The 72,089-nt window shown below is 36.2% G+C and overlaps 3 protein-coding genes and 1 pseudogene across 3 annotated transcripts; 1 reads left to right on the top strand and 3 right to left on the bottom strand.

Moving 5' to 3' along the window:
• Positions 1-1,403: 1,403 nt before the first annotated feature.
• On the top strand, positions 1,404-2,301 carry LOC124845270 (Late embryogenesis abundant (LEA) hydroxyproline-rich glycoprotein family). Its single transcript, XM_047322337.2, has one exon. The coding sequence runs from the start codon at positions 1,450-1,452 to the stop codon at positions 2,080-2,082; it is 633 nt and encodes a 210-aa protein (XP_047178293.2). The 5' UTR covers positions 1,404-1,449; the 3' UTR covers positions 2,083-2,301.
• Positions 2,302-6,333: 4,032 nt separating this feature from the next.
• Positions 6,334-7,569, bottom strand: LOC124845276 (RING-H2 zinc finger protein). The gene has a single exon (XM_047322345.2). The coding sequence runs from the start codon at positions 7,414-7,416 to the stop codon at positions 6,553-6,555; it is 864 nt and encodes a 287-aa protein (XP_047178301.2). The 5' UTR covers positions 7,417-7,569; the 3' UTR covers positions 6,334-6,552.
• A 4,019-nt stretch (positions 7,570-11,588) lies between these two features.
• Positions 11,589-13,099, bottom strand: TTG1 (Transducin/WD40 repeat-like superfamily protein). Its single transcript, XM_047322341.2, has one exon. The coding sequence runs from the start codon at positions 12,869-12,871 to the stop codon at positions 11,861-11,863; it is 1,011 nt and encodes a 336-aa protein (XP_047178297.1). The 5' UTR covers positions 12,872-13,099; the 3' UTR covers positions 11,589-11,860.
• A 10,293-nt stretch (positions 13,100-23,392) lies between these two features.
• Positions 23,393-46,117, bottom strand: LOC148203890 (secreted RxLR effector protein 161 pseudogene; annotated as a pseudogene).
• Between the last annotated feature and the right edge of the window lie 25,972 nt (positions 46,118-72,089).

Genomic DNA, 72,089 nt, shown 5'->3' with positions numbered 1-72,089 from the left:
TCTCTTTACATTGTTATTGTTGCTTGTTATTAATTCTTCGAGCTACATACATAACTTTTCAATGTCTAAGAAATGAAGCAGTATACAAAGAACACATTAAAGATACTTCCTTTACTTGGAAGTTTTGATTGGTAATTTTTTCCAGAGAAGTAGAACCCTTTTAATTTGGTGCTAATTCAAGTAAAACATTTTTATTGAATGTTTGAGAGAATCAAATATCAAAGTCGATACGAATTAAAGGAGGTTGGATGTTCAATTCAGGTTGCACTTTTATTTTTTGGTGTTGCTTGAATTGCTCAAACAAAGTTTTGTCTGAATTAAGATCTTTTGGAAAAGTAAGGTAGTGCAGACCCAATTGCGCCAAAAAGAACAGGTTGGATAGGGGACAGTTATTGGCACATATTTGGTTCTTAGCGTTGTGTGGCAGTCTCAATCATCTCATTACAGAAAACGGTGACAACGACCATAGCGGTTTGCGGCAAAAAGAAAAGTAGTGAGTACCGTCGAAACAACGTAAATACCTATTACATTAACACAGCTCGTTACATTCTAGGATTTCTACACTCTATCTCTGTGAACTTTAGTGCTCTAAACATTTTAACTATGAACTTGCAAATTTTGTTTTCAAGGGAAAAGGCTAAAGCTTCCCCTGTACCACTGAAACTTCGCTAATATTTCTTTGCAAAAGATTTTGGAAAAATTAAATAGTTTGGTAAGAAAAAGTGATGCACCAAACTACAGGTTCAAAGTAGTTCATTCTGTGTGTCCCAAAGTGCATACACAATCAAGAAGCGGTTTCCTCATCTTTCACGGGTTACCAAAGTCTCAAATATTTTAGTTTTAAACGTGAAAGGATGATGACTTTAAAACAACAGACAAATTTATTGTTTTTAATTGTTTAAATTGCTCAAGAATCTTGTGAATAGGGTTGAAGAAGAAAGTATATACATACTTCTTTAGTTGTAATTATATTGGAAAACGCAAAGTGAAAAAGAATGTTAGAATATGCGTTTCTTACTTTTTTTTTCTAGTTTTACTTCCAAAGTAAATAGTAATATGTTATCTGAATTGATGTCCGTACTTAAATAACACTGTCATTCTTTTGAAAAAGGGTATGATTCAGAAACATAAAAAAGTTTATGTAAATTTTCAGCAAAGTTAACAGCTGAATTTACCCATGCTAGTTAGACGCGTATGCATCTGAGCCATTACCAGAATTTCCTTACAATGTTTCAAGAAGTTTTCTGCTTTAACATCTTATAATAATAATTATTAAACACTAATCAGCACAATGAGAAGGCGAGTGCTACCAGTCAAAAGCATGCTAGCAGACATAATAATTGTGACTTTCTGCTCTCTTTATAAACAACCCCACCCCCTCTTCCTTAACGTTGTAAGCATCCCTTCTTCTTTCCACTTTCTCTCTCTCTCTCTCTCTCTCTCTCACAAATGTCTAAAATCACAATAACCTCTCCAAAACACTGTGCTGCAAAAGAAGGATTGAAGATTAAGAGCAACTACAAGAAGCTCTACTTCACTTTGTCAGCATTTTTTACCTCAATTCTACTGCTAATACTTCTTATTTGGCTCATCCTCCACCCTGCCAAGCCTCAATTCTCCCTCAAAGAAGTTGACATCTACCAGCTGAGTCTCTCAGGCCCCAATCTCAACTCCTCCATCCAACTCACCCTCTTCTCCAAGAACCCTAACCAGAAAGTTGGCATTTACTACGACGAGATTCAAGTCTATGCAGCCTACAAGGGGCAGCAAATTACCGGTGACACGCCTGTGCCACCCTTCTACCAGGGCCAAGAGGAGAGTAATCTCATAACAGCCTCTTTGGTGGGAAACATTTTACCTGTGGCTCCCTCTCTTGGCTTTGAACTGGGTCGTGATCAAACTGTTGGAAGACTGGTTTTGAATCTCAAAGCCAATGGAAAGCTTCGTTGGAAGGTGGGAACTTGGGTTTCTGGGCGTTACAGGTTCAATGTTAATTGTGTCGCTATCAATGCCTTTGGACCCTCTGTTCCTGCAGCTCCTCTCACTTCCAATCGAGGAGCGCAGTGCTCTACCACACTCTAAAATCAGCATCATCTTGCTAACTTCAACGTATAAATGGTAATGGTATAATCCAGTACTACTCATATCAAGAAGCTTTCTTGTTTTGCAGATTTTTGTTGGCTTTGTATTGAAACGTGTTTTTGCAGCCGCTAAGTGATTTGTAAATAAAATATATGTTAATGGTAGGACATAAAAAAGTTACACTTTGTGAGTGAAAATGAAAAGAGAATGCTTATTATCGATGCTCGTCTTATCTCTTTAATTTGCCTTTTAGTTTCATCTCTTTCTCTTTCTTTTCTCTCTTTTTCCTCGCACTATCTATTGAAATTTGTTTTGCTTGAGCGGCGATGGTAGAAATAGATGTGAAAAGGAGTTTAGTGTTGGATTTCATGGGGTCTCACTGGTGGCTTTTGGAAGTGGATGCATGAGTAGATGTTGGGTCACCTTTGTTTCTTTGGTTTGTTTTTTGGATGCGAAGGAAAAAACACTTTGATTGAAGAATCTGTAGATGTGATTCGGAGAAGAGAGAAAGAAAGAAAACTGGTAGCTTTCTTTGAAGAATCTGCAGATTTTACATGTCAATTCCTTGCCTTTAAGAATCGTGTGTGGTTTACTTTAATCAAACTTTTGGTAACTATGAATCAGCTTACATTTTTCTGTCTTTTTTTTAACAAAGAAGAGATGATACTGGCCATGCATGTCTCAAACGAATATACCAGGGATTCATAGTTAAAAACTTGATTACTTCTTTATTTACTGCATTTTTGTCTCACGCATTCATTGTCAAGAGCTACTCCTTCATCAATGCAACCATAACCATGGCAGCAATATTTTCGGAATTCTTAATTACATGCATATCCCGAAGCTCCCAGTTGAAAAACTTTTACTTATATTTATTTAACCAAGTCAAAAGGTCTGACTGGAGTATTTTAAAAAATTTACATGAAGATTCCAGGTTTGATTAAATTAGTCCTTCTGAAAATAAAAACCAACTTAATTTTATATTTCTGCTGATTTTGTGTTCATCTTATAAAGGCTGAAGTATTTTGAGATATTCTTACAGTCTAAAAAAATTAGTATTATGAACTATGAAGGAGAGAATTCTTTGAACGACACGTGTTGCTATTGAAAGCGAATGGCTCACGAAACAGATGCGTAAAACGTAAACCTACAAAAGTTAAAGCAGCAAGTTTGGTAATTAGTTTTAAGCTGAGATGAGATTATGATATTATAATATAAAATTATAGTGGCTCAAATACTGTAAATTCAGATAACTTTTTGAGGATTATAAAAGCCAAAAATCTCTACCTACCGGTCCCTACAAATTGGAACTGATATTAACGTGAAAAAGGGCAAGGAAAAACAAATGAACTTGACAATAGCAAACACTTCCATTAAAAAATTCCAGATCCCAAACGATGTATGCAGATAAAGTAATTTCAATTGGTGGAATAGTTGGGTTATTGGGCTCCCTCCCTACGTGGAGAATAGGCTCAAAGAATGTGGATCTTTAGGTCTCACTAGGTCAAATTGAGACGGGTCAGATTAGTAGAACACAGGGTCATTTGAAGAGAGACAAAAGCAAAATAAGAGAAAAAGAAAGAGAGAAAATCATTCCTGTATAACCCTAAACCTGCACTGGTGTTTTATTCGCTGTGAACTCGTTTGGATCGAGCTGATTTTTGGACAGTAGGTTCCAGACATATGGTTCTTCATTCTGACCGTTTGGATCGTCAATCAGAGGACTAGATTGGGAGAAATCGGTCCGGCACCAGCAGCCCTCTTTTGTGGAATTTTCATCTTCTTGGTTCTCATTTGTAAGCATTTGTGCTTATTTAAATTGACTTATTGAACACATCATTTGGTGTTATTATTGGAGACTCTTTTGTACCCTATTATTGATCATAATGAATTTTTCTTTGGTCTGGACGACTCATGGTTTTTACCCTTGTATTGAGGGGTTTTTCACGCTAAAAATTGTTGGTGGCTCTTTGTGCTTTGGATTCTATTTTTGTTCTATTTGTTTGGTGCTCTTCACAGATTCTCGCAAAAAGGGGGATTGAATTTCCGCTGCGTTATTACTGTTTGATAAGTTGTTATATCTTTTGGCCATTTCCCCATCACTAACAAGGATGTTGTACAAAATACAAATGCAAGTCTTCAAAACGAGAATCCTCTTCCACATTGAGTAGAATTGTAGAAACTAAGTATTATGGCAAATACTTGTCGCACTTAGAATTTTGATAAACAAAGTCAGCCAACAAGGAAACCTACCTCAACAGAAATTCTTCACAAAAAGTAACTTTAAACTCGTCTACTTTGAGAAATTACAATGTCTCTTCAAGGAACATTGTTCAGATCATGAATATTACGCAAGTTATTGCTATGTTATTTCTTTGAGTGGAAAAATAAAGAAAATATAAAATCATTCACACTTTTGTCTTTTTTTTTCATCTAAATTACAAATGAGACTTAAGTACTATAAGACTTGACCTAAAGAAAGTGTACATTGACGTTGAGGCAAAAGGTGACCCAAAAATTGGATGTTGATTTCTTCGATGAGAAACAGCAATTTGGAGTTTGAAAAAATTGATGTGCAGTGGCTTTAATGGACATGAAAGTCGCTTCCAAATGTTAGGCAACGTGTTGGTTAGTGAGAACCCCGAAAATTCAACTTGGTTTGCTTGAACAACGTGTAACTTTTTGAAGGTATCTAACAAATTTGTCAAAAAGTTTAGTTGAGTACATATTATTTGTTTGCTACATACGTATAGCTTGCTTCTACCATCTCCAACTCCAAACCCCTACTCATCCATTATTAGTATATACTCAAAATGAGTACGTTACTCATCTATCATAGACTAGGAAGTAAACCTTTTTTTTTATCTGTGAATTTCTGAAGCAGACTTAGTGCTTAAGGGAACCACCTCTCTTAAAAATAACTGTTAAATCTGAAAATGGTGCTGGTTTTAATCTGTGATGCGATTTCACTAAAAAAGTTAGAAACTGGGACCACGTCATGAAGAAGGACTTTTGAACAGTGAAAATTAATGTACGGTAATTTGTTTCATGTGATGAAACAATTTTGTTAAAAAATATACAGAAAGTATTGCACGTTTGATGTTTAAAAATTATTTTGGCTCGGACCAATCTAGGTTGAGACAAGTGAACTTAATCATAATAAGGCAAAACTCCTCACATTTTTTCTTCATTTAGAAGACTTGGAACGCCTTGTTTAATTTCAAGGAAAACAAATTCCTTAAACTTGGACCATTATGCGTTATTAACTGAGTTTTTTTGTTTCCTTTCTATAAACTTCTACGCCTGCGGTATCAAATATTTGTCTTTATTAATCATTTACGTATTCCCAACCGCAGGCCCTTTATTTTGGTTGCAGAAGACTCTCAACTTAATTTTTCCCAAACGTGTAGGCTAGTATTCCAAAACCACAATGCAAATTTGGATAGAAAAAATGGTTGGCCCAAGCCAGTCTTAGGCTTGGCTTAGAGGCTGGTCTTGATTCTCATGAAATTAGTAAACACTATTGCACTAGTCACAGGTGGAAATTATATTTATATCTAGTTTGCATATGGAGTTACCATGACTAGTTTGGAGCCAAGATATTAGATATTAGTGTGCTTGATTCCTGTTTACGTTATGAGTAAATAGGAGGTTCTGAAATGCTTGCAGTTTAGTTAGATGTAGATGTAGACGGAGAGGCTTCTACTTTCTAACAATTAGAGTGCAATAGCCGCCTTTAGACTGATACAGCAACTGTCATGAAAAATAGGGGATGGGTCATCCTCACCAAATTCTTAGAAATTTCTAACCTTGCTTGACTCACAAATAATACAAGATTCATAGTCATCTTTTCATGATAATGGGAGTAAGGAGGGTGAATGAATGACGTGCATTATCCTCTGCATCCTCCCTTGGAATAATTTCATTCACCATATCATCTCATTCTTTACTTAGATATGATTTTTCAATCAAGGATAAAACGCATTGAAGTCCTCCATGGAGAAAACGAAGATGGAGAGAGACATCACAAATACAAACACAAGCTGTGCATTAGCAACAACTTAACAGCAACTCATTCAACCCATTATCTTATTACCACTCCTGTTTCTGAATTCATTTGAACAAAATGAAGTAGTTGGCATTCAAGAAGGAAACAGCAACACACCCAACTCAGAAATTTGGCAATTCACATGTAATGAAAACTAAGAGTGGAGGTGATTGAAGTCAGAAAGAGAATAAAGAAACGCACAGTTACAGCAAATTCTATACCCGTGCTTTATTGACATGATACAAGTAGCAGCTTTACTCTCATAATCTGCCCCCAGCTTATTATCTCAAATACTATATTACAAGTAAAACAAAAAACCGATGCTATCAATATTTCATATGATATCCATAAAAACTTCCAACATAAAGAAAAAAATTGTCAGCTTAAACTCAACTATGAAAATACAAAAAGGTATGTATGAATCAAGTCTGGATGGAATCAGCACTGACCCAAGTCCAATAATGTTTCTTCACAGAGACAGCCCTGTCCGCAAGATTCTTCTCCTCAACAACCCCCTCGTACTCATCAACCTCGCACGTGCAAAAATCACCTTCGGGTAAACCCTCAACCGTAGCGCTTAGCGTGTGCAAAACGTAGCAACCGGGCAAACCCGGGTACGAACCCGAATCGCGCTCCTCGACCCGCATCTCGTACGAATTGGGATCGATGGTGACAATGTCAGCGATTTCGGGATTGGGTCCGGCACCAACAATCGCAGAGCCAAGCTCTTCGAAAATGCCCCTGACGGCGGCGGACTCGGGGTCCTCGTTGGGCTTCATCTTCTCCGACAAGGGCCTGCCGCGCTTCCGGACGTTGCCATCGGACAACTCCTGGTGCGACTCGACGAGGACCTTGCCGTGTTTGGCGGTGACACGGACGAGAACGACGTGGACAGTCCGAACCGGAGGAGTGGAATCGGCGAGGGAGGTTTCTCCCTGGGAGAGTTCGAGCCAGAGGTTGTGCACGTTTTTGGTACCGGGCTTGACGCCCCACGAGGCGAAGGACTCGGAGGGGAGGCGGGGTCTTAGCCAGTCGGAGAGGGATTGCGGAGACGCGAAGTTGTGGCGGCGCGGGGGTAGGGTGTTGAGGGCAGTGGCGGTACTTTTGGAAGGTGTTGCGGTGAGGGACATGGCGGGGAATTTGAGGAAGCGGCGCGGGAAGGGGCAGCGGGTGGAAGCGACGTTGGGCTTGGAGGAGGAGACGAGGAAGCAGACGGATAGAGCCGTGAGGAGGAGATCCGGCAGGGAGGGGAGGGTGGTGAGTGGCTGAGGAGGCGGTGGGAACATCTCAAGCGCGGCGGGGGGTTGGGGGGCGTTGCGCCGTGTGAGGGGTGAGGTCCATTGTGGGTGAATGGGGTTGGGTTGGTGTTGGTCAATTTGATTTATTAAGTTGTTTTGTGGAAAGAAAAATAAAATAAAATAAGAGGTGGGGATGGGATTAGAGATATTCATTCCTCTTCTTATTATTCTCTTTTATATTTTGATTTGTTTTTGTTTTTAGTTCCTCTGCTTCCCTATGTGGTTTGGGGCCTTTGGGCTTTCTTCTCATCACGTGGCTTCCCTCTTCTTCATTCACTCTCCACTCTCTCTATGGTTCTCATTTCTTATGGTCCCACTTTCTTTCTCTACTTGGACTCCACTGCTACTACTCCCTGCATCTTCACAGGCCCAACCATTTTCTTCTTCTATTTCTTTTTATTATTACTTCCCACTTCACCATTGCCTCAAATATTTCTCAATTAACATTTCAATTCTCAGTTAAATAATGAAAAATATTTTTTTAACAATTTCTTTTGACAACTTTTTTATAACAGCTTATATGGTAGCTCATCATTGGTCTGTTTCAAATATACAAATCAATAAAATAATTAAAACCTTAGCCTTTTGAAAGTCAATAAAATCTTAACTAGTTTTTAAAAGTTGATTAAGTAAATTTTTTAATGGGCTTTAAAAAGTTGGGTAAGATTTTTTTTCTAATTTTTCTTAATTTATTTTTTATTTAATAATAATAATAATAATAAAACATATTACAAAATTATAAAATAAAATTTAATATTTTAAATTGAAAAAAAAAATTAAAAAAAATTAAATTAAATTTTTTTTTAAATTTAACAATAAAATAAATTTGTTTATTTAATAAATGTTTAATTAATTTAATATATATTAACATTTTAATTTAAAAAATATTATTTATTAAACAAAAATAAATAAAACATATTAAAAAATTAAAAAGAAAAAAATTTAAAAAAATATATTAACCTTTGATACATTAATATTTAAATCGAATATGTTAACCAAATTTCTAAATATAATTAGTATAGTTTTCTTAAATTTTTTATTTTTAGTTTTTTATTATTAAATTAAAATAAATAACTTTTTTAATTTATTTTTTAATAAAATATTAAATTTTGTTTTTAATTTTTTTAATATATTTTATTATTATTTTTATCAAATAAAAACAAAAAGTAAACTAAAAAAATTTTAAGAAAAATCTTAACCGATTTTCAAAAACCAAAAATTGATTAAAAATTTTACTTAACTAACTTTTGAAAGTTAGTTAAAACTTTATCGATTTTCAAAAGTTGGTTAAAACTTAAACAATTTTCAAAAGTTGGTTAAAATTTTATCAACTTTTGAAAATCGATTAAATAAATTTCTTAAACTACTTTCAAACTGGTTGTTATTAATTAAATTTGGAGTTGCAGAGAATGAAAAGTAAGCGAATACATTAACCCTTTTACATGATTTGGATGAAGAAAGCAAAGAGAATTCAACAAAAACAAGTATGCTGCTGCTACTCTGTATCGTTCCTTTGATGGAAGAATATACTTTTGTTTACTTGGAACGTGTTTTGTCGCTTTCTCTTCAAGCTTTTACGGTATCAGAGTTCTCTTTCTCTCCCATTCCTTGAATTGGAATCAACGACATTGTTAGAATACATGTGGAGCATCCATGACTGTGAATCTAAACACAACACTAAATCCCACCAGTTTCTATTATGCGCATTGAACCAAAATCCTACCACCATTCAGTGGAGAAACCATTAATACTTTGACAAGATTGTTTGATTTCAAAGAATAAATATGGGTCCATCCATGACATGATTCGAGTATCATACGTAATTATAAAGCATGGGAGAAACGCAAGCAACAATGTCTCGTTCAATCCTAAATCCGACATTCGTTGTCACCTTCGATCAATCAAAGTATAATTCATATAATGCATGCTGCTATTGATGTGTAGAATGATTTGAAAGAGATATTCTCTCGAGGAGATCTCATTTGAATTGCTGAGTTAAGAGACATAATAAGTAGTTCGGAGCAGTTTTCTGAGATGAGGAGCATCCGTTATCTATAGGACTTTTTAATGAAGTAGTTTCTAATTCGTAAACATTTGTTAATGCATTCAAGACCAAGAAACCGACAGGTAGAGACAGAGGTGGAGGATACCTGCTCGAAAAGGTATGCGGTTATCCAACAAGTGATAACCAAAGCTCACGTGTCAACAATTCCTATTTGAAAGAGGTGAAATGCCGGCAGATATCGAAAGATTTACGCTTTGTTCACTTAAATGGATTTGGATGAGAGTGATTAAGTGAATTTGAGAGGATTTGAAGATAAATTTTTTTGTTATTTATTTGAGTGAATTTGGAGGTAAGTGAGATTGAATTTGGAAGCAACGTTTTGTAAAAATTACTACAGGATTTGATTGATGTGACAAATTAAAAAAATTTACTTCCAAATCCACTCTCACCTATCTCCAAATCCACTCAAATAAACAACAACAAAAATTATTTTCAAATCCTCTCAAATTCATTCAATTACTCTTCCAAATTCATTCAATTACTCTTCCAAATCCATTCAAGTGAACAAGGTCTAAGGATAATAATAACTCAGAATGTACCATGTTTTACTAAAGGACAACATCAGGCACTGTTGGCTAATGTAACAAGTACCGTTTCATGCAATTTTTAGAGCCTTATGGGAAAGAAATTGGTCATAGATCTAAAAAAAGCTACTCTCATTTGTGTTAAAGTAAACTACTACTCATCTTAATTGGTACGACATGTAGGGAATTTTCTCCAACAGACAAGGCGCCTAGAGGAATGAAGTTATGAGTACAAGAAACTTTAAACCAAAGGGCCTGTCTTCCATAGAAAAAGGACTATAAAAAACGTCAAGTCATGGGCCACGGAAAAACCACAGAGACATGTGGGTCAACACTTGATTCTTTTGAAAATGTATTCATCTCCCCAGCACTTTAACCTCAGAAAAATTTGCGGTCAAAACATAAACACCTCAAACAAATTTAATATTGTCCCCAACTCCGAGAAACTGGATTACAACTAGAAAAATATGAAGGCAACGAAGTTACTTGGCCCTGTACCAGAATTCAATAGCAGTAATCAAATATTCCAAAATTTTACCAACCAGTAATTCAGTTTATTTTACCATTGCCGTGGGGGAAAACCAAAATCAGCCTCACTTCTTAGTAATGCAAAGCGTTTAAAAACATCCTAACAAAAGTACTAGGACATGCAGAGAAGGCGTTCACGAATGTTTATAAGTTTGCTTCTGAACGAAAAGATAAGCATTGCATATATGAGTACAAATCACACACATCCAACTTCAAATTAATTATGAGCTCCACTGATAAGCGATCCCATCATTTACAAGTAGCAGAATCATCAGCCAACAGGACTCGACATGTATTAGAAATGATACACAGTAAATTCATTTACTTCAAAATGCCACAGGTAACATCAGAACAGTTATAGGAACAGGAAAAAAGAGCATGGCATTGGATTATGTTATTATTATCGGCGTTATCAACTAAGTCAAAATAGCTTGACATCAAATAAACTCCCACACACACCTTTTACATTAATAATTGCAACCCAATTTGAAAGGGGGTGATAGACTGCAGGTATAAAGCTAGTTAAGCTCCAAGAATTGACTTTAAAACCTTGGTGATGGGAAGCTTAAGATCATGTGACTAACTCAAGCAAACCACACGATTTGAAGGGACGATCAAAACATAAATGTAGAAGACCACTAGTGCTCAATAAAGCAACAGGTTCAAGTGGGTCATAATTAAAAAAAAAAAAACAGGAATTTGTCATTGAAATTGCTCCAGACAAATGCCTGAATTTAACACCAAACCCCCAGCAATACCAGACGGACCTCACTAAGAATGATATCCTTAATGAGCAACGACTTTTAGGCTGGGCCACAAATGAATTGCCAAAACCAATAATTGAGTTGCAGTTAGTTCAAAAAACTGATAATCTTATTGTGGTCTACGAACATCATAATATTCAGAGGTCTAAGAAATGAGATTATTACAGTTAGACGAATAAATGTTTATCAAGGACACTCTAAGTGATAACAAACAACAGCATCAGCAAAGCAAAGTGATGGAGGCGTGAAAGCAGATGCTCAAAATCACAGATCCATTCGTAGCAGGAGCAAGGTGCTTGAATTTAGTAACGATCAAATGGGAATACATACAACATTTTACAACTATAACAAGTGAAACATCGATTTTTCCCCCAAGAGAGGAAGGCAAACTAGTCTGTGCTAACTGGTATACACTAACTCACTCATACTGTAATCCACAAGCTAAAAACCCCAAAGAAAACAAGTGAGAACTGACAAGTTGCAGCAGCATTCGGCAAAAGAGTCCTATCTATCACACAACCAAGTTAACTATGTTTGTTTCTCACCTCACCTCAAACCTTCAAAAGCTGCACCTTGTTGGCGAAAGCAATAGCAATCCAATCAGGCTGAGCAGCGGACCATTGGAGCTGGTTGATTTCACAGCCAGCAGAATACATGCACATGGGATCAATCCCAGTGGGAGCAGCCAGAGTGGGCAATTCCCAGATAAGAGCCTGAGTATCATCCCCAGCAGAACAAATATGCGTGGAGCTATGAGGAGCCCAAGCAATGGCATTCACACTACCACGATGCCTCTCTAATTCCGCCACAGGAGTAGTGGGGGACCTAATATCCAATATCACAACTTTATTACTATCCATCAAAATGGTAGCCATGTACCTGAGATCCTGCTTATTCCAAGCCAAACGAAGCAAAGGGGTATCAGGGTGGGGGCTTTCGTAGATGATGGTGGAGTGTTCTTTGTCACGCAAATCGAAGATTCGCACGGAGCCGTCAGCGGACACGGAGGCGAAGACTCTTGCCTCGCCCCAGGCGATGTCGTAGACCTCCTTGTCGTGGGCGATGAGCTGCGTCTCGACGACGGTGCGCTCAATGTCCCAGATGGTGCAGGTGGTGTCGATGCTGGAGGTGCCGATGCGGTTATGATCGATGTCGTTCCAGTCGAAGGAGGTGAGGGGGGCACAGAACTCGCTGGTCTTGCTGTTGTTGAAGAGGGAGAGGGGCTCGACGGAGTTTTCGCGGACGTCCCAGAGGCGGAGATAGTCGCCAGAGGTGGCTAGAAGGTCGGTGGAGGAAGAGGGAGAAGGTTTGCGAGGATGGAACATTAGCTTGGTTGGAGGGTAAGGGTGATCGAAGGAGAGGGAAGGGTGTGGGGAGAGTGAGAGGGTTTCAGGGTGGAAGGAGAGGATGTGGACGCGGTTGGTGTATTCTTCAATGAAGCTTCCAAGGGCGAGACGGTGGGGGTGGGAGGGTGAAAAAGCCATGGCGTAAATTGGGTATGGCGATTCATAGGTGACGGAGTTCTCCGATCGCAAGAGAGAATCTTGGGTGGAATTGTCCATTTTGTTTTGGAAGGGAATTGAACGTGGGATTAATGATACTGTTTGATGTTTTTAATGATTGGGATTTGAGGTTTGTGGTGTTTGGTTTTTGATTGATGGTGTTGGAGGAAGGTGAACTGAAATGTTAGGTGAGAGTGGGAGTTGAGAAACCATACCAGACCAATTCTTGTAACTTTGTCTGTAACTCCAAAAGTCTCACGTGAGGGGCGTTAGCTGTGGGCGTGATATGGCTTACCACAATTGACGAGACAGGTCAAACCCTCAAATTCACAACACAGCCCACCCACTCCTTTACACCTTACTTTATGCTTTTAATTATTTCTTTCATCATCCTCATACCTACGGTAAAAACCTCTCACACTTCATGGTTTTTTTTCTAGATGTTACTAAAAAATGCAAACAGGAAATTCATCATTTTAATTTTACATTTTAGTTGAGTTGTATTAGTGTAATTAACAACAGTAATGATTTAAAAAATTAGTCTTTCTTATAATAGAGCATTTGGTTAAATTGTCACAAAATGTCATATTGTGTGTGAGTGAAATTGTTTGGATTTTTGTATTTTGAAGTGTTGTCACAATTTGTGTCTATTACAACAGCATACTACAAAGATCTAGACATTATTATTTTGACATAACTTGTCTCTCGGAGTCGTTTCCGAGGTCGTCCTCCCGTGGATGTTCTCTCGTGGTCGTTCTCCTGTAGTCCTTCTTTTGTGACTGTTTTCTTGAGGTCGTTCTCCCATGGTCGTCTTCTCGTGGTCATCCTCTTAGGCCGTGTCTAGCGGTAATGATTCATTAAGTCCCTAATACAGATTAAGGTGTGATTGGGTTGTCATTAGGTCAGCGAAAGGTAAAGGCCCATTACTAACTAGTATAAATAAAGGTCCTAGGTATGACTTTAGGATCACGATGCACATTATATGCATGGCTTGCTTAGCTTATCGATCGGTTATATTACTAACTTGATCATCGGAGTGTCTTTGACAGGTACCAGCCCGCACGGCTTTGACGAGAAAGAGGGAGAGCGAATACAACTTGGAGGATAGAGGACCACTAAGAAGCTCATTTGGTCTTCAAGACGACTTGTATTGCTTTGAGTAAGGGACTTCCATCTACCCTATACCTGAAACATTTTGGCGCCCACTGTGGGGTCGAGCTAGTATCCCCCATTGTAACCATAAGGAACTAGTGATGATGTTTTAAAGGACGTCAACCTTTCGACCTCACAAGTACTTAACCAAATTTGGCATCGAGCATCCGGTCATCCGACTTCAACTGGTCGTCCATCCAGCCTCACAAACACTTAGCCAAATTTGGTATCAAGCATCCGGCCATCCGGCCTACTCTGCTCAGCTATCCGGCCTCAACTGCTCGGCCATCTGGCGTCAACTGCTTGGTCATTCGGCCCTAGAGGTACTTAGTCAAATTTGACATCAAGCATTCGGCCTTCCGGCTTCAAAGGTACTTAGCCAAATTTGGCATCAAGCATCCGGTCATCCGGCCTCACAAGTGCTTAGCCAAATTTGGCATCAACCATCCAGCCTCAACTGCTTGGGCATCCAGCCTCACAAGTACTTAGTCAAATTTGGAATCGAGCATCCGACCATCTGACCTCAACTATTCGGCCATCCGGTCTCACAGGTGCTTAGCCAAATGGGGGCATCAACCATCCGACCTCAACTGAATGGTCATCCGGCCTCACAGATACTTAGCCAAATTTGGCATCAAACATCTGACCATCCGGCTTCAACTGCTCGGGCATCCGACCTCATAGGTACTTTGTAACATCCCATAATCTCACACTTGATAATTCATAATTGATATATTGTAGCATTACATTTAAGGTAACATCCCATAATCTCACACTTGATAATTCATAGTTGATATGTATATATGTTTTAAACTCAGATTTCAACTACAAACTCATAAATATAACTCGAATTCTTCTAATTTATTCTTCTATCGCTTTCTTCATTGGCACTGAACCAGACGACATTCCTTCATCTGCTCCCGTATAACGAATTATACGATCATCACACAAACACAAACACAAACAAGTAGGGTGAGCTAACATGCAACAAATCATTTATAAAACATGCATAATTACTTTGATACACTCAACAAACATCATATAATAATAATGTCAGACACCCTCATACCATCATACAACAATCGCACTATAGATACTCATCCCATCATACCACAATCCCTAATAGACACTCACCCCACAATACCCAATAGACACTCATCCCACAATACCCAATAAACACTCATCCCACAATACTCAATAGACACTCATTCCACAATACCCAATAGACACTCATTCGGATGATACGTTGATGAGCAGTCACGAGAGGTTATGCACTTGTGATGACTTCTACTTCTTCTTACAAATACACTTCCAAAATACTCCATACCATCCACAAGGTTAGTCCTCAACACTATGTCCAAAACCGGCACATAGACCAGGACCTCCTGCCCCTCTCACAACATAATTCATCATTCTCTACTTGAGACTGGATGATTATTAGAGTATCATGATAACCTCCAACAACAGGTCCCTCAACATCAACATATACACTAATACCATATCATTACAGAATCTCTCCACGAGACTCATGTCATGTTCATATTCATCAACTCATACCATGCTCAAATTCATAATTCCATATCCACCACAATAACATGAATTCATCAGAAATTTTCATTCCAACAAGATATATTGCACAATAATTTAACAGTACATAATCTGTTCAATAAGATTTAAGTTAAGAACTTGTCGAGTAGACTTCCAGGAAAGAGAGGTGTGTCACAATGAACAACTTAAGTACCAAGTCTTTCCTTAGCCAAAGTATTCCTCAACTAGTTTTAAACAAATTTCTTATTTACAAATTCAAAACAACAACATATAATATTAACACAAAAATTCAATATAGATAGATATATAACAAACACATATTTTTCATTAACAGTAAATCCTTCCTACTCTAGATTCTTCATAATCTTTCTTTCTTATGTTTTCTCTAGTCCCTTGTCCACTTCTTATTTCCCATTCCCTTTATTTATTTATTTATTTATTTTATTTTATTAATTAATTAATTTATTTTATAAAAATGTATTTTTTTAGAGCAATGTATTTTACTAGGTTTGAACCCATGTCCCAAGTGTTAAAAGATGTTTACCATCTAAGCTACTGTAAATTTTTGTTTAACTTATCACATTTTATTTATATAAGTTTATTAATTATATTTTCAATTCACAAAGAAATTTATTACTACTAGTAATAAAATTGTTACTTTTAAGGTAAATATTTTTCATGGGTCTTACATACTTAGCCAAATTTGGCATCAAGCATCCGGCTATCCGGCCTCAACTGCTCGGCCATCGAGCCTCACAAGTGCTTAGCCAAATTTGGCATCAACCATTCGGCCTCAACTACACAGTCATCCGGTCACACATACTTAGCCAAGTTTGGCATCAAGTGTAACACCCGAATATTTTAAAGGGTATTACTGATAGTAGAGACTAAATTAATTTGATATCTCATATAAACAATCAAACTTTATTTCAATTACTCCAAAGTACAATACCAAACTTACAAACTTTAAACAATATAGTCTTCACCATTGAAATTTCAACTTATAAATTTTACACAACATAATCTTCCCAATACAAATTTATTCTTTTTACAAAAATCCCTGAAAGTTTTTCCCCGCATCTCTCTCATCTCTAAGCTTTTTCAACCGCATCTGCAACATTATCTAATCACATATAACATGAGTTATATGATCATAGTACAAACAAATAAGGGTAAGCCAACCATATCATAAAATCATTAAACTTGTAACAAAAATATTAAAATCAGGTATTTCTGCAATTGATAAAATATCATTATTCCGATGTCATTAATTCATCATTATCAAAATCATCTTTCTCATTTCCATAAATCTTACAAGTGTACCATGCTTACTCATGAAGCCTTATGGTCAGACCGCTCTCTGCCTGCTTCCTTAAGCCTCACTTACATACTATGTCTTACTTTCTGAAGCCTTATGGTCAGACCCCTCTCTGCCTGCTTCCATAAATCTCAGGTGTTACTTTGCTCATACCAAACTCTCATGGTATAACTCGAACATACTACTTCCGGTAGTAAACATCATTTCATAAGTAATGATTTCTCATATCCACTCCAACATTTCATAAAAACCAACAATTCATACCCTCTTATCCACCTAACTCAATCATGTTCATTCTTTAATCATGAATTCATAATAACCCGTTTTGGTATCGATAAATTAAACACATTGACAGATATCATGCTTCATATTATAAACTCATTTTGCCCATAACGAGTATAACTCAACATATTTTCACCAAACAAAGATCATGGATCAACCAAAATACATCAACATATCTTAGGAACTACATATTAAAGTCTGGGCTCAATGTAATGATAAATAAAATATATATGAAATTTTTACCATGATAATATTATGCATCTACAATCAACTTGTTTTATTTTATTTTCATCCTAGTAGAGATTTTTCTTTACCCCAATTGGTCACCGGAGAGGACCCAGATGTCTGAACGCATCAAACTCACCTTCGACGCCAGCACATATGACTAGTCACAACTGACTGGACCAGGCCAGGGCTGCTCTATGATCAGGGATGTGCCAACTCAGGTTTTTAAGGTTCCTCTATCCTACCAACAAAGGGAGGCCTTCAATAATTAACAATTTATTTATTTAATTTATCTACCTTGTTTTCTTATGCTCTAAATCTTAAAATGCCTAATTTTACTTCCTCTCACAACAACCTCAAACACTGTATATATATTTAATACCCATATACAAGCTATTATAGAACCCTTATTCCAAACCTTCCAACAAGATTAATTTCAGCCAACAAACTCATTCAATAAAATCATCACAATAAACATCCATAATAGAATTCATACAAGATAATTATAAACAATTAACAATAATAAAACATTACTATAAATGGTCATAGAAGAATACAATATTTGACAATCATAAAAATAATCTTAATATAAAAATTCATGGGGAAACAAGAAGTTGAATCTGGCAGAGCCGGTTAGACAACTTCTAATCCATCCATCAATACAATATAATTAAATAACAAGAACAATACATGTCTGGGGAAATAAGAAGTTGAATCTGGCAGAGCCGGTTAGACAACTTCTAATCCTTCCAAAAATGCAATAAAATAAATAAGTAAAGAAATAAATAGTTTGGGGAAAACAAGAAGTTGAATCTGGCAGAGCCGGTTAGACAACTTCTAATCCTTCCAAAAATGTAATAAAATAAATACGGAAGGAAATAAAAAAAAGTTTGGGGAATCAAGAAATTGAATCTGGCAGAGCCGGTTAGACAATTTCTAATCCTTCCAAAATACAATAAAAATAAATAAGGAAAACAATAAAATGTTTGGGGAAACAAGAAATTGAATCTGGCAGAGCCGGTTAGACAATTTCTAATCCTTCCAAAATAAAAATATAAACCACTAATAACATACAATTGACATAACATAATCAATATCACATTTTACAATTATCACACTTGGATATTAACACACAAAAAAAACATATTCTCATTTAAAATTCAAAATCATACAGAAACAAAATACTCCATATTTAAGATTTAAAATCAGACAAAAGAAAAATATAGCATATTCAAGACTCAAGATAATACAAAAAGAAATACTCAAAGTTAGCTTCCCTTACCTCTATTCCAGACTTAGTTTCCTCTTCTCAAACCGTTCTCCGGAAACTTCCAGAATTTCCCCTCTTTAACTAGAATTTCCTCTAACTCTCTTCTCTCACAATTTCTCTAGAATTTTGGTGTAAATCTTCAGCCTCCCCCCCTTGGCTATTTATAGCCAAAAATTTTACTATTCATTTTTACTATTCATTTTTACTATTCACTTTTACTATTCATTTTTACTATTCAAAAATTATTTTTTATTCACCATTCTTATCTCTGAATGATTAATTCTACGTGGAGTGTTCTCTTCCATAATTTATTTTAATATTTTTTTTTAACTATTCACTATTCACTATTCACTATTTACTATTTACTATTCACTATTCACTATTCACATTTCTAAAAAAATCCTAAATAAGTTATCAAAAATTTGAAGCTCTCCCTCCAAAATTACTATAACTTTATATCCAAAAATTTACATTTTTCTATCCATTAAAATTATTATTACTAATAAAATGTTAAAATTTACAATTATAAAGATTTTTTTTTTTCATGGATCTTACATTTTAACATACAAATATTTTCAAGGATCTTACATCAAGCATCCAGCCATCCGACCTCAACTGCTCAGTCATCCAGCCTCACAAGTACTTAGTCAAATTTGGCATCAAGCATCAGGCCATCCAGCCTCGCAGGTGCTTAGCCAAATTTGGCATCAACCATCCGACCTCAACTGCTCGGCCATCCGGCCTCACAGGTATTTAGCCAAATTTGGCATAAATCATCCGGCCATCCGGCCTCAACTGCTGAGTCATACCTTGGCCTCAAAGGAATCCCGGCTAGCCTCACCGAAGGTCGGCGACCGTGGATGTTCACCAAAGGAATCCCGGCCAGCTTCATCGAAGGATCAGTAGCTTATCTAGCTCAGCCGATAAAGGCAAGACCCGTTTTTCCATCATGATCAACGAACAAAGAGGACATAGAGACAAAAGGCCAACCGGAGAACCTGTCCTTATAAAAAAGGTCATGTATAGAACCCCTTCGCAGAATAACATCATGCTCGAGCTTGGGGGGCTTGTGTATCGTACGATCCTCACGGGGCCGTCCTCCCGAGGTCGTCCTCCCCTGGCCGTCCTCTCGTGGTCGTCCTCCCGTTGTTGTCCTCTAGTGGCTATCCTCCCGAGGTCGTCCTCCCGCTGACGTCCTCCAGTGGCCGTCCTCCTGTGGCCATCCTCCCATGGTCGTCCTCCCGAGGCCGTCCTCCCGTGGTCGTCCTCCCGTTGCTGTCCTCCACTGGTCGTCCTCCCGTGGTCGTCCTCCCTTGGCCGTCCTCTCAGGCCGTGTCCAGCGGTAATGATTCATTAAGCCTCTAATGCAGATTAAGGTGTGATTGGATCGTCATTAGGCCAACGAAAGGTAAAGATCTATCACCAACTAGTATAAATAAAGGTCTCAGGTATGACTTTAGGATCACGATGCACATTATATGCCTAACTTGCTTTGCTAACCGATTGGTTATATTACTAACTTGAACGTCGGAGTGCCTTTGAGAGGTACCCGCCTGCACGACTTTGACGAGAAGGAGGGAGAGCGAATACAACTTGAAGGATAGAGGACCACTAAGAAGCTCTTCCGTCATCAAGACGACTTGTATTGCTTTGAGTAAGAGACTTCCACCCTATACCCGAAACACTTGGTAATCTTTGTAATGATATTAATTACATATTAAAATGAAACATGTTAATTAATTTGTTATAACTAATCTCAAACAAGATTAAAAATTGTAATTTACAAACATTGCAAAAAGTTTATATATGATGTGATATGACATTAAGTTTCATTATTAGACCAAAAATGCATAATTAATATGTTAAGAATGTAAGTCGTTTGAATATTAATAAGAAACTTTTACATGCATATATTTTTAATTCAGTAGTAACTAAATTTATATAATTATTGGAGAAAGACATTCTTATGTAATACGTTATGAAAAATAATATATTGATTAATTAATTAATTACATCATGCAATATATAATTAAATAGGATTAAGAATTTCTACCATATAATATTATTATTATCCTCGTCATGACTCATTATTAGGGAGACTTGTCTATCAATGAAAAGTCTAAGTAGACTAGTAGGGCAAGCACACTATTTTTGTCACACACAAAAAAAAGAAAACTTAAACAAATTATATGTCGTTAATGTTAACCATGTCTTACAACATGATAGGATGAATAAAGATGGTGAACAAAAACCTTAAGAACAAGATCCTTAAGATCAATACCTAACAATTGTATTGACAACAATAGACCATAACCCTCAGTCCACCATGATGCTTAAATGTTTTCACAAATTTGGAGTGGTAGGAAGGATTAGTTAGTTTGAGAGGATGAATGAAAGAATTAACACTTTGGAACAAAAGTTTGATGATTCTCTCAAATGATAGATATGATTGTTCTTTTTATTTTATTTCATTTAAATTATTGTAATTTAACTATTTGTATGTGTAATATGATCTATCAACAAAATTTTTACATATTGTTGTTTAAATCTTTTACAGTTACTTCAATTTAGATTTTATTTCATTTTATTAAAATTATTTTCTGACATTTTATTTTAAATTAATTTCATGGATTAAAACCATTTTTTTAACTAATCACACACATTTCATTTTAAATTAATTTTAACCAATATTTCAATTCATATTTTATTTCATTTTATAAAAAAAAAATCAACAAATGTATCGAGTATGTACTAGTATTAAATTAGTGTAATATTCATAAGGATTTATTAAGATTATCTAATATTTAATTATGAATTAATTTCAACGGAAAACTGTTTGTAAATTTGTGATGATTATAAAAACATGGCTTTATAAAGATTTGAAAAATATTATAATAAATATATATTGAGGTTGAATTTCATTTATTATTTTTCTACTATATTATTGTTTATCTTTTATATTTAGTATGTAATTTATTCAATGTCTAAGAAGTACTTTAAGATAATTTTAGACACATTCCTATATTTTAAAACTTAAGAACTTTCCACTCAGTGGATTTCTCTACTCCACTTATAGTTGAATGAATCATTATCTTAAGTGCATGCTTTTATACATAGTCAAAGCTTTACAGCATGTACTAACCTCTAATAAGAATGAGATGTTTTGATTAAACCACAATTTAAAATGACTTTTTCAACTCAATCCAAATCAGTAAAATAATATGACTAGTTAATTCACCCAAACAAAAAGCATAAATCAAACCATAAATAGTTGAATAAAAGCATACACATAAACAGGAAAGAGGAAGCACTACAAAGAATTAGAATCAACTACACCCAACATCAACATAGGAAATGTTAAACTCTAGGAGTTTGTTGTACCTCCCTTATGCCTCTAACTAAGATATTCTACTTCAATACAAAGAGAGTGCCTACATTAGCTAAAATGAGATGAAAAAAATCAGAGGCAAGACCTTGTATTTATAGATAATTTTGGGCAATGCTCAACTTCATTTTTTGGTGATAACAACATAGGTTTTCTCCCATGATGAATTTTCTTTCAGCTCAGCCCTCTATTTTGATGACCAACATTTGAGTTTTCCTTCTTTTGAGGATGTCATTGGTAACTTAACCCCTTTACTTGGTGTTTTATGTTTTCTTATGCAAGGGGTTTTATTTTGTGGCTCAACATTATTCTACATCGCTTAGTTGTAAGGTCAAAATTCATATTTTTTTTTTGTTGTTTTAAGTGTTCATCGTTAATAGTTGTAACTCAACTACATCATTTATGTTTCTCTCTAAAATTCACCAAAATATCATTACATTTTAGAAATTTTAATTTTCCGTACCTTATTTTGTCTTTTTAAACTAAAGAGAATTGTTTATTTCTAAAATATGAACAATTCATACACTTATGTTAAAGTCATATGAAAATTTACGTATTTTAAACATTTATCACTTGTTTTGTGATATATTTTAAATTAAATCCTATTTCTAGTTTGTTGTAAAGGTAAAAACAAACTTTTGGCTTGGATCTATATGCATATTAACACGGTAACATCGTGAATATCATATCTATTTAACAGACAAAGTGTAGAGGTAAATGACATTGCATTTATTCTCCAATGAAAGTTATCAGGTTGTATATGATCAACAAGATGAAGTTATATCATCATATATACTTTATATGATAGACCAAATTAAACGTTTATTCTTGATACAACTTGTCAGATATATTTTTATTACTATTGTCAATTTACATGTATACTTTTTTATTACCATTCTAAATTATCTTAATTATTTGAAAATTTTGATTTCATTTTTTTTAAAATAATTGATTTTTTTTCCAGATAATGATGTTAAATAAGATATGACATTAGGATATAATTGATTATTATATTACAATATAATTTAACATTCTCCCACTTGGTTCATGTGATGACTTGAAGATCTAAAACTAGACTTTAAGTTCGCACCATTCATTAGAATTATCAAGTCATCATCCTTATATGAATTGAAATGATCAAATCCTGGCGGGCAAAAGTCATAAACGACAAGATTCCTTCCATGTATCACATAATCAAAACAACTCAACATAACTTTAATCAATCTTATAACTTTCATGTATCTAAAAGAGATATAACATGTTACCACAATCAATAATACATGTATATAACTTAATATGGATAACAACAGAATAAAGAGAAACATAACTTTAATTGAATTCACAAGTGTCATGACAGTACAAGCATATAACTATACATATCCATATAGATAGATAACATCATCATGTTAATATTGACTTATCCATAATGCCCATACTTTCAACATGGCCAATAAAAGTTTTGGGCGGTAGTCCTTTAGTTAACGAATCTGCTATCATCAAATCCGTACCAATATGCTCAATTAACACTCTATGTTTCTGTACTTCTTCTTTGACCGACAAGTATTTCAAATCCATGTGTTTAACACCCTTTGAGTACTTGTCATTTTTAGAGAAGAAGACAACTGCGGAATTATCACAATAAATCCTTATTGGTCTAGCAATATTGTCAATAATGCCAAGCCTTGATACAAAGTTCCGCAACCACAAAGCATGAACCATGGCCTCAAAGCATGCCACGAATTCAGCCTCCATGGTGGAAGTAGAAATGATTGATTGTTTTACACTTTTCCAAGAAATTGCTCCTCCAGCTAATAGATAAACATACCTGTCGCAACCGGAATCGCGACGGGACGACGATCCCAAAAAAGAGAAACGGGTTTTGAAAAGAGATTTGGAGTCGCCACCATAGTTTATTTTGGAAAACTACGGAAAAACCATAAAACGATAAAGCACGGTCCACGAAAACCAAAGATTGGGTTCGGGAGTCGGTTACGCGTGGGGAAGGTGTTAGCACCCCACAACGCCTGCCCTAAGGCAGTACCTTTAACTAAATGCACGAATATGATGTGATTTTCAAAATGTTTAACTATCCCCTAAAATAAAATTCTAAAATAAACAAAACATATTTTTTTATTTTTTTGGGCCCGACAAGGATTGACCTTGCTCCTACGTATTCTCATTCAAAATGAGAAATCAGGGTTACGTAGTTCTTTTAGAAAACTGCTTGAAAATTTGTTTGAAAATTGTTTAGAAAATTTTGTTTGGAAAACGATTATGGATAAATTTGGATTTTTGGGGAAGTGAACCTGACAAGGGCTAGCCTTGCTCCTACGTATCTCCACTTTTGATGGAGAATCAAGGATCACGTAGTTCTGGGTAGCAAGACTATTTGTTGTTTAAAATTGTTGATGTTTTCGAGTTTTTTGAAGATTTTATACCTTTTTTTTTTTGTATTTTGTTTAAGAAAGAGAAAAGGTTGTTAGCACAAGGACGATGCGTGCGATCACACGTGTGCATAAACCTTTTAAAACATATTTTTTGGTTAATTTTACCTAAGGAAAAGAAAAGGTTTTTAGCACAAGGACGATGCGTGCGATCACACATGTGCCTAAACCTTTAAAACATATTTTTTTGTAATTTTAATTAAGGAAAAGAAAAGGTTTTTTAGCACAAGGACGATGCGTGCGATCACACATGTGCCTAAACCTTTAAAACACATTTTTTTGTAATTTTAATTAAGAAAGCGAAAAGGTTTTTAGCACAAGGACGATGCGTGCGATCACACATGTGCCTAAACCCTTAAAACATTTTTTTTGTAATTTCAATTAAGAAAGAGAAAAGGTTTTCAGCACAAGGACGATGCGTGCGATCACACATGTGCCTAAACCCTTAAAACGTATTTTTTGTAATTTTAATTAAGAAAGAGAAAAGGTTTTCAGCGCAAGGACGATGCGTGCGATCACACATGTGCCTAAACCCTTAAAACGTATTTTGATAAATTACTTTATTTAAATTGTAAATATTGCATTATTAAATATATATTTTAGGATAAGTAAATATGTAGAATGAGTAGATAGAAGAAAATAAAATAATAAATAAAATAAAAATAAAAGAAATAAATAAAACAAATGAAATAAGATAGACAAAATAAATGAAATAGAATAAAATGAAATAAGAAAAACAAACGAATAAAAATAACGAGCGTTGGGGGAATTATGAACGGACGTTGGAAATGAAGTTAAATAACGAGCGTTGGGGGAAATATAAACGGACGTTGGGAACGAAGTGAAATAACGAGCGTTCGTTTCGGGGATTAACGAACGTTCGTTGAGAATGAGGAGGAGGAACGAGCATTGGGGACGAGCGTTCGGTTTGGATTTGAATGACGAGCGTTCGGTTTGGAGTTGAATGACGAGCGCTCGCTGGGACGAGCGTTCATTGTTGGCGTTGAATGACGAGCGCTCGTTGGGGACGAGCGTTCGGTTTGGAGTTGAACGTTCGTTGGGAAAGGGTTGAATGATGAGCGCTCGTTGGGGACGAGCGTTCGGTTTGGAGTTGAATGACGAGCGCTCGCTGGGACGAGCGTTCGTTGTTGGCGTTGAATGACGAGCGCTCGCTGGACGAGCGTTCGTTGGGGAGGAACGTTCGTTGGGAAAGGGCTGAATGACGAGCGCTCGAGCGTTCGGTGGGAACTGGTGAGCGGACGCTGGGAAGCGGGATGAATGACGAACGCTCGTCATGGGACGAGCGTTAGTTGGAGAAATGGAGGACGGACGCTGGGAAACAGACTGAATGACGAACGCTCATTGGGGACGAGCGTTCGTTGATGAATTGGCGAACGGACACTGGGAAACGGGCTGAATGACGAACGCTCGTTGGGACGAGCGTTCGTTGATGAATTGGCGAACGGACACTGGGAAACGGGCTGAATGACGAACGCTCGTTGGGACGAGCGTTCGTTGATGAATTGGCGAACGGACGCCGGGAAAGGGGGCCGAATGACGAGCGCTCCTTGTCTACGAGCGTTCGAAAAGAGGGAGTAACGAGCGTTCGAAAAGGTTGAAAGACGAACGTGAGAAAAGAGGGAGTAACGAGCGTTCGAAAAGGTTGAAAGACGAGCGTTCGAAAAGTTGGACTAACGAGCGTTCGAAAAGGTTGAAAAACGAACGTTCACCTTTGGGCTTGGCCTAGCACCGGCCCAGGGTGGCCTTTCTGACCTAGAATCCCCTAGGGGTTCAGCTTTCCCCTTTCATTCCCAACACTCATACTCAGCTCCAGAGATCCAAGGTCGCTCTCCACTCGCTGTCGGTGTGCTCACGCCTTAGTCAGAACTGACCGCAGCTCCGACGACTTCCACCAGTCCTGACACCGCCGGCGACAGCAAGTGTTCTCGAAACCAAACGGCGGCCACGGCGTTACTGCTTCCAGCCCCCGCTGCACGCCCATCCTCCATCCGACTGGCAGCTGCGAGCCACCGGAGCCGTCGCCGGTCGAGGCGAAATCTCTCCTCCTCCGTTTGAGATTAGAACTTGCAGCCGACGATTATTCCCATACTCCTCTGATATCTATTTTCTGTTTTGGGTGCTGAGATGAGTTTAAGTGATGGGAAACATGGTTGAGGTTAGAAACCGAGTGAGTTCTTCTCTGTTTTTCAGGTATTGAACCAGATGGAGGACAAAATGAAAGATGAATGGATATTGAGGGAGACGATTCAATGGGCGAGTGAAAATGATGGTCATGAGGATAGAAAGAGATCAATTTTGTTGAGAGATGATTATTGAATGTTCTTTCGAGCTTCAGGGGTTCAAATCCTTTGCTGGTGATGATGATTGGAAATGAAGGGAGGCTTGAAGGCTTAGTCCCCGGTCAATGAAAAATGGGAGTGGAAGGAGAAGGTGACTGGAAGGGTGTTGGTGGTAGCCGTGAGTGTCAAGATATGGCCATGGGTGAATTTGGATGGTGAAGGGAGTATCTGACGAATGAATGGCGGCATCAACGGTGTTTTTTTGAGCGGTGATAGGTGTAGTGGATGATGGGTTATGTTTGTTGGGGTGTTCGAAAGGGATGAAGATGAAAGGGGTGAAGATATGGGAATGGAGAGAGCGGTCCCTCTCTTCAGTGAGGGTGGATGATGGATGAAGATTGGGTGACTGAGAATGGAGTTTGAAGTCCAGGTTCTGGAGATCCAGAGTTGGAGGTGAAAACGAAGAGGGAAGGGATGAAAGTGTGCAATAAGAATCTAGGAAGGAGAATGTGGAAGACTCACCACAGACATACTCAAGCAAAACGAAATAAGCATAAAAGGCAGTATAATGCAGTAAGCGTATATGACCACACAAGTGAAGTGAGCAAGGTGCTTACCTCTCGGAGCTCTACTGGCTGCTGCTAGCTACGTGTATCCGCTGGCCTTTGTCAAATGGTGGATCCCCTACGGCTGGATGATGATCGGAGATGAAAACCCCAGAAGCTGTCTGAAATCCTCCTCTTTTTGCTTCCTCCAAACTCTCCTCCCTTTTCTGTCCAGTACCCCCAGCAAAAATGGATTTCTCTCCTCAAAATTCCCCTTTCTCTACGCTTTTCTCTGCTTTCTGTGCCACCCTGCCATTCCGTACCAAATCGGGTGTGTGCCATGGCTCCAAAACGTCTCTGCCACCCCCGCGCACTCTGCAGAAACGGTTTTGCTTTTCTGTTCCCCACGTTCCAGCCAACCTCCCTTTCTTTTTTCAAATCTTTTTCTTATATTTTTCCTTTACTTAATACTAAAATGAAAATAGAATAAAAAATAAAAGCAATAACTAAATAGTAAAATTTTAAAATAAAAATAACGTAAGAAAAATATATATACATATATATGGAGAAAAATAAGATAACATATAAAAATAGATAAAACAAAAATGACGATAATAATAAATAAAAACAAAAAAAAAAAACAAATAATAATAAATAATAATAACAAACAAATAAACAAGTAACAATAAATAAATACAAGACAAAAACGAGAACAAAAATAAAGATACAAAGAAATAAATAATAGATTATAGTAAAGCCAAAAACGATCCGGACGAAATTTGGTATTGACAGCTGCCCCTCTTTACTTAGATTTTACTAGATAATATGACAAACGACGTTTTTATATTATCAGAGTAAAAGATAAGTAAAGATAGAAATACTAATTTCGTCTGAATTTCAAACAGGATGAGAGAGAAATAAACAGGGAAATCTAAACAAAATGAACAAGGCTAAGAGGATTGGGATGTGTAGACATTGTGGAGGGTGTACCAACCCTATGGATGAATGATATGAGGTGTACTAACCTCGTGGAGGGTGTACAAACCCTATAGATGAATGATGTGAGGTGTACTAACCTCGTGGAGGGTGTACAAACCCTATGGATGAATGATATGAGGTGTACTAACCCTATGGATGACTGATGTGAGGTGTACTAACCTCTTGGAGGGTGTACAAACCCTGTGGAATGAATGATACGAGGTGTACTAACCTCGTGGAGGGTGTACAAACCCTGTGGATGAATGATGTGAGGTGTACTAACCTCTTGGAGGGTGTACAAACCCTGTGGAATGAATGATACGAGGTGTACTAACCTCGTGGAGGGTGTACAAACCCTGAACAAATGATGTGAGGTGTACTAACCTCTTGGAGGGTGTACAAACCCTATGTATGAATGATATGAGGTGTACTAACCTCGTGGAGGGTGTACAAACCCTGTGGATGAATGATGTGAGGTGTACTAACCTCGTGGAGGGTGTACAAACCCTATGGATGAATGATGTGAGGTGTACTAACCTCTTGGAGGGTGTACAAACCCTGTGGATGAATGATGTGAGGTGTACTAACCTCGTGGAGGGTGTACAAACCCTATGGATGAATGATGTGAGGTGTACTAACCTCTTGGAGGGTGTACAAACCCTGTGGATGAATGATGTGAGGTGTACTAACCTCGTGGAGGGTGTACAAACCCTATGTATGAATGATATGAGGTGTACTAACCTCGTGGAGGGTGTACAAACCCTGTGGATGAATGATGTGAGGTGTACTAACCTCGTGGAGGGTGTACAAACCCTATGGATGAATGATGTGAGGTGTACTAACCTCTTGGAGGGTGTACAAACCCTATGTATGAATGATATGAGGTGTACTAACCTCGTGGAGGGTGTACAAACCCTGTGGATGAATGCTATGAGGTGTACTAACCTCGTGGAGGGTGTACAAACCCTATGGATGAATGAAATGAGGATCAATAGGCTCGACGAGTGCCTTGAGGTGAGCTATCGTAGAAACAACTCTGGGATTCAGATTTTTTTTGAAGAAACATTGGTAAATACTGAGTAAAACATTAGAGAGATTTAGATATAAAGGTCTGCTAACCTTTTTCACCACTTCATTTTCCCTTTACGGATTTTTGAACAATTTTCTTTGCTTTCTATGAAATGATGTTATGTTATGATGGTGCATGAATGCATATGAGCCATTGGTTTCGTTCCCTTCTTTTGCTCTCGCTTTCTCTTTCTTACACCCTTTTTTTTTTTTTTTTTTTTTTTTTTTTTTTTTTTTTTTTTTAGAAAATTCTATGCATGGAATCCGTTGTCGATGTTGACGTCAAACGCGATGTACGTTCGAAATGCATTCAGTCAAAATAATGGCAAGGAGCAGTGGGTTCTTTGATGCAAGGAAGCGAACGTAACTAGGGGTTCAAATTCCCTCTAGCACTAGCTTGAACCTGAAAAGGGTGCGGGAGATGAGTACGAAAGGCAGATGGTTGAATGACTACCTGTGGGTAAGGTTGGCATTTGAATTTTTCTTACTTTGGGAGGTGTTATTAGTATCTACACACGCATGACCCGCAAGGGCTGCCCCAACTTTGTTGCGTATAGTAAACTCGATTTGGAGAATTGAAAGGTTCAGGTAGGAAGGATTGCCCCAATTTGGCGATTCTTGATTGACGGGGAGACTTCACATTTTTTGTCTTTTTTTTCTTTTTTTTTGTTTCATTTTCTTTCCTTCTTTTTTTTTTGTTCTTTTGAGTGATTGTGTCATTCACCACATCGTTTCGTTTCAGGGTTAAAATCGTGAGAAAGATTAGGACAAACAGTCTTCAGTCAGCGTGGACTTTTATTGGCTTGTACCGTGGCCAAAGGTCAAAGGGTTTTGAAAGAAATGGATAATGAAGGCTCAAATAAGTGTTTGGCGGTTAAATTGTTTCAACAAGAATCATTTGCAAGGTATCGAGCCAACTATCCTTAAAGATCTGAAACTTCGGGCATCCTTTTATTTTCATTGCTGTTTTTTTTCTTTCTTTTCTTCCCCTTTTGGGTCGCTTGCTTCGTTGTCTCTGTTGTGTACTTCTTTGAGACTTTATATATTTTTTATTTCTTTTTCCTTCTTCATTTTTTTTTTTTAGAAATCCCCTCCTTGATTTCGGATGCCCTTGATGTACCCTTTAGGTTGACATCGATGTGCTAATGATTCTTGTCGGGGGTGATGAAAACAAATATAATTTATGGCTCAAAAGGGGTGCAATTGGATAAACTTCTTTTAACGTTTGGATAAAGAAAAAATGGCCACACGTCACTCTGAATCTTTGCTTACCTTACTTTCTCGCGGCCTTAGCCCTGGAATAAAACTCGGTAGTGGTTGACACATCGACTTCATTGTTTTTTTCTTTCTTTTTTTGTTTTATTTTTTATTTTTTTATCTCCCAATCAACAGATCGTTGGGGATGTGTACCATGATGAACACTGCCCCAGTATTGTATTCATGACAACCCCTTGTTCTAATGGGAAATGAAAAGGTTGCGGGTTCAAGTAGTATGAATGCAGATGCTCTAGCCGGAAAAGAACGATGGTTACCCCCGAAACCTTGCATCAGGAGAAGACCCAACTTTGGTATTTTCAAAATTTATTTTGCTTTTGCTTTTCGAAAACACTACGCCCTTGACAACCTCATTGACAACGAATTCAACATGTGTCCTTTCTTTTGCTTTCCTTTTTTTTTATTTTTTTTTTTTATTATTATTTATTTTTTTTACTTTTTTACGACACCCACCAGGACCGAGCTAAGCCGACTGAATACCCGTGATGCTTTTATTGACATTCGTTCAATTATTTTCGTTTTCATTCCTCTTTATTTACCTAAACAGCTCAGCGCGACATGCAATAATTTCAGAAAGTATGAACAAAAATTAATATGCGGTATTTATTGAATGAAATAACACAGATTACAACAATTTTAAAAGGCAATGTTAATATTCGCTAACGGCAACCCTTATCACGGAATCATCATACATAGAACTTTTTGACCGCATCAGAATTAACCGGTAACGGTAATTCCTCCCCATCCATCCTTGTGAGAATTAGTGCCCCACCAGAGAATGCTTTCTTCACCACAAACGGCCCTTCATAGTTTGGGGTCCACTTGCCTCGATGATCTTTTTGGATGGGCAAAATCCTCTTCAACACCAGTTCGCCCTCATGAAACTCTCTTGGGTGCACCCTTTTGTCAAACGCCTTTTTCATTCTTCTTTGATACAGCTGTCCATGACACACTGCTGTTAACCTTTTCTCTTCGATAAGGTTGAGTTGGTCGAATCGGGTTTGAACCCACTCAGCTTCCTCTAACTTAGTTTCCATTAACACGCGTAAGGAGGGAATTTCGACCTCAAATGGAAGTACCGCTTCCATCCCATACACTAGCGAGAACGGCGTGGCCCCAGTTGATGTTCGTACTGATGTGCGGTATCCGTGCAGAGCGAAAGGAAGCATTTCGTGCCAGTCCTTGTAGGTGACCACCATCTTCTGCACAATCTTCTTGATGTTCTTGTTAGCAGCCTCTACTGCCCCATTCATCTTTGGACGATAAGGAGAGGAATTATGGTGGTGAATTTTGAATTCCTCACATAACTCCGCCATCATCTGATTGTTCAGGTTGGTAGCGTTATCAGTGATGATCTTGTTAGGTAGCCCATACCTACAGATCAACTCCTTCCTTATGAATCTAACCACAACCTTTCTAGTCACGTTGGCATACGAAGCAGCCTCAACCCACTTGGTGAAATAGTCGATTGCGACTAGTATGAAGCGATGTCCATTTGACGCTTTTGGTTCTATAGCTCCGATGACATCTATTCCCCACATCGAAAATGGCCATGGTGCAGACAACACGTTCAGAGTAGTGGGCGGCACATTGATATTATCTGCATATATCTGACATTTCTCACACTTCCTCACGTGTATGCAACAATCGTTTTCCATGGTCAACCAGAAGTAACCAGCTCTTAAGATCTTCCTAGCCATCGAATGTCCATTCATGTGTGTACCAAATGTACCTTCGTGCACTTCTTTCAATATCAACTCGGCTTCCTTCGCATCCACACATCTGAGGAGGACCATGTCATGGTTTCTCTTGTATAAAACATCCCCACTTAAGATGAAACTGCCGGCCAACCTTCTTAGTGCTCTTTTATCGTTTTCAGACGCATCCTCAGGGTATTCTCGGGTTTTAAGATAACGCTTGATATCAAAGTACCAAGGCTTACCGTCTAACTCCTCCTCGATGAAGTGGCAATATGCGGGCTCTGCATGGCTTTTCATTTTGATTTTTGGTAATTCCGCATCTTGATCAACCTCAAACATTGACGACAAGGTGGCCAGTGAGTCTGCCAATTGATTATCTTCTCGAGGTATATAGTTAAATGTGATGGAATCGAAATACTCCATTAATCCCCTGATGTAAGCTTGGTAGGGAATTAATTTTGTATCCCTAGTTTCCCATTCTCCTTTCAGTTGATGGATGACCAAAGCCGAATCTCCATACACATCCAGAATTTTTGCCTTAGACTCAATTGCTGCTCGAATACCCATGGCACAGGCTTCATATTCAGCGATGTTATTTGTGCAGCTAAAACACAACCTTGCCGTCATTGGTATATACTGACGCTCTGGGGAGATAAGCACTGCCCCTATTCCATGTCCCATCACATTCGAGGCTCCGTCGAATAACACCGTCCACGCTTTTTCGTTTCGGTCTTCTTTGTTCTCTTCGAATAGAGCCATGATATCCTCATCAGGAAATTCAGGTTGCATTGGTTGATAATCACAAAGGGGTTGATGAGCCAGGTATTCTGCTAGTGCGCTACCCTTGACAGATTTTTGAGTGACATATACGATGTCGTACTCTGACAATAGCATCTGCCATCGAGCTATCCTTCCCGTAAGAGCAGGCTTTTCAAAAATATACTTGATAGGATCCATCTTGGATATCAACCATGTGGAAAGACTCAACATGTACTGCCTTAAACGATGAGCGGCCCACGCCAATGCGCAGCAAGTCCGCTCTAACGATGAATATCGTTGTTCGCAGTCTGTGAACTTCTTGCTCAAGTAATATATAGCGTGCTCTCTTTTGCCATCCTCATCATGCTGACCCAATACACAACCCATTGACTTGTCCAATACAGTCAAATACAAAATGAGTGGCCTTCCTGGTTCTGGTGGACGTAATACAGGAGGGTTTTGTAAGTATTGTTTGACTCTCTCAAAAGCGGCCTGACAATCCTCATTCCACACCACAGCCTGATTCTTTCGTAACAACTTGAATAGTGGTTCACAAGTAGCAGTTAAGTGGGAGATGAATCTAGCAATGTAATTCAATCTACCCAAAAACCCTCGAACTTCTTTTTCCGTTTTAGGCGCAGGCATTTCCATTATCGCTCGCACTTTATCTGGATCCACCTCTATGCCCCTCTGGCTGACAATAAAGCCCAACAATTTCCCGGATTTCACTCCAAATGTACATTTGGCAGGATTCAGTCTAAGCTTATACTTCCTCAATCTCTCGAATAACTTTCTCAAGTTGAGGACGTGTTCCTCTTCTGATTCGGACTTCGCGATCATGTCGTCCACATAAACTTCAATCTCCTTGTGCATCATATCATGGAAAAGTGCCACCATCGCCCTTTGATATGTTGCCCCAGCATTCTTGAGTCCAAAAGACATCACTTTATAACAAAATGTGCCCCACAATGTAATAAAAGTAGTCTTTTCCATATCTTCTGGCGCCATCTTGATCTGGTTATACCCCGAAAAACCATCCATGAACGAAAACAGTGAATACTTGGCTGTATTATCAACCAGGGTGTCGATGTGTGGTAATGGGAAATTGTCCTTTGGGCTTGCGCGATTCAAATCTCGATAATCGACACACATCCGAACTTTACCATCCTTCTTAGGCACCGGTACAATGTTTGCTACCCATTCTGGGTATCTCGCCACAGCTAGAAACCCTGCATCGAATTGCTTCTGTACCTCCTCCTTGATCTTCAAGGACATTTCCGGTTTCATCCTTCTTAGCTTTTGCTTTACCGGTGGGCAATTCGGCTTGAGCGGGAGCTTGTGTTGTACAATATCTGTATCGAGGCCTGGCATGTCATTGTAAGACCAAGCAAACACATCCCTGAACTCCCTCAATAAGTCACACAGTTTTTCTTTCACTTTTGCTTTCATGGCTGTACCGATCTTCACCTCTTTTACCTCATCCCCATTCCCTAAATTGAGTACTTCAACATCTTCCTGGTGAGGTTTCATCTCCTTACACTCTTGTTCCACTAGTCTCAACAGTTCAGGAGGGGGTTCCGGGTCATCATCACAATCATCTTCCGTATTATTGACGGGGCGCCCAAAATCAGGAATATCAACATAATTACTTTCAAAACATTCATTGTCATATCTGCATTATTTGAGTTTATGAAAAGGAAATAAATAAACGAAAAACGACGAGGAATGCAAAATGATGATAAAACACAAACAAACACACTTTGATTATCGCGCTGAGCATAACAAACTAAAAGCGTCAACCCGTAAGTCATGAATCCTAAAGCCCCGGGTAAAGCTATAGGATTAATTAAAGTTATTACATCTTATTCAAATTAAGCATCACGGGCAAATCCAGCATCTCCCAGTTGTCGAGTCGTGCATCCGGGGAGCAGGCCCACACGAAACTGGAACCTTCCGATCCATCTTCATCTCCCACAGCTGCTATGTGGCCAGTGTTAACCCAACCAGCACTGCGAAAGCTCTCCTTGAGGTCACAGATACGAATTCTTCCCACTTTGGGCTCCCGTCTTTCCATCCGAGCCAGACTGCGCTCCCTCCTTTCTTCTATCAGCCTTCTCCTATCCTCCTTGGTGGGCTTGTATCCCAGGCCATACCTATTCTCTTTCTCGACGACCTCCAGAGGGAATGCTCGCCCCTGTCCATACCTTCCCAAACCTCTACCAGGCATGTAACCTTCTTTTAACATGACTTTGGCCATCATGATAGAAGCACGCGACAGATGTGGACTGATCGCGAATGGCTCCACGTAAGTGTTTCCCACGATCTCCAGAGATTGGAAAGTTGCCTCGAGAGCTTCCTCGGCTACTTCAATATAACGGGAGGATGATGGTCCGCTCACAAGGAGGTCCTCCTCTCCTGATACTATCACCAGCTTATCTCCCATAACATATTTCAGCTTTTGGTGTAGTGTGGAAGGCACAACTCCTGCAGAATGGATCCACGGGCGACCCAACAAACAGCTATAAGCCGGGAGGATATCCATAACTTGAAAGGTCACTTGAAAGACACAAGGACCGACTTGAACGGGCAATTCAATTTCTCCCATCACTACCCTTTTACTGCCGTCAAATGCCCTCACAATCATAGAGCTCGGCTTCATATGCATTCCATCACAGGGGAGCTTCTCCAATGTCGATTTTGGCATGACGTTCAGAGAGGAGCCATTGTCCACCAAGACACGCGCTATAACGTGATCTAAACATTTTACAGAGACATGAAGGGCTTTGTTATGACCTCTCCCCTCAACAGGTATCTCTTCATCAGTGAAGGTGAGGTAATTATTAGCAACGATGTTGCCAACAATGCCCTCGAACTTGTTCAGAGAAATACCTTGTTCTACATGAGCCTCACTGAGTATCTTCATCAACAACTTTCGGTGCGAGGCAGAGTGCATGAGTAATTCTAGCAAGGAGATCCGGGCAGGCATGCGATTCAACTGTTCCACCACTTTGTACTCACTCTGTTGTATGAACTTTAGGAATTCACCAACTTCTTCTTCAGATATTTCCCTCTTCTCCTCTGTGTCGGGGGTCTCCTCGGCTTCCACGTTCTTCCCCCTCAAGAACTCCTTTGCTTTTGCAGCCATTGTTGCTTCCCTATCATTGGTTCTTTCTCTCGCCAATTCTGGTGGTGTAAAGATTCGACCACTTCTGGTCATCCCACCAATGCCTGATATGTTTTCCACAGTCAGATTTGCATATTCTCCCTCATCTAATGCAGTTGCCCCATATCTCCATGGGACGACTTTCTCGTTCTTATAAGGGAAAGGAGTTGGCACTCGGATGACCACAGACGGATTTCCTTCAGTTACCAGTGCAGGGGTGGTCCTAGTAAAATGGATCACCAAAGGTTCGGGTAGAGTCACATCAGATTCTCCACCAATTTGTGCAAATACTTCCTCCTCTCTGACCTTGCGGCACACTTGCATCAGATTTCTATCAAGTAAGTCTTGTAGAAAAATCTCGAATTCCATACATTCCTCAATAGAGTGCCCGGCCTCCGGATGGAGTGCGCACGTTATACCCAGATCATAATCGCCCTTCACTAGGCCCTTCTTCAACAAAGCTTCAAAGATAAACCTCCTAGAACTTCGGATTTCGCCCACATCTCTTATCAGATCCTGGTTTCCAACCTCGACGGCGTTCGTCGAGGAACTCCCGTGCCCGGACAATGGGTTAGTATTGACGTTGGGCTGGTCCTCTTGAAACTTTAACCAACCCGAATCTATCAGAGCCTGAACTTTGTATTTGAGAGCCATACATCCTTCGGTCGAGTGGCCAACGCCTCCTGCATGATAACTACACCTGGCATTCGCGTCATAACCCCTAGGATACGGCGGCTGTACAGGCTTCATCGGACAAATGGCGACCAGACCCTTTTTGACTAGGTTAGGTAACAATTCAGTGTAGGTCATAGGGATTGGGGTGAACCTAACAAATTGATTTCCCCTTGGGTTGTTGTTGTGACCCACATTCAGATTTGGGCCCATGTTTGCGACCGGTCTTGCAGCTTCGGTTGGGATACGCTGCGGTGGATAATACGCTTGTTGTTGTTGAGGCCTAGCTTGGTGAACAAACGTGGTGTTAGCAGCATAAGGAGGTGGGTTTAAGTATGGTCGATAATTAGGATTGGGAGCTCGTCCTCTCCACGCAGGCATTACCGACGCAGCATGTACCTCCCCCTCTTTTTTCTTCCCCTGATTGAAACTGGGCTTTTTGTAGTTTGTAGCTGTAGGTGGGCCATAGGCTATCTTCCCGTTTTTCAATCCAATTTCTATCCTCTCACCAATGATGATGGTGTCAGCAAAATTGACAGATACATTTCCAACCATATGCTCATAAAACGGCGGCTGGAGTGTGTTTACGAACATCGACACCATCTCCTTATCAAATAACGGCGGCTCAACTTGCGCAGCCAACTCTCTCCATCGTTGGGCATACTCTTTGAAAGTTTCATTGTCCTTTTTTGTCATATTCTGCAGCTGCAGACGGTCTGGAGCAACATGAGTATTGTATACATATTGTTTTACGAAGGCGTCAGCTAGATCCGCCCAACAACGAATTCGGTATGGCTCCAGGTGGGTGTACCAGTTCAATGCCACCCCAGCCAAACTTTCCTGGAAAACGTGGATGAGTAGCTGCTCATCATGAGCATACGCAGCCATCTTTCTGCAGTACATGGTCACATGGCTTTTAGGGCAAGTGTTACCCCTATATTTTTCAAACTCCGGCGCCTTGAACTTAGGCGGGATTTTCAAGCCCGGAACCAAACTCAATCGGGCCGCATCTCCAAACCCGTAGCTCTCAACTCCCTCAACAGCTCTCAACCTCGCCTCCAGACTTTCCAACCTACCCGTAGCTCCAACGAGGCTACCGAATCCCCCAACCACCGTGGCGTGTGGTGCAGCTTCGGCTGAAAAATCCTCCCTAGCAACCACAGGCGGTACTGGGGTCACCCGAATTCCATCAGTTGTGTTGGTCTCATTCATTCCCGTGCCCACCATGGGAGCCGACACTAAGACAGGTCCCTGAGTGCCGGTGGTTGGTGGTATATTGACAGTCGCGGGGAACGAGAATGAAGCGTGCTCAACTTCTGAGTACTCTCCTACAGGAGGAGCGTAACCCGGAGGTAAACCATACAGTGGGAAAGGAACAGAGTGGCTCGCCGCGTTGAACATTGGAGGATAAGGGTGAGCATTCCCCCCAACATGCGTAGATGAAGACTCTCCAGCAGTCTTCATGGATTCAAGCGTCGCCAAGATCTGGCCGATCTGGTCCTTCAACTGGCCAACATCCGTTTTGAGAGACTCTTGTGACTCCTCCCAGCTTGCCATGGCTTTTGAGTTTGCCCGGGTCCGGTAGGGGTGTCGTGGAAATTTGGTCGTCGTTTTTTCTCACGCGTACTGCTTTATTATTTTAATTAATTAAATGGAAATGAAACATGCTGAACAAAAGAAAAGATGATGCATGCTAGTAATAGGGGGAAATCACAAGATTGTAATGACATTACTGATGGAAATTAACACAAGCAGATGCTAAACAACATCCCACACCTTTCATTTAAAGGGAAACAAGTTCATTACATTTCTTACAGGAAACAAATCATAAAGATCTCAAAATACATCAATTCCTATCCCGAGTGATGAGGGATTTCATCTCGTCTATCAACTGTTTACAGTGATTAATAAAAAGCTCTATCTCTACTGGTGGGCTATAAAAGTGGGTACTCGCTTCAGCTTCCGACACCATTCTGGGGATGTCTTCAATTGCCCCATTTGCCAAAGCAGCCAACTGAGAGAAGCTTTCCTTCCAATGCTTTACGGCCGTTTCTTGCTCTGCGATGTGCTCTTTCATTCGCTTTATCAAGGCCTGATGCCTTTCTTCAAAATCCATCGACCTCCATCGCTCCTCCTGCTCCTCGATGTAATCCTCCATCTGCTTTAGCATGGCTCGATATTCCCCTTCAGCCTCTGCCAGCTTCCAGCGCTCCTGATTCAACTCCGCTTCAAATGATGTAGCCATTTCCTTCATTTGATGCCCCGATTCTTGTACTTGGACTTGCGCTTCCCTTAGTCTTTTTAGGGCTTCCCTCTTATCCCTCTTGGCTTCTTCATAGAGTTGTTTCCACTGTCTGCCCTCTTCTAGAGCCACATTCTTCTCATTCACCCTCATGGATAACTCCTTACTTGCGGCCGCAAGATCCTGTTTTACTCGGAATGTATAATCTCTCTCTGCCTTCTGGCTTTTGACAATGTTTTCATAAGCCCGTGACTTTTCTTCGTTATCATTCCTCATATCCACAAAATCATTGCGAACTTTCTGTAATTCATTTTCCAACCTAGCATTCCTCACCCTCAATTTCTCCACCTCAACCTTCAACTGTTTCACCTCTTCACTTTCTGGGGCTTGGAATGTCCCTTCACTCGCCGATGGATCATTGATGGGCTTGAAAGGCAACTTGACTTCTCTTACCCTCTCCAGAATCCAGGTATGGTAACTAACCCTGCTATCCATCACTCCACTCCTCAGGTCCTTCTCTGTTCGCACCACATTTTCCCAGGCACTTCTGACTCTCCTCAACATTTCAGTACAATGTCCGTCCTCATAGTAGATGAAGAAGGCTGTGAGATAATCTGGTGAAGGCGCTCCCTTCATAGGATATCCGAACTGTCTTTGGACCAAAATAGGGTTGTAGTTAATACAATACCTAGCGCCTATGAGAGGTATGTTAGGGAAGTTGCCACAATGTTGGATAGATGGTTTAGTCTCAAGCCAAGGAAGGCGCCATTTTACGTTTCCCTCTCTCAAACCGGCAAAGAAAAGAGCCCACCCATTACCTCCTTGATGCGACAGATTCTCAGGTGAACTTCTAACATCGACTACCCCCTTAAATACTCGTGCCGTCATCCACGCATATAACGCCGGCAAACAACAAAGAATCCTCTTCCCTTTTCTCTCCTGGCAAAAACTCATAGTCCCATACACATCTGCGAGGACTGCTGTTACGGGGTTTTCTGATCTCGTCTTTTTTGCCACGAAGACATCAATAGCAGTGTAATCTACAAAGTCTTCCAGCTTGGGAAACAAGACAATGCCAAACACAGTGAGGGCTAGTACATCCATGAAGGTCTCCCATTCTTCCCTATCGCCCAGGTCGTGCAAATATTGTTCAAGGTAACCTTGTGTCAGCCCTCGAATTTGATGTCTCGTTATCAACCGATTCTCCAATTCATTGGGCTGTAATTTCATTATAACAGCAAGGGTAGAAACAGAGGCATGATGCTCCAAGTGCTGATATGGCTTGGTACCCTCTAATGGCAAGCCCAGAATATGCTCAAATTCTTCTACAGTTGGTGCCAGCTGGAAGTCCTGGAAGGTAAAACATCTCAGGGGAGAATCATAATACTGAGCTAGAGCTGTAATAGCGGGCAACTGTACTTTCACCTCCATTAAACTCAACAAATTCCCATATTTCCTCCCGAAGGCTTCTCTCTGTATGGTCTTGAGTCTTCGGCCTAAATTTATCAACCCGGTCAAATTTCCAACATGTGTCATTAGGCTAGACTTCTTTCTTAAAATGGCGGAGTTGGTATGCAGTGTAGCATCAGATCTGGTGCCAATATCCATCTCGTGTGAAGTCAAGAGTATACCTGTGATTTCCCCTAAAACCAACATGTTACTAAATGATGCATGAATATGATGCATGATAATAAAACAACACGACGAATCAAATGCATGCATGGCATGAAAATGCAATAACATAATTTTCGAAAGAGAACGAACAACGTGAGGATTATAAGAATACACGCTTCTCCCTTTGTGCCCTAATAAAGGTTCAATGGCTTAGATCCAAGGTCAAGTATATGCAATCTCACAAGGATGGTCTCCTGAACCTAGAGGTCAATGGTCACTAGAGCTATGGCCCCCTTCATAGCATCTCCACAACAGTCGAGTAATCAACTAGATGAGGAGACACAAGTGAAGAGAACAAACTCTAGCTGGAGTTCTCACGATAGCCAGACAGGAAGTACATCCCAGAATGACACCGCTACACAACTCCTCTAATTCTAAGTTGCGCTCAGACCCGGGTATAGGGCCCCACTCATGATATGCACAAAGTGTGTGTGTGAAGGGAGAATGCAATGCATACCCAAACCCTCACCTGCAAAACAACCAGAAAATTTCCCAAGCAGGTATGAACATGTTTTCTACCCTAGGGTTCAATATAGGACAACCCAAGCAACTCATGCAATTATTCAAAATATCAAACATAGATAAAGAAAATGGGAAGGAAAACATAAAGCAAAACCACATCAGAATCGAGCATCTAATTAAATGGCTTGACTCTCTTATCTCCCCAGTGGAGTCGCCATCTGTCGCAACCGGAATCGCGACGGGACGACTATCCCAAAAAAGAGAAACGGGTTTTGAAAAGAGATTTGGAGTCGCCACCATAGTTTATTTTGGAAAACTACGGAAAAACCATAAAACGATAAAGCACGGTCCACGAAAACCAAAGATTGGGTTCGGGAGTCGGTTACGCGTGGGGAAGGTGTTAGCACCCCACAACGCCTGCCCTAAGGCAGTACCTTTAACTAAATGCACGAATATGATGTGATTTTCAAAATGTTTAACTATCCCCTAAAATAAAATTCTAAAATAAACAAAACATATTTTTTTATTTTTTTGGGCCCGACAAGGATTGACCTTGCTCCTACGTATTCTCATTCAAAATGAGAAATCAGGGTTACGTAGTTCTTTTAGAAAACTGCTTGAAAATTTGTTTGAAAATTGTTTAGAAAATTTTGTTTGGAAAACGATTATGGATAAATTTGGATTTTTGGGAAAGTGAACCTGACAAGGGCTAGCCTTGCTCCTACGTATCTCCACTTTTGATGGAGAATCAAGGATCACGTAGTTCTGGGTAGCAAGACTATTTGTTGTTTAAAATTGTTGATGTTTTCGAGTTTTTTGAAGATTTTATACCTTTTTTTTTTTGTATTTTGTTTAAGAAAGAGAAAAGGTTGTTAGCACAAGGACGATGCGTGCGATCACACGTGTGCATAAACCTTTTAAAACATATTTTTTGGTTAATTTTACCTAAGGAAAAGAAAAGGTTTTTAGCACAAGGACGATGCGTGCGATCACACATGTGCCTAAACCTTTAAAACATATTTTTTTGTAATTTTAATTAAGGAAAAGAAAAGGTTTTTTAGCACAAGGACGATGCGTGCGATCACACATGTGCCTAAACCTTTAAAACACATTTTTTTGTAATTTTAATTAAGAAAGCGAAAAGGTTTTTAGCACAAGGACGATGCGTGCGATCACACATGTGCCTAAACCCTTAAAACATTTTTTTTGTAATTTCAATTAAGAAAGAGAAAAGGTTTTCAGCACAAGGACGATGCGTGCGATCACACATGTGCCTAAACCCTTAAAACGTATTTTTTGTAATTTTAATTAAGAAAGAGAAAAGGTTTTCAGCGCAAGGACGATGCGTGCGATCACACATGTGCCTAAACCCTTAAAACGTATTTTGATAAATTACTTTATTTAAATTGTAAATATTGCATTATTAAATATATATTTTAGGATAAGTAAATATGTAGAATGAGTAGATAGAAGAAAATAAAATAATAAATAAAATAAAAATAAAAGAAATAAATAAAACAAATGAAATAAGATAGACAAAATAAATGAAATAGAATAAAATGAAATAAGAAAAACAAACGAATAAAAATAACGAGCGTTGGGGGAATTATGAACGGACGTTGGAAATGAAGTTAAATAACGAGCGTTGGGGGAAATATAAACGGACGTTGGGAACGAAGTGAAATAACGAGCGTTCGTTTCGGGGATTAACGAACGTTCGTTGAGAATGAGGAGGAGGAACGAGCATTGGGGACGAGCGTTCGGTTTGGATTTGAATGACGAGCGTTCGGTTTGGAGTTGAATGACGAGCGCTCGCTGGGACGAGCGTTCATTGTTGGCGTTGAATGACGAGCGCTCGTTGGGGACGAGCGTTCGGTTTGGAGTTGAACGTTCGTTGGGAAAGGGTTGAATGATGAGCGCTCGTTGGGGACGAGCGTTCGGTTTGGAGTTGAATGACGAGCGCTCGCTGGGACGAGCGTTCGTTGTTGGCGTTGAATGACGAGCGCTCGCTGGACGAGCGTTCGTTGGGGAGGAACGTTCGTTGGGAAAGGGCTGAATGACGAGCGCTCGAGCGTTCGGTGGGAACTGGTGAGCGGACGCTGGGAAGCGGGATGAATGACGAACGCTCGTCATGGGACGAGCGTTAGTTGGAGAAATGGAGGACGGACGCTGGGAAACAGACTGAATGACGAACGCTCATTGGGGACGAGCGTTCGTTGATGAATTGGCGAACGGACACTGGGAAACGGGCTGAATGACGAACGCTCGTTGGGACGAGCGTTCGTTGATGAATTGGCGAACGGACACTGGGAAACGGGCTGAATGACGAACGCTCGTTGGGACGAGCGTTCGTTGATGAATTGGCGAACGGACGCCGGGAAAGGGGGCCGAATGACGAGCGCTCCTTGTCTACGAGCGTTCGAAAAGAGGGAGTAACGAGCGTTCGAAAAGGTTGAAAGACGAACGTGAGAAAAGAGGGAGTAACGAGCGTTCGAAAAGGTTGAAAGACGAGCGTTCGAAAAGTTGGACTAACGAGCGTTCGAAAAGGTTGAAAAACGAACGTTCACCTTTGGGCTTGGCCTAGCACCGGCCCAGGGTGGCCTTTCTGACCTAGAATCCCCTAGGGGTTCAGCTTTCCCCTTTCATTCCCAACACTCATACTCAGCTCCAGAGATCCAAGGTCGCTCTCCACTCGCTGTCGGTGTGCTCACGCCTTAGTCAGAACTGACCGCAGCTCCGACGACTTCCACCAGTCCTGACACCGCCGGCGACAGCAAGTGTTCTCGAAACCAAACGGCGGCCACGGCGTTACTGCTTCCAGCCCCCGCTGCACGCCCATCCTCCATCCGACTGGCAGCTGCGAGCCACCGGAGCCGTCGCCGGTCGAGGCGAAATCTCTCCTCCTCCGTTTGAGATTAGAACTTGCAGCCGACGATTATTCCCATACTCCTCTGATATCTAATTTCTGTTTTGGGTGCTGAGATGAGTTTAAGTGATGGGAAACATGGTTGAGGTTAGAAACCGAGTGAGTTCTTCTCTGTTTTTCAGGTATTGAACCAGATGGAGGACAAAATGAAAGATGAATGGATATTGAGGGAGACGATTCAATGGGCGAGTGAAAATGATGGTCATGAGGATAGAAAGAGATCAATTTTGTTGAGAGATGATTATTGAATGTTCTTTCGAGCTTCAGGGGTTCAAATCCTTTGCTGGTGATGATGATTGGAAATGAAGGGAGGCTTGAAGGCTTAGTCCCCGGTCAATGAAAAATGGGAGTGGAAGGAGAAGGTGACTGGAAGGGTGTTGGTGGTAGCCGTGAGTGTCAAGATATGGCCATGGGTGAATTTGGATGGTGAAGGGAGTATCTGACGAATGAATGGCGGCATCAACGGTGTTTTTTTGAGCGGTGATAGGTGTAGTGGATGATGGGTTATGTTTGTTGGGGTGTTCGAAAGGGATGAAGATGAAAGGGGTGAAGATATGGGAATGGAGAGAGCGGTCCCTCTCTTCAGTGAGGGTGGATGATGGATGAAGATTGGGTGACTGAGAATGGAGTTTGAAGTCCAGGTTCTGGAGATCCAGAGTTGGAGGTGAAAACGAAGAGGGAAGGGATGAAAGTGTGCAATAAGAATCTAGGAAGGAGAATGTGGAAGACTCACCACAGACATACTCAAGCAAAACGAAATAAGCATAAAAGGCAGTATAATGCAGTAAGCGTATATGACCACACAAGTGAAGTGAGCAAGGTGCTTACCTCTCGGAGCTCTACTGGCTGCTGCTAGCTACGTGTATCCGCTGGCCTTTGTCAAATGGTGGATCCCCTACGGCTGGATGATGATCGGAGATGAAAACCCCAGAAGCTGTCTGAAATCCTCCTCTTTTTGCTTCCTCCAAACTCTCCTCCCTTTTCTGTCCAGTACCCCCAGCAAAAATGGATTTCTCTCCTCAAAATTCCCCTTTCTCTACGCTTTTCTCTGCTTTCTGTGCCACCCTGCCATTCCGTACCAAATCGGGTGTGTGCCATGGCTCCAAAACGTCTCTGCCACCCCCGCGCACTCTGCAGAAACGGTTTTGCTTTTCTGTTCCCCACGTTCCAGCCAACCTCCCTTTCTTTTTTCAAATCTTTTTCTTATATTTTTCCTTTACTTAATACTAAAATGAAAATAGAATAAAAAATAAAAGCAATAACTAAATAGTAAAATTTTAAAATAAAAATAACGTAAGAAAAATATATATACATATATATGGAGAAAAATAAGATAACATATAAAAATAGATAAAACAAAAATGACGATAATAATAAATAAAAACAAAAAAAAAAAAAACAAATAATAATAAATAATAATAACAAACAAATAAACAAGTAACAATAAATAAATACAAGACAAAAACGAGAACAAAAATAAAGATACAAAGAAATAAATAATAGATTATAGTAAAGCCAAAAACGATCCGGACGAAATTTGGTATTGACAATACCCAAATGTGGATTTTCTTGAATCCATACATCCAGCATAGTCTGAATCCAAGTAGCCAATCACCTCAAGATGATCTGACCTTCTGTAGGTGAGCATGTATTCTTTGGTACCTTGTAAGTACCTAAGAACTTTCTTTGCAGCTTTCCAGTGATCCATTCCGGGATTACTTTGATATCGGCCTAACATTCCAACAGCAAAACTGATATCTGGCCGAGTACAAGTTTGAGCATACATCAAACTCCCAACTACTGACGCATAAGGAATGGACTCCATGGCCTTTCGTTTCAAATCATTCTTGGGACATTGCATTTGACTAAACTTGTCCCCTTTTTGAATTGGAACTACTCCAGGAGAGCATTTTTCCATTCTAAATCTCTCTAACACTTTGTTAATATGGCCTTTTTGAGACAAACTTAACAATCCTTGTGATCTATCACGAAATATTTCTATTCCTATCACTTAAGATGCCTCATTCATATCTTTCATTTCAAAGTTTCTAGAGAGAAACTTCTTTAAATCATGTAACATACCAACATCATTAGCAGCAAGAAGAATGTCGTCAACATATAGAACTAATATAACAAACTTACTTCCACTGATCTTTATATATATACACCGGTCAACAGTGTTCTCTACAAAACCATATGAAGTTATGGTATCATTAAATTTTAGATACCATTGTCGAGAAGCTTGTTTCAGTCCATATATTGATTTCTTCAATTTACACACCAAATTTTCTTTTCCTGTTATTGTGAAACCTTCTAGTTAGTCCATATAAACTTCCTCTTCTAAGTCACCATTAAGAAAAGCGGTCTTTACATCCATTTGGTGAAGCTCTAAATCACAATGAGCCACCAAAGCCAAAAAAATTCTCAAAGAGTCCTTCTTAGAAACAGGAAATAAGGTCTCTTTGTAGTCAATGCCATCCTTTTGAGTGAAAACTTTGGCGACTAATCTAGCTTTATACCTTTCAATATTGCCTTTTGAGTCATGTTTAGTCTTAAAGACTCATTTACAACTAACTCTTTTTGAACCCTTAAACAATTCAACTAGATCCCATACTTTATTGTCATCCATTGATTTCAATTCTTCTTTCATAGCATTCAACCAAATCTCTGAATTATTACTTTCCATGGCTTGTCTGAAAGAGACTGGATCCTCATCAATGCTTAAGTCACATTCATGTTCAACAGAGTAAACCACATAATCATTCGAAATATCAGGTCTTTTCTGCCTTACAGACCTTCTTAATGTTGCTTCTTGTGGTTCCTCTATCAATTGCTCATTTATGACTTGTTCATTTGTGACTTGATCATTGTCAATTGGCTCAACATTTATATGTTCATTTTGTGGGATTGGAACATTAACTTCTTGTCTCTGCTTATTGTGTGACTGTGATACAACAAGAGGGATAACAACTTCAGAAGAGACATTATATGTAGAAATACTATCAGTATTCTCTTGAATGTCCACTATTTGTGATTCCTCACTCCCACTAAATTGACCATTTTCAATGAACCGAGAATTTCCAGACTCAACTATTCTTGTACTATGGTTAGGGCAATAAAATCTATATCCCTTTGATTTTTCAGGATAACCGATGAAGTAACCACTAATGGTTCTTGCATCAAGCTTCTTTTCGTGTGGATTATACAACTTTACCTCTGCCGGACAACCCCAAACATGAAGATGTCTCAAACTAGGTTTCCTTCCAGTTCATAGTTCATAAGGAGTTTTAGAAACTGCTTTGCTAGGAACCCTGTTAAGCAGATATACAACAATCTTTAATGAATACATCCATAAAGATAAAGGAATATTATTATGACTTAACATACTCCTAACCATATCCATAAGAGTACGATTCCGCCTTTCTGCTACACCATTTTGTTGTGGTGTACCGGGCATTGTATATTGTGCACATATACCCCGACTTTCAAGAAACTTTGCAATGGACCTTGACATTATCCACTCTCATCAGTTTTACCATAATATTCACCACCTTTATCAGATCTCACCACTTTTACTTTTCTATCTAATTAACTTTCCACCTCATTTATGAACACCTCAAGGACGATCACTGATTGAGATTTTTCATGCAATAAATATATATAACAATAACGTGAGAAGTCATCAATAAAGGAGATAAAATATTTTTCATCACTCCAAGATTTAATGTCAAAAGGACCACAAATATCAACATGTATTAACTCAAGAAGTTGACTGATTCTTGTGGCAGGATATTTTGATATGTGTTTTGTTTGTTTACCCTTAATACAATCAATACATACATCCCAGTCATCAAAATCTAATTGAGGTAAAATTTCATTTTTCACTAACCTCAACATCCTTTCTTTGGATATGTGACCCAATCTTTTATGCCATAAGAAAGCAGAACATTCTTTTCCTACACCACAATTTCTATCAACAACATGTTCAACATTAAACAAGGATTCAGAAAAATTAACATCAAGATTTAAACGATATAAATCATCCAATAATGTACCAGAACCATAATAGTACGAAAGTTTATACAAATGAAAAATATCATTTTCAATCTTAAAGTTAAAACCTAAATAATCCAACTTTGCAACAGAAATTAAATTCCTAGCACAACCAGGAACATAGAGACACTTTTCAAGATTCAGACAATAACCAGTGTTTAGAATCAATTTGTAAGTCCCAATTCCTTCTATTCGTGCCTTCATTCTGTTCTCCATATATAAATACTTTTCAGTTCCTTTTATGGGTTGGATTGAAAGGAATCCCTGCATAATATTATAAACATGAGTAGTAGCTCCAGAATCCAACCACCAGGTATTATTAGGCACTTCAATTATATTTGCTTCAAAACTTACAAAAACATAAAAAGTACCTTTCTTTTCAAACCAAGATTTTCTTTTCGGACAATCTTTCTTGAAGTGACCTACTTTCTTGCAAACGAAACATTCCTGGTCCTTTTGGATATTGCCCTTATTCACTTTCATTGGGGCTTTGTCCATCTTGTTCTTCTTTCCTTATTTGACTTTACTGAAGCTAACACCTTCATGAGTTGTGAGATGGATAGAATGATCTTTCATTTTCTACAATCTCCCTTCCTTTTGTACCAACATGGCTTTAATTTCTTGAAAGTTCCATTTATCCTTAAGAGTGTTATAGTTCACTTGGAACTGGCCAAATTCAGGAGGAAGAGAGTTCATGATAAACTGTACTAGAAAAGACTCATTCACATTGACTTCAATCTTGCTACTATATTAGCCATTCCAGTTACATGTTCATGTATGGGTTATGACCAGTCAAACTTTTTGGTAGTCAGCTCACTCATAAGAGTTCCCACAATAGCCTTGTCATTTATGTCTGATTGTGAGTACTTCTTGATCATTTTCATGAATTCCTTTGCGTTTTCCGTTTTAGGCATAGAAGGCTTTACATTTTCTGTCATAGACATGCGCACCAAGTTTAGTGACAGCCTATTAGACCTATGCCAAGCCTCATAAAGATACTTTTCATCACTTGTACTGGTCTCTGTAATGGCTGCGGGCATTTCATCCATCATAATTGCCATATCCAAGTCTAACACACCCAGTTGGAATTGAATTTGTTCTGACCAATCAGCATAATTGAGCCCATTAAACTTGATCACATTGTTGCTCAAACCTGATAAATTCATGTAAGCTGGAAATAATACACAAGCTCATACATTAATGCTTTGATAAAATTAATGGATTCAAACAAATTACTACATTAGTCATACATTCAAGTTCACCTTTGGGTGACACTTAAACTGATAAGTAATAATTTAAGTCATTCATTTAAGTTCACCTTTGGGTGATTCTTAAACTCACAAATTTCATATATACTTTAATAAACAATCAATAATACTTAAGTCTATATGTATGCTATCTTTGGATATACAAATATATTTACAAAGTACATGAAATGTCTCACTTTAATGTCATCAATTCTAAACAATGATTCACCTTTGGTAATCCATAACATCCTTATATCAATGACTAATAACTATATATATTCATAATTTAACATCCTTTATTTTATGAATAATTTTCACAATAACATAAACAATTTAAAAGAACAGCGAAATTACTAAAACTTTTAATTTTGATTAGAATTATAATCGCTCGAAATTCAACTTAATTGAATTTCCTTCGTCCAAGATTAATAAACAATTACATATAATTCATAAAAAAAAATATACCATGCATGTCACTAGATGCACTTTTCAAATTAAAAGCAATTAAAAACCTTTAAACTTTTAATTCACATTTAATTTCCATTCAATGCACAACAATGTTAAACATTTAACATAAGCACAACAGTAAAATACTTTAGTGTGAGAACAGTACCGCAACAAAGTTGCTTTATGGTAACAACCAAATTAAAAGATTTATATGCGGCTTCAGGGGTTAAATTCAAGGAATTGAATTTTGATCATGCAGGATTTAATTTGGTTACTGTGCACGGGATTTCAATTTTGGCATAAAGCAACTTTAATGAATTTTAATGTTATCAGATATCAAAATCACATTAATGTGATAATCAAATAAAAAAAAAATAACTTGCTGCTTCCAGGATGAAATTCACGTTACATTGAATTGATTTTCTTTCGCCAATAAAACAATTGATATCATAAAATTTAAATTCATACGGCTTCTAATTTCTTTTGATGCCAATAAAAAAATAATTAAACATCTGAAAATTTAAAATCCTTAAATTTTATAATTCAAAAAATTAGGGTTTCAAAAAATTGAAAAAATTATCATTCATGGAGAATCATAAAATTCAGAACCTGTCTCTGATACCACTTGTAAGCAATTTTTTAATTTTCAATTGAATGAAAAACACACACAGGATCTTGAATTTTCATGATACTCACTATTCTCTCATACACAGTAGAAAAGAACTTACGTGGATCCATTGTATAGTTCCTTCGTGTCAAATGTTTTTCCTTCTCTTACTCCTCTTTAATGCTTTCTTAATGATATAAAAATTGCCAAGGATGTTTTTCTTTGTCAAAGTCACAGTTTCTTTTCTTTTCAGAGAACGTAGCTTGTCTTTCTCTCTTTTCAGAAACTTAACATGTCAACAGTCGTAAAACCTTTTTCCTCTTTTATGATATTTAATCAACTCTAAAAAAATACCAAAATGCCCTTTATTGAAGTGAGAAGAAAGGGATTAATTTTAATAACTCTAAAATAATCCCTATAACGTTAATACTTTATATTCTAATAATCATCACATTATAATCTGTACATCAAAGTTATACTTTAAATTACATGAACCAATCTTAAATTAATATAATTTAACAGTAGCGAGTTTCGTTGTTTTTAAAACACAATTTCTCTAAAAAATCACTTTTCTAGAGTTCTAATACTTCTCTTTAAGGGTTTTCATCATCTATTCATCTGTTTGAAAATCGGAGACTGCTTGAATGATCCTCGTAGTAATATCTTCAAGTCTAACCGATAAGTTTCTACAATAAAATAAATTGATTTATGCTATTTTTTCTTAGTCTATTTTCTTCTCCTTTGCATGCGTATCATTTGTTGTTGCATGTATCATCTAAGTTTTTTACAAGATTCTCTATTAATTAGTGGTCCTAACGGTGTACGCCGATCGTGTTTCTGTGATTCGTAGAAACAAATAGGAATTTCTCTACATTGGAACTATTTTAGGTTTTCTAAGCGGTTTGGTCTCCTGTCGAGTAAGGGAAGCTAATATTTGCTTTAATTTTTGTATGAGAAGCATGAATTTGTTTTTGATAGATAGTGAAATTTATGCTTGGTTGAATATGATATTAATTGAAATGCTTGTTAATTATGTGATGTTGTATATTGACCAGTGCATAATTTCCTATTTATGAATATTTTGGTGTATGTTTGTGATTTCATATTGGTGTGAACTTTTGGTTTATGTTGTTTTGAAGTTCTATAGGTTCAAATCTAATGTAAAGTTGAAAGTAGTAAATGAAGAGTGTTGTTAGACTAGTTTTTAGTCTAAATTGAGGTGTTGATAGGTAAATTTCTAGCGGAGGGGCTTTACATAGATAATAAATGTTTGAGGTATGTTTTTAGATCATTTTAAACTTTTCTAGAACCTTAATTAACCTTAAATCTAATGTTGTGATGATAAGTAGTTAATATGCTGAGTTTTTAACAAGTGAGATCTTAGAAAAATGATTTTATAAGTAATGATGTTGTTTGGTGGTTACTTTGAGGTCATTTAGGACTTAGTTGGTTAGTTAGTTCATTCAAAATTTGGTTTAAAGCATTAGAATTTTGATTCATGAGTTGTGAGTTATAGGTTGATCGATTGAACCTTGATTCCTAACCAAATAACCAAATTAGTATCTAATTTAAGTTAAAAAATGTTTTTGAATCATTTCTTATGTCTATGATGCCATTTTGATAGTCTAGATAGGTATTGAGGGCAACCAAAGCTAGTTTTGAGTTTGTTGTCATCTAATATAACTTTAAGTGGCTTTGTATGTGCTCAGTGCTACCAAAAACAGTGAGCCTCTAGGCTCCAAGACACTGAGGGCCACTTTGGGCATTGATCGTCACAAAGTTAGTGAGCTCTCTAACTTTGGGGAGTTAAGCGGTGTGTTTGTGTGTTGAGCACCACTTGCCTATTACAAGTCTGGTACAGAGCGTTAGGGTTCTAGCGTTGGGCGCCCTTTATGCAGTTTTAGTTTGTGTATTCTTTTTTCTCTTATGCCTTGTCAGGTTTAAGCTGTATCGGTACTTTGATTCTTGTTTGGTACTATCCATTGAATTGTATGATGATGAGGATGAGTTCGTATTGATCATGTGTATGGTAGATGGACGTGATTCCATGACTCTCGTGGAGAGATTCTATGGTGGTGCTCTGTAATGTAGGTGTTGATGTAGGAAGCTCAGTCTTGGGGGTTATCTTGGCGTTCCAATAATTGTTTCATCTTAAGTAAAGAAGGGAATTATGTGGTGAGGAGTAGCAAGAGGTCTTAGTCTATGTACTTCATCTTGGCCTAATACATGTAACAGACTAACCTTGTGAGTGTAGTAGGGTGAAACCCATTGGCAATGGTTCTGCAGAGTAGTAGAGGTCATCACAAGTGCATGACCCGCCATAGTTCGACATCAATACCCGTATCCGGATTTGTCAAGTGTAGAATATGGATATATGTTTAGGTTCTTATCTAATTTTAAAGTGAAATGTGTTGTATGCTAATTTATAATTGCATGATTTGATTCTTTTGAATATTAGCTTACCTTTGTTGTTTTTGTCTATTTGTATATTTGTTTTCTCTTTTGCAATGATCATCTTAATAGTGTGAACTTAGGAGGCTTATCAAGAGTGAGCAAGTGCTAGGAAATAGTGGAGCTAAGGCGTAGAATAGGAAATTTGGTTTCAATAATCTTGTTTTTGTAAAGACCTTATTATGTTTTTGGTTAAGGGTAAGAATATGTTGGGATGTTACATAAATATGGAAGAACTTTCATATAATAAAAAAAAGGTTAAAGATATTTATAGTTCTTAAATTTGGACATGAAATTAAAATTCGTCTGTCCTAAATTTTGATATATTTTGGACTCCAAATCTAAAAAATAATGAGTGTAGTCTTTTTAACTAAACAACATTAATTGTTTTTACATCTTAAATGAAGTTTATAACGGACATTTAATTTGTTAAGTTGTATAAAAACTCAAACCTCAATCTAAATTGTCATTTGATATATAAAAAAAATTTAACTCACTTGACTTTTGAGAACTTTATCTACTTATTTTTAAAATTCAACTATCAAACTATATCAAAAATCTAGATCAGATTTAATTCTAATTTTGCATTAAAATTTAAATTTAAAGAAATAAAAATATTTTTAACCCGTAAGAAAATATAGAAAATATTGTAAGTTATAACAATATATTTAATTAATTTTTAAAATTGTAAGTTATAAAGTATAATATATTGCATGCGAATTTTCAAAAGCTTTGACGTAGAATTTTATTAAACTGGTGTTAGAATTGACTTGATTACTCTTAATTAAAATATACTAATTAATCTTATTGTCATACACGTAAAACTATCTTATGATAAAAGTAAAAATGCCAAACAATAAATTGGATAGAGTTTGAATTGAACTATAGTTACGAAATAAAAGTAAAACAAATTCATCTATATCAGTTAAACAATGTCAAAATTCAATCTAAACGCAACAACTAAATTTAAACTGTACAATATTATTTTATCCAAAATTACAGTTTTATAATAAAATTTAATATTTATAGAATTTTGTTATGTGTAATTACTTCTTCTAACTTTGTTGACTTGTCTCTTCAACTAATTCATATAATAATATGTTTACATTTAGTAAATATATATATATATATATATATATATATATATATATATATATATATATATATATATATATATATATATATATATATATATATATATATATATATATATATATGGGTTTGCTAACGCGCCTGTTTTTCAGTTGGTACATTTTAGCAATGTGTACCGGATTTTAGTAGACAAAAATACCCTTATATATTATGGATTCCAAGTTTTAAGGTTAAGGGTATTTTAATAATTTTCATTCTCAAAACTTAAAAAAAAAAAGAAACCCTCAAACCCTTATTCACCTCTCTCGTTCCTCTTAATCCTTTCTCTTTCATCTCTCTCACTCCAACCTTTTCTCTGTCATCCCTACTGTAGCCCCAATTGAAAAAAATCAGAAACACACGCCTTTAAAAAATTTTCCTTTGCAAAGAGTTGAGTCATTGACATATTCACTAACCTCTCTAATTTTATCATCTGTATTTGTTGAATCATCATCTTTAAAAAACCCTCCAGGCCAATTACCAATTCTTTCGGATGTCATTATGCTTGTGAAAATTAGATAAAATTATATACGACAAAAATTATAAAATAAAAACTCATTATAAAGTCATTTTTTGTAAGAAATTGTTTAACAACTGAGTGGTTCTGATTTTTTTTCCAGGCCAATTACCAATTCCTTTGATGTCATTATACTTGTGAAAATTAGATAAAATTAGATAAGACAAAAATTATAAAATAAAAACTCATTATAAAATCATTTTTTGTAAGAAATTGTTTAACAGCGAGTATTTCTGATTTTTTACAGGTCAATTACCAATTCCTTTATGCTTGTGAAAATTAAAACTCATTATAAAATCATTTTTTTGTAAGATGGTTTAATGTTTCTGATTTTTTAAATTGGGACTATAGGGATGAGAGAGAAAAGATTGGAGTGAGAAAGAGAAAAGAGAAAGGGTTGAGAGGAATGAGAGAGGTGAGTAAGTTTTGGGGGTTTCTTTTTTTTTTTTTAGAATTAAAATTATTAAAATACCTTTAATATATATATATATATATATATATATATATATATATATATATATATATATATATATATTTGAGAGTCAAATGATGTCTTGATTAATTTCAGCAAAATCATCAATATGTAAATATTTCTAGAATTATCTATCTCTTTGTAACAATTTTGCTTACAAAATTAAGTATGATTATTTATATTTTCCGTTCTTAATTTTATGCTATATTTATAAAATAACTATAATATTAATAAAATAACTATAATAATAAATAAAAACAGTAAAATAAATTTATATAATAATAATAACAACAACATAATATTAAATTAGAATTAATAAAAAATAATAACAATCAAATAAAGTTATATAATAATAGTAATATGATTACATAATAATAATAATAAAAAATCATATAATTAATAATATCACTGATATTCACAATAACAAAAATAAATACTAATAGTAATAAGATTAATGTTAATAAAATTAAAATTAAAATTTTTAATTTAATATTTAATTGAAATTAATTTATAAGAATAGGAATAATTTGACTATTTAATAAATATATTATTTTATAATATATTTATCTAAATTTTTTTCATCTTTCTTTACATATATTCCTTCTACATTTTTTTCCTTTAATTAAAATTTCTTGTTTTTCATTTTTTTTTCTCTTCATTTCTTTTAGTTTTCATTCTGAAAGTCACTGCGTAGTCCAGGCACACTCTCATTGATTACTAGCAGTACCTTATATATATTTTTAATAGTCTATACAAATATAGTATACTTTACAGATATTCTTTTCTTATTGAAAAGTTTCATATTCTTTATTCTCCACACGGCCTTTACTTTCTTTTATTCCTCCTTATGGTTGCAAGATGTAAAACCCAAAAAAAAAAATTGTATTTTAGAAGTGGTGGTAGTCTAAAAATAGTGAGATCCAATTATTTTAATGTTAAATGGTTTTATTATAAATAGTTTAGTTATAAACGAGTTTCATTATTTTAAAACGTATCATCTCTCTAGAAACCATTTTTATAAAATTCTTTACCTTCTCTATAAAAGTTATAACTCCTGAGTCATCTCTTTGACGATCAGGAGATGTTTAAATGATCACGGCGTCAAGGTCTACAAATCCAACAAATCAATTTATGTTTTAAAGCAAGTAAGTTTCTACTCGTTTTTTTGTCATCTTTATTTCAGTCAATGATCATGCACAGAACTGTTATTAATGTATCATTTGGTTCATTTTTTGTGCTCTTGGTGAATTTAGAGTTCTAAAAACTTTGTCCGTTTCAATTTTTGTGCCTCATAGGTCCGTTTAGGAATTTCTTGCGTTTCAAGCGAACGACGAGACGCTTCTGTGGGTTGAGCTGTTATTTTGAGGTAAAAGAAACTAATTTCGTTTTTCATATATGAAGTAGGAAGTTTTAAATCTGATGCATTTAATGTGGTTCATGATAACTTGAATATGATAAATTAGGTGAATAAGTGTTTATTGTGCTTTATGATGTGTGCTTGCGTTTATATGTATGTATGTATGTTGTGTGTGAGTGCTTGTATATTGAAATTGATATGGTAGTAAATGCAAAACTGTATTGGAGAGGATATTAATGAAGAGAAATGGTTGAGGTACTACTTGGTGGTTTAAATTGATGGGTGTTGGTATGTCAAATTTTGAAATAATTTGTTTAAAGAGAAATCTACAGTTTGGTAAAGGTAATAGGGTCTAGTATAATTGGTTTAAGTTCTAAAATAGTTATATTATGAAGTTAGATTGAGAAAGAACACTTGAGTTCATTTTTCTACTGTTTTTAGAGTGAAATTGGGGGTTTTGATAGGTGAGTTTTTTAGGGAATGATGGTTTGAGAAAAGTAGAAGTATGTGGACTATTTTGCTAACATTTAGGACTTGTGGGAACTGTCAAACCAATAAAAATCTGGAGTATTATGCAGGAGAGGGTTGTGAGGGTGGATTAGCATGATTTTGGGTCTAAATGAAGGTTATTGAATAGTGAAATTCCAAGGGAGTGGGTCTGGGGTAAATTGGTGAGTCTAGAGTCTGTTGTTGAGTTATTTAACACTTGCTCATATCTTTAGTGTGCAGAGTTTTGGGTTAGAAAGTGTAAATTTGGGTTTGGGCACTTTTGGAGTTGTCATATGGGTTTAATGCATCTAGTTTGGATCTAATGATCAAAGAGGTACCTTGTTTTAGTTATTAACGTGTTTTCATATCAATTCTAGTGTGTAAGAAACCATTTTTATCATTAGAACAAGTCTCAAGTGCATTAAAGTCCATGAAAACAGTGTGCTGTCAACTTATATGACGTTGAGGGACAGTTTCTGGCGTTGAGTGGCACCATTCCAGGGGTGCCAGCTTTCTGGCGCTGAGCGCCACCATTCTAGTGGCTTTGGCGTTGAGCGGTAGCTTTTGGGCGCTGAGCGCTACCGCACCAGTTTTGGTTTTTTTTTTCAGGTTTTGGAAATACCAAATTTGGGGTTCTGAGTATCATTTTTGGACGTTCTTTAAGTCGCTTTGGGGGTTTTGGAACCTTTCGGAGTTGTTGGTTAGGGTTTCGTAGATGTTTTTCTTTTCAAAGTATGAGTTTAAAGGGGTTTTGTGTTTAGTGGTTTTTCTTGGACTGTTCTTGTGTATTAGTGTATATGGAATGATTTCATGTGATTTTTTATGACTTTATGGGTTGCTTATGGTACTTTGATGCATGATAAGTGATGATGTATGTTGATATTCAAATGTGAAAGTGTATGGACATATGTATACAGTTTCAAATGCATTCAATGTAAAGGTGGAGAGATATCAATGGTTTCAAAGTTGTGAAAAGAGTTCCAAGGAGGAATTTCTTATTGGGGGTTTCATGTGGAACTAGTATAAATTGTAAGAAGCTGATATGGAGGTTATCCTGACACTCTAATAATCATTCATGCTCAATTAGAGAGTGATGAGTCATGTCGTGAGAGGAATAGGATGTCCTAGCCTGAGGGCCTTTCTTCATGGTGGCAAAGGGTGTATTTTAAGGACTAACCTTGTTTGACAACTTCTAGTGAGTCAACTGTTTCACCATACAAGTGCATAACCTTTTCATAGCTCGACATTTATACTAGATTGTAAAGGCTTTGGCCAAGCCTGAGTAAGTGGTGTAAATATGGAGAATGTATAATATTTGCGTGATTGGAATTGTTTGTTAAATTTTGTATTATTATGTATAACTGTTTTATCATTAACTTACCCTTGTGTTTGTTTTTGTTTGTATGTGTGTTTTCTCTTTTGCGATAATCACCTTGATGGGTGTGAGTTTAGGAAGGATATCTTTCGAGTTGTCTCAGCTTAGGAGTTCGTAGTAAAATAACAGTATAGTTAACCTCTTTTACTTTTCAAGTGTAGATTTTTCTTCTCTTGAAATCTCAAGTTTATTGTAAGTTATCTTCTTTATAACTCTTATTTTAGTAATTTTATATTACTAAAATGGGATATTACACATTATATTAAAGTATCATTTACGTAAACAAGAAGTAGTTCATATGTTCACCATCCTTAATCCTTTATAATTATACATAACTACATTACTCACTTCTTTTATAATTAATATGCACAATAAAAGAGCGAAAGAAAGTAGATTCAAGATTCATTCCATGTATAAAGTTTCCTTTACGAAAAACATATTATTCTTTCTGAATTTTTTTAAGAAGCAGTTTTGTTGACTTTAAAATAATAATGACTCTGGTTGTACATATTTTATTTAAAAAAAAAATTCTTTTACATGTACATATAAATAAATAATAATAATTTTTTTTTATATATATCAACATATATCTACGAATACGATTATTTTCTAAAACTTTTAAATAAAATTAATAATTCTATAAAATAAAAACTCAGATTAAATTTTGATCTTAAAATATAATTCGAATAAAATCATATTAGTATAAATAAATTTAGTGTTTTAAAATAAAAAAATTCAAACAAAAAAAATATTTTATAAAGAAAAATTAATTTCACAAGTCTAAATAAAAAATAAAAATATATAAAATTAAATTTTAGATACTTATTTGTAATTTTTTTTCACCAATAATTTTACTTTTTATGATAATTTGTAAATAAATATCACTATGTGTATCCATATATGTTGGAAAGTATGATATTCATGCTTCTCCAATTAAGGAGCTGAGTTAAAATTAGTATGATTAGCCATAGACATTACAATTTCATATCTATTGTGGATTTAGGAGTTAATAATAGCATCATGAACGTTTTAAGTCATGTGAACTTTTCTCCTCTATCAACTCTCCCAACAATGAAAAAACTGAATCAAATAAAACAGGAAGATATTTAAGAAGCACTTTGAGCCAAATCAGCGTTTTTTTTTTTTTTTCTAAATTTTTAGTTATTCTTCCTCATCTTATTGACACATTTTTTTTACTTTTGGAAAATATTTAGATAAAACATTTACTATATCTTCATTATTTTTCCTAACCGTATTTTCGCTTTCAACATTCATAAAGAAACTGACTAATTTTCGGATTCTGAAAAATGTAGACAAGCCCAAAACACAGTCGGCCCAAATACTTCTAAAGAAAGCCCATTCCTAATAGAGGACAATGGCGAACCATGGTGCCTTACAAGTAAGAGGGTATTTCTTTCTGCACTCACCTATTCTTTCTTCACTTTATGAATACGAAAATTCTTATTTGGTCTCTGGTTTAAAGGTTTTTTTGGAGGAAGTCTTCCAAATTATATAACCTGAAAGTCATGTTTTCCATAAAAGAAGTTTCTGTACGATCCAAAAATTATGATTAGGAATTGAAAGAATTTTCATCAAAATATAATGTAATAATATGTTTGTTAAGTAGAAAAAACGTAAAAGGTAAAAAATGTAAATAAAAAAGAAATAGAAATGGGATTGTGATATAAAAAGAGATGGTAGAAGTTATACATTTTTATACTTTACAGATGGCATGCGGTAGGAATAAACCATTGGGTGCATGAGAAAATACTACAAGTAAGAACGCCAATAGATTATTCTCTTTTCTTGAATTAGTTCAAGGAAAACTAAAGTCGGACTATTTGTAACATCCCAATTTAATAATATAAAACTACTAAAATAAACATTACATGGATAATGATATAACAAGTACTACAGATTTACTATGAATAAAATTTTTCACCTGAAGAATTAAAAGTACAACCTAAACTGCAAGCTTCACTCCCAACCTCCTGCTGAGTCAACTGAAAGATTGTATTCCTAAGCTTACACCATTAAGGTGATCATCGCAATAGAGAAACAATAAACAAAAACATACCACAAAAATGTAAGGGTAAGCTAGATACAAAACAATACATCTTAAGTTTAAAGCATTTCATACATAAATCATCTATATAACACATATCAACCCAAAACATTTTAACATGCAAAGACTTAGACTGACTATCCGGATATTGTATGGAATGTCGAGTTATGGTGGTTCCTGCACTTGTGTTTGGCCTTTACTACTCTACAGAGCCCTTGCCAATGGGTTTCACCCTACCAAACACAAGATTAGTCCTCAAACGCCCTTTTGCCAAGTGAAGAAAGGCCCCTCAGGCTCGGACCTCCTACTATTCTCACCACATGACTCATCACTCTCTACTTTGAGCATGGATGATCATTAGAATGTTAGGATAAACCCCTGTGTAACTTCGGTCACTTATACTATCAATACTTGAAACCACATACTTTCACTTTAAATCACAACACAAGGCATTACCATGTAACCTCTCCGTGAGGATCATGAAATTACGTCCATAAACCATTCTTTCAATACATACATAACCTCAAGAATCAAACATTATTTATTTCAATTCACATTACAATTTAATTCATACTCATACATAGTCCCAAGTAATAAACCACATCATTTAAATCAAACAAGAACAAATAAGAAAAGAGTAAACTAAAATCTGGACCATTCGCTCAACGTATGTCATTCGCTAAGCGAATAAAACTAACAGTGCTCCCAGACCTCAACAATTCGCTCAGCGCATACCATTCGCTAAGAGAAAGTCCTCTGACAGTAAACCAAACTTTTGACCTCTCGCTGAGCGAATCCATTCGCTCAGTGAGTCTGCATAATTCTGCATCACGAAAACTGCAGAATTATCACCCCAAACTGCCCTAGACCAATTTGATATAATTTTCCCAACTTCTAACCTTCCTAGATTGTGTTATACATTCAAATATACTCAACCAAGGGTGTCTAAACTCTTCTAACATCAATCTAAACAAGTAGCCTCAAGATCTTTTCCAAAAACTTACAAAAAATCAACTTAGAGACTCAAATTGAATTTGACCATTTGTGACACAATTCCAAACAACTTAGGGACTCTAACAAGTCCCAAATGACTTACCAAGACTCTTCAAACTGACCCTTTGCACACAAAACTCCAAATTCAAGTTTTCACTACCCTACTTCCTCCAAATTGAGTTCTAACACAAGTAGAACTCTACCTCATTACCAATACACTCTACTAACCCAATTCTCTAACATTCCAAATGTTAAACAAAACCCAAATCAGTTCATAAACAACCTCAATTCCACCAATTCAGTTCAACAACCCTTTCTCACCTTTTTACTATCTTAAACCTTCATTTTATACCAAACCACCAACAACCAAGATTACTCTTCTATATAACAGTCCCATTTTGGTACAATTCAGCTCAAGCACATCAACTATAACATCATAACACATATATAACAGATTCCACACATTATCAGCATCAATCAACATACAAAGCATGCATCCATCCAATTTCTACCTACAAAATCACACTTTTCAACTTAAACAGCTTAATTATAATAACTCTCAAATTCACACAACATATTACAAGTTTCAAAAGAGCTAACTGGCTTCCCTTAACTCAATAAAGCTGACACAGTTCAATAAAACCCCGACATTTCTTCCACCGCAAGGAACCTTTTAGAACAACCTACGAATCACCGATTGAGGATTAGAGACAAACTTTAGAACCTAAATTAAGTCAAGAATTGAAGAAGGAAACCACTTGACACATGCAACTAGATTTCTTTGCATGATCAAGATCAAGAAAATACCAAGAAAAAAGATGAAAACTTACTTGCTCTAAATGACAAACTGATCGGTTGGATTGGAAGACCTTGACGCGGTGGTCATCTAAGCACCTCCTGATCCTCAAATAGATGACTTAAGATAAAAAATTCTTAGATAGAAGATAAAGAACTCTAGAAAAGTAGTTTCTAGAGGGATGATACATTTTAAAATAATGAAACTCGTTTATAACAAATCTATTTATAATAAAACCGTTTAATATTAAAATAATCGAGTATCACTATTTTTACACTACCACCACTTCTAAAACACCATTTTCTAGGGTTTTACACTATTCAATTTTGTTTTTGTTGGTTTTTACTTTTATATAACAAAAATTTGATAAATGAGTAAAATTTTAAATATAAAAATTATATTGTAATTTTATAATAAATAATTTGATAATAAATTATTCAACCTGTTTACCCCACGCGCTTTTTAGGAGACAAAAGACTATAAAGTCGCATGTGGTCCCCTGCACCAAACTACTTGTCATGTGACATGTTTAGCTTAATATTTGCCATTATAATTGGAAAAGTTGTATTGTTAAGTTATAAATATAAGTAGTTATTTTAAGTGATTAATTTTAAAAATTAATTTTGTTGTTAAATTTTAAAGAATTTCTGCCATACTGATATTTTGTCTTTTGTTTTCTTATTCATCTGCCTTTTATATAAGCAGAGTATTAATTTACATCTCAACTTTTATTTTAATACTTCTTTTTGTGCTCATCAGAATTTAACTGACTACTATTTTGTGACATATAATATGGTTAAAAGCCTAATATTCCCATGTGAAAAGTATTTTTTCTTCAGATTGTTTCCAGAGATTTACTGGTACTTAATTAAAATTAGAAACTATGGGTTGATTTTGTCTGCTTGGATAAAAAACTATTTTTATTTATTGGCTTCTATCAAAGGCCAATCTTATTCACTTAAAATAATAGGAATAGTTATATTTGTAAAGTTCTGTAATTTTTTTTATCTCTTTTATATATAGAGGATAATATTAATATGAAATATTTATTGGAGTAGTGTTATCTTGACACTTATTAAACAAAATACACCCATTTAATAACTCGATATAATAATATTATAATTATATAGATATATTTAATATAAAAATTAATATATATTATTATATCATTATTGAGAGTAATAAACTAATAATATATTTTTTAAAGAGTGAAAAACCATTATTTTTCTATTTATTAATATTAAAGATTTGATTAATTATAGTTATTAAAAGAAATTTTCTTTTAGTCACTTCTTTCACTATTTTTTTCATATACTATGGAAGTCTTACAATGACGTTCTAACCTATAATTTACTTTCTTTAAATAATATAAGTCCTCTTTCACATGTATTAATAAATAAGTAAAGTGGTCAATCAAATCACAATTTATTATAATGAAGGAAAAATCTTACACTATAAATATTAATAAAACAATAAATTAAAAGTGGTTGCACTTTATAGTATAATATTGCATTAATGTCTTACATGGTAATTATTAATATTATATAATATTATAAAAATTATTATGATAAGAAAAAAATAAAAAATTAATTCTTAAATTTTTTTTATTATTATTAAAATCACAGAGGGTAAAATAATAAAACTACATGAATTCCTTTTAAATCTCTTCTAATAATAAGAGAGATGTCAGTAAATTAGGGATCTTGTTTTTCTATCTGCACTATCAACTTCAAATCATATCAACTAACACATAATATCTTGCATTTCCATCTTCTTAAATCTTCGGTTACAGAAAATCATAACAAGTAAACAGAGCATTAATGATTTATTGGACTCTCAACTGAAAATTAGAAACTAATTTTTTTAAGATGTTAAAATTTATTTATAATCATTTTTTTAATAATGATTTTTATATATTTTAACACGAGTTACTCGTCTACTCATATTAACTTACGAAAATTTAAAGTGTATTTTTATGCTTCTTTAAAAAAAGCTTATAAAAAGTTGAGTAGTGGAAGATTTGACCAAAATTGATTCATTATTTTTCAATTTTTTTCAAAATAACTTGAACTTTTTGATCTATTTTCTTTTTTTTTTTCAACTATATACACACTCTTATTATGTGAAAGTTAAATTTATTTTAAACAACACTGTATATATCTATACACAACAGTTTTCAACAAAATTCATTCTAACAATAATTACTTTTTTAAATAATGAAATTTCTGTAGCTATCTCTTATTTATTCATTCTTGGTTTATTTACTTATTTGTCTAGATTAAAAAAAATGATAAATAAATTATTTCATATGAAATATTATTTGTTTTGAAATCTAAATTTTTATTATGATTTTATTTTTTAAAAACATATTGAAGAATTAAGAAAAAATATAGACTTTGATGTCGATTCTAAAAATTAATATAAAATTATTAAGTATATCATAACATATCAGTTAATCAAGAGTTCAGAAATTTTTTGTCTCCATAAATAATAGTAATGTTTTAAATTAATCATTACATTCAAAATATTACTTATTTTAAAATATAAAACTCATAATTTTATACTTAAAAAGTATCTGAAACAATAATATATATATTATATATATAAAGTAATTTGAATCTTAAAATGATATATAGAATTATGAAATATGGTACAAGAAATCAAATGCAGTGGGAAGATATAAAAGAATTAAATTATGAAATGTAACTTAAATAGGGAAACGTAAGTTGGTTGGTGACTTTTATGAGCCTCGGTATGAACACAAGGTCCCAAGTGGACTTTGTCCTACACTTATATATGTCATATTATCGTCACCCCATGACGTACATTCCATGACGTCACAGACGTTTCACGTGAATCAATGTATACATGTCTGTATTACCAGCCAAATATTAAATGAATTGGATATACTAATTTAAAACAAATTAATTTAAAATATCATCTAAAATAATTTATTTTAATATTTCTTCACAGATAGACGTAACATCTCATATCTCACACTTGATAATTCATAATTGATATATTGTAGCATTATATATATTTTAAAGTCAGATTTTAACTACATACTCATAATTATAACTCGAATTCTTCTAATTTATTTTTCTATCTCTTTTTTTATTGGCACTGAATCAGACGACATTCCTTAATCTGCTCCTGTATAACGAATTATATGATCGTCGCACAAACACAAACACAAAGTGAGCTAACATGCAACAAATCATTTATAAAACATGCATAATTACTTTGATACACTCAACAAACATCATATAATAATTATGTCAGACACCCTCATACCATCATACAACAATTGCACCATAGATACTCATCCCATCATACCACAATTCCTAATAGACACTCATCCCACAATACCCAATAAACACTCATTCTACAATACCCAATAGACACTCATTCCACAATACCCAATAGACATTCATTCCACAATACCCAATAGACACTTATTCAGATGATACGTTGATGAGCGGTTACGGGAGGTTATGCACTTGTGATGACTTCTACTTCTTCTTACAAATACACTTCCAAAATACTCCATACCATCCACAATGTTAGTCCTCAACACTATGTCCAAAACCGGCACATAGACCAGGACCTCTTGCCCCTCTCACCACATAATTCATCATTCTCTATTGAGGCTGAATGATTATTAGAGTATCAGGATAACCTCCAACAACCGGACCCTCAACATCAACATATACACTAATACCATATCATTACAGAATCTCTCCACGAGACTCATACCATGCTCATATTCCTCAACTCATATTATACCATTACAAAATCTCCTCATAATACTCATATCATGTTCAGATGCATAAATTCAAATCCAATATAATAAAATACAATCATCACAGGAATCATACAAAATAAATATATCACAAATAAATTAACAATACTAAAATATCACTATAAATGGTCACCGGAGAAGAATCAAATGTTTGACGAATCAAACTCACCATAAACGCCAGTACATATGACTAGTCACAACTTACTGGATTTGACCAGGGCTGCTCTATGATCAGGGATGTACCAACTCCGATTTTTAAGATTCCTCTATCCTACCATCACAATTATAACCTTAATATAAATGTTCTGGAGAACTAATTAAGAAGTTGAATCTGGCATAGCCGGTTAAATATCTTCTTATCCTTCTAGAAAGATGAATCCATCACATATTTTATATCAATCGAGTATATTGCATAATAGTTTAACAGTACTTAATCTGTTCAATAGGATTTAAGTTAAAAACCTATCGAGTAGACTTCTAGGAAAGAGATGTGTGTCACCATGGACAACTTAAGTACCAAGTCTTTCCTTAGCCAAAGTTTTCCTCAACTAGTTTTTAACAAATTTCTTATTTATAAATTCAAAACAACAACATATAATTTTAACACAGAAATTCAATACAACAAACACCTATGTTTTTCATTAACAATATTCACACAGAATTTCAACACATAAATAGTAATAAAACAACACTAAATCATAATATAAAATCATAATATACTAAATCATAATATAAATCACAATATTTGGATTTTTTTTTTAGAATTTTATTCACCTAAAGTTATTTTGTCTTCTTCTTCATTCAATTCAGCACCGAAAGTCCCTTGTCCACTTTCCCATTCCCTTTATTTATTTATTATTTATTTTATTTTATTAATTCATTTATTTATTTTACTAAAATGTATTTATTTTGGAGAAATGTATTTTACTAGGTTTAAACTCATGTCCCAAATGTTACAAGATGTTTAGCATCTGAGCTACTAGAAATTTTCGTTTAACTTATCACGTTTTATTTATATAAGCTTATTAATTATATTTTCCATTTACAAATAAATTTATTAGTACTAGTAATAAAATTATTACTATTAAGGTAAATATTTTTCATGGGTCTTACAATAGATGTATTCACAAAACTAGTATTTTTAAATTATTTAATTAATTAAGTATTAGTATAGTGATTCGTTGAATTTAAAAAATGATTAATAAATAATTTACAATTTGTATATTTTTTAATAAATGTATTCAGTGGCATCTTTTATAACATCTTTTTCACATAATTTATTTATTTTATGAAATTACTTTTAAACTATTTTGTAAGTTTTGCTTGAATAAAAGTATTTTATAAACTTAGAATTATTTGTAATTTTGTACAACTTTTTAAATTAAATTAATTCTTATTAAAATTAAAAACACGTTTTATTCTTAATGGCCACAGAGAGGCATCTATGACACATAATTAAATCGTATCCTTATCTAGTACTGATGATAGAAAGTGATGTCTCGAGGTTCGACCCTCACCTTAAAAAAAAGTACTTTTTGCAGCTTTTAACTTAGGGTAGTACAGTAATACACTTTAACACGTGTTGAAAACTAAAAGTTAACTTTTAATAACTTTTACTTTTAAAAATTTAGACCTAAGATCACAGTATAAAATTAAAATAGAAAAATGGTAAAATGGCACATTTTTTCATTCATGCATAATATAAAAATGAAATGGATATAAAAAGTTAAATTTTTATATTTAAAAAAAGAAAGTAAAAAATAATAAAGACATAAAAATTTTATATATATCATAATATTATTATTGATTAAAATATATTATATTTGATTAAAAAGCTTTTGATATAAAAGTAAAATGGTTATAAAAAGTAAATTTTTGTATTTTTTTTAAAAATAATAAAAATGAAAAAGAACTGAAACAAAATAAATGAAATTACTGACAATGAAATATTTAAATAACGTGCATAAAGTGTGTGCACTAATGCTGTGTTCGTATGAACCGAATTTACTGTTCATGCGAATTACAGAGCGAGGAATTGAAGCTCACGTGGTGTTCGTATGAGAGGATTGACGAGGAAAAGCGAAGACGAATTTGCGGGATTCATCCAGTTTTGGTCACCCGCGGAAGTGAGAAGATTTGCACTGATTTTAAGTGAAATGTCGTGTGTGCCCTGGACCTTTTTATTAAATTCCAGATAAGTGAATCCTATGTAGATGAAAACCGATTCCATAGCCCAGTGCACCAGAGAACCGATTACATGGTGAAGGGGTATATATTAAAAATATAGAAAACAATCAAGAGTTTGCTTTACCACTGTGCATACACGAGAATGCTTAGGTTGGCATGGGGGCGTGGCCACTGAAATATTCCTAAGCTACAAATAGCTGATGATACGGTGCTTCATACAGGCATTCAACAGGAAAGATTCCTGCATCCACACACAGTGAAAGTGCAGTAAGGATAAGTGCCATTGACCCGTTCGTGGGAATTCATATGTGGTTGGTTGTGGGTAGTTGATGTTATTTATTGAGTGGTAAGAAGCTTACTAAATTGGTTGCTAGTGTTGTAAGGTGTGTGCGAAGAGAGAGTGCTCCGCTGTGTAAGCTCAGACGAGGAAGAGAACAAGGTTTTGCTGAGACGAAGAAGAGAAAGTGGTTAGGTTAGTAACATACCTAAACGTATATCCAAGCACATATTTTTGGTTTTGATTTGCAGGGTTGTAGAGTTAGAGGAAGAAGGACGTTGTCCGTGTTGATGGAATGCAGCAGGTGGTTGTTGAAGATGAAGAAAGTGGATCCGCGTGTTTGAGAAGATGATGAACAGTGCCAGATGTAGGCGTAACCGGTTACAACTTTGGCTTTGCGGTTACAGTGGTGTGAAAGAATGTGTGCATTTATGTAATCGGTTACGTAAAGTGGTAACCGATTACAGACCTTCCTGCATATGTTTGTTTTGGTTACTGCACTACGTTCAAACTTCAAGAGCTGGCTGGAGAGCCCTGGTTGTGGATGGGTTATGAGTCTGAACGCTATGGGGATGTTCTCAGGTGGTCTTAGATCCGGGGTTGAGGGAGCATATCATAAAGGGTTAGGCAGTTTCCAGAAAACCGAAAGTAAGGGTATGGAGACCTACTCTAGTAAGAAGTCAGGGGGCGGCCATGGTTCCCAGAGACCAAATACTTACATAATGAGCACCTCATCCCTTTCTCGATGTAGTGAAACATGATAAAGTGGTGTATGTTGGTGACTGGAGGGCACCCGAGCTGCTGAAATGCATGGAAGAGTGTTGACTTTGCATTTGGTTGTTGCGCGAAGTGGGAGACAGACGTAAGTGCATGGTGGGTGAAAGACGATGAGGTCTAACGGTGTGTTTGTGATGCAGGTGTTCACTGTGGTTGGACGTACTGTGATCGTGGTGGACGCGTGAAGTTTGTGGATATTGGCTAAGGTTAATGTAACATTGAAAGTTGAATTCAGTGATGTGCAAGCATTGAAAAATGGGGTTGTTAACTAATATACGAATGTGATTATATTTGTAGGTTTGAATGCAAGTTACCATTTAAGGTCAAATTGGTTGTGTGATTTGACGAAAATTGCTTGTGGCACTCATTTCTGGAAATCTCTTGCTGAAATCATATTGAAGTGTGCATATACGTGTTGAACGTCTTCAAGAGGTAAGTGTTTTAGATGATTTGGATGTAATATATATATGTCAATGATTGAATCAGTGGTGGTTATGTGTACATTTACAAGTTTGAATGTATGAATGAAATATATTATGGTCATTTATATTTCAATGTTATTTAGTATATGAATGTGTTAATATTTCAAACCTGGATATGATTTGTTATATGTATATGTATGTGTCAACACTCAATTTTGTCCGGGTTGAAAAAAGAAGTATTTTTATTGGTTTTTTTTATTTTATTTTACCTTTTTTGTTTTATTCTATTTTTATTTATTTAGATTTTTGCTTTTTAATTCAATTTCTACTTTTCTTATCTTCAATTTTGTTTTAATAGAGTTAATAATTAAAAAATTAAAAAATGAAATTAAAACTGAAAATAAATAATAAATAAAATAAAAAGTAAAAAAAATAAGAAAAAGAAAAAAACGTGGAAAAAGGTGGGGTATGTGAGACGTGTCTGGGGTGAGGGAGACCAGGTGGTTAGGAGGAATATCTCCAAGATTTTGGGAAAACAGAAAAGGGGGTTTTTGGACGGAGCTGGAGGGATCATCTTGGAGGATCCAGAGGAATTTTTCACCATTTTTTTTGGCACGGTAGGGAACGAAAAACGCCAGCCAAAAGGGAGAGAGAAATCGGAGAAGGAGAAGAGGAAAAGGGGAAGAGAAATTTGATCAGAGGAGGAGAGGTACAAGGAACTACTGGGAAGGTAAGTCCTCGTCCTTCAAGCTTCACTGCTCACCAGTGTAAATGCTTACAGTCTTGGATCATAGTATTGTTATTGGTTTGTATTTGGTTTGATGATGCTTGGTTGGGTTTTTCTGTTGGTTTTTCGGATTAAACATGTGATCATATTAGGATGTTACTTTGTCTGTTTCTGTACGTTTGTTTTCCTTTCATCCATCATCAACGTCGATTTTGGGTTTTCCCTATCCTTTCTCATAACCATCACATAGACTACGACCACGGCCTAAGGAGGAACGAGACTCTCTTCTTGACCCTCACCAAACATCATCCACCCCGTTGAATTGAACAGAAGCCATTTTTCTCCCTTATCACATAACAAACATTTTGCTCGCCACGCCTCATTGCTCCAGTCCATCACACACTCACATTCATACGCACCAAACACCAGCACAGTGACTTCATCTTCACTCACAGGGGGAATTTCACTCTTCCATCCTCGGAACCCAACGCCAGCCGAACCTTCAAATAAACAAACAAACCAGCAAACCCACAAAACCCAGTCTTCTCCTCTCTTTTCTCCCATCCTCGGAACCCAATCATCCTTCCCCCCACTCACGACACAATCGTCATCAAAACCCCAAGACTGATGCCCATAATTATACCAACGGGAGGGTAGTTGTTGGCGGTGAGTTTTGGATTCCGAGTAGGAGAGTTGGACCCCACGGACGACGGGGAGGGGAAGGTAGTGGTAGAAGCAAAATGTGAGACCGGTGGTTCCGAACTCGATGGAGAAGGGCGACCTTGGATGGGTGGCATCGGTCGGTGGAGGCGGTAGTGCGTGCGTGCGCAGGGGAGGCAAACCTCTTTGGGTTACCTTCTTCGAAGGAAGTCTTAGGTTTCTCTCGGTTTTTTTTCTTTTTTGTTTTTTTTGTTTTTGGATTCAAGTGGAAGGGGAAAAGAAACCTGGGTCTTGGATGCTGCTGGTAGATTTCACTCGAACCCTAATGAGTTTCTGAACAAAGGGGCTCTGGGCCTAGCCCGTGTGCTCCCCTTTTGCCCTCCCGTTTCAAGCATTGCTCCCATTCACCCCTCTGGTTTTACCTCATTCTTTGCTCTCATTGGATTTTACTATCTGCAATCTTATTTTATTTTCCTAATTATAATTTTTTTATATATTACTATTGTCTTTGCGTGCTCTCTGTTTTAACCCCACATCATTATGTCTTGTGCCTGTGTTTTGTGCTTTATTTATGTTTGCCGGTTTTAATTTTATCTGTTACATATTAATCACTACATACATTTTTAATTGCTTACTGCACCTTTTTTACTTTTCCTTCATTGTATTAATTGTTTTATTGTTATTACGCTACTAATTTTATTTTCTATTTTAAACTTTTATCTTTATATATAAAAATCACAAAAAAATATAATAAACTGAATATATTTCTCTTTTATTATTTATTTTATGTTTTATACGTTATTTTTCTTAATGTGAATATCATTATTATATTATTTTATTTTAAATACATAGATAAATCTAATTTTTATTAAACCCAATGTAAATATAACTATTATTCTTATAATTTTATATAGCAAAAAAGTTAAAAATCAAATAAAAATATTTTGAAAAGGTTTTAAGCACACGTGCGACCGCTCGCGTAGGCCTTGTGCTAAAAAACCTTTTCCTTTTCTCTTACAAAAGTTAAAAATCAAATAA

Source organism: Vigna umbellata, chromosome 2 (assembly GCF_029865625.1).
Source record: "Vigna umbellata cultivar VRB3 chromosome 2, Vumbellata_1.0, whole genome shotgun sequence".
Classification (NCBI taxonomy): domain Eukaryota; kingdom Viridiplantae; phylum Streptophyta; class Magnoliopsida; order Fabales; family Fabaceae; genus Vigna; species Vigna umbellata.
The sequence above is the reverse complement of the archived record's forward strand: the minus strand, read 5'-3'. Positions and strand labels throughout refer to the sequence as shown.

Excerpts from the sequence above, each read along its gene's own strand:
- TTG1 (XM_047322341.2), bottom strand. The coding sequence starts at position 12,871 with ATGGACAATTCCACCCAAGATTCTCTCTTGCGATCGGAGAACTCCGTC.
- LOC124845270 (XM_047322337.2), top strand. The coding sequence starts at position 1,450 with ATGTCTAAAATCACAATAACCTCTCCAAAACACTGTGCTGCAAAAGAA.
- LOC124845276 (XM_047322345.2), bottom strand. The coding sequence starts at position 7,416 with ATGTTCCCACCGCCTCCTCAGCCACTCACCACCCTCCCCTCCCTGCCG.